Genomic DNA, 50,906 nt, shown 5'->3' with positions numbered 1-50,906 from the left:
CAATACCATTGAATATTTTGTGCATGTGCGTATGTCTACAGTATGAGGGGCTTTCAAGAGGTGTGTGTGTGTCATTGGCATGGTGCAGCCAAAGGGATCCACAGCAGTGCATTTGAGGGGGGTCATGCCTATGTTCCCTCAGTTTAGAATGAGGGTTGGTGTTGGTGTTAGTTTAGGGAACATAGGCTCCCATTTCTCTATCCATCAATGAGTCAGTAAATAAGCAATAATCAATCTAGATGCCCATGCTCTATTTATTTAATGGAAATGCTGCTATGCGGTACTCACTTAAAAAGACAACATTATGGCATGCTACTGCTGCATTGTGTTAACATTCTCAGCTCCATACAGCAGTACTGACTCCACTGTGAGGGTCCATGTATCAGCCCCATATAGCAGTACTGACTCCACTGTGAGGGTCCATATCTCAACCCCATACAGCAGTACTGACTCCACTGTGAGGGTCCACTGTTTACAGTGTACAGTATTTTTACAGTGTACAGTAACAATGACTGTTGTCTGACAAACTGTTTGACAAACGCCTATGGAACGTCTCTGTGGATTGGACTCAACAGTCAGTGGAGTAATGGAAACCCATTCAGATATTTAAACTGGGGGCCGGGTGAGTAAAGCACAATACTACTGTATACTGTATGTCATGACACAATGTTGTTAGAACGCAACTCAAAACAGGAACTTGACTCTAAAAACACATAACTACAAATCTCAAGACTCAACAGTTTCACCAGACACTCATACATGCTAAAAGTGTGGACTAATAAGATACAACCTGAAACATACAAACAATGGCATGCCTGTGTGTGTGTGTGTGTGTGTGTGTGTGTGTGTGTGTGTCCAAAAGGCCACTCGTGATCAGTGCAACCCTAAATGCTGTGAAAGCGTGGGAGGGCAGCCTCTGTGATAAGAAAGTCGGTTACATATGTCGCAAAGGAAACTCCATCCAGTCTGCCCCTGGTAAACACCTTCACTATAGTCTCTCTTCTGTTGTAGGATTCATTCACAATTAACTTCAGTCAACATTTGTCCATCATTGTAAATATAGACTTAAACATACCTTTGGCTGGCCTAGGATCAGATCCTATTCTTTCTATTCTTACCCTTAACCACATTAAGGTCTTTTTGCCAAATCTTTCCAAATGTTTCAAAAATTGCCAAAATATACAATTGCTACACTCTCAGAGTTAAAATGGACTTTGTAAGAGTCCCATATGTGTCACCATATTGCAGGACCTGCTGACAGGTAGGACTACATTAAGTAGTACTATTTAAAAGATGAGAGGATAAATATGAACAAACTCAGAGCATTGCTCACTCACTCACTCACTCACTCACTCACTCACTCACTCACTCACACACACACCTCCGCCCCTCCTGGCCAGTAGCCACTCCCATTAGCAGCCATCAGGCACCTTTTTACGGGACACATATTCAGTCTCTGCTCTCTCTTGCTTCTCTCACTGTCCCTCACTACAAGCCCTCAGCGACAGCCAGCTGCCAGGAGTGTCAGGGAGTTCAGAAAATGTGGTCCAGGAGTGATGCTTTATCATTGCTCCTTTACCTTGGTCTTCCTTGGTATCTCGGGGCCGTAGACTTCCCAGACGTCCAGCCTCGGCTCTTGCTAGGCGATGCCGGTGTGTCCAGTCTGTCCACCACCGAGCGGACAGCGAGAGGAGGTCCACCCACTGCCATTGAGAGTAAGTCCTCATCACTGATTGGACCCTAACCAGTGGTGGAACAAGTACTTGTAAAACATTTGTCTGCAATGTAGAAATACTCTGTAGAAATACTCTGTTACAAGTAAAAGACCAGAATTCAAAATGTTGTAAAAATGTAAAAGTATTGGCATCAAAATGTACTTACAGTACCAAAAGTAAAAGTAGTCATTATGCGAAATGTCCCATTTCAAGTTTTAAAATGTATAAAAATATTTTGAAAATCTACAAGCTCACAATGCATCGCCACGCATTGTTGTAGATCGGCTATTTTCAAATGGCTGAAATGTATATACAGTAGGGCTGAAGTGGTTAATGTATGTATTATACATAATAATCAAAATCTGCAAAGTAACTAGTAACTTAAGTTTTCCAATGATTGTAGTGGAGTAAAAGTAAAATATTTGCCTCTGAGATGTAGTGGAGTAGAAGTAAAAGTATTGGAAATACTCAAGTAAAGTACAAATACCTCAAAACTGTACTTAAGTACGGTACTTGAGTACATTTACTTGGTTACTTTACACCATTGACCCTAACCAGCAAGCAGCACAAAGTCATCAGCTATGATCAAAGCTGGATGACATCTATTTTCCCTTGTGTTCCCTGTGTGGTTTCCCTTTGCTTGATTTATTTCTCCCTCATACAAACTCACATTCTTAATATTTCTCTGTCTTTCTGTGCCCCCCCCCCCCCCCCCCCCCCAGAGTATGGCTACAGTACTGCTGCAGCTCTGATTGTCACGGTTGGTTCAATGCTGGGCATCTTCCTGACCTTCTTCAAGAAGTGTCAGGAAACGTACACCCTCGTCCTTCAGCTGTTTGTCGGGGTCGCAGTTGGAACCCTCTCAGGAGATGCCCTGCTACATCTCATACCACAGGTATGCTCATATAAGAACAGGTGCTATGGGTGAAAAGGCACCCATGATGAGCAAAAGGAAGGTGGCACTGACCATGGTGTGTCATGAACTATTCAAATCAAACGATGAGATCACACACGAATAGCCATATGATGCAGACTACATTTACAGTGTTTTAACTACTGAGATCTTCTTTAGGGTTTACTGAAGATGATGAGTGTGTAAATATGAATATATTTCTCTCTGTGTATGTACATTAACAGTAGAGATGGGATTAATGGCTCTTTTAAGGGAGCCGGATCTTGGGGTTCCTGTCAAAATCAACACTGAAATAAACCCTTCTTGATTTTTGATTCCATTGCAGATCCTTGGCCTCCATGATGACCACCATGATCACCGTCACGACAGTGAGGACGTTAAAAAGGACAAGGAGTATCTATGGAAGATCTTGGTCGCCATCGCTGGAATCTTTGGATTCTTCCTCCTTCAAAGATTCTTCTCCTTAGTGTTTCCATCTAACGGCCATGTAAGATAAAGCTTTTTTTCCCTAAATCTTATTTGCTCAAGCCTTTATCAGTTTGTAAGCATAAAAATCAACACTGCATTGTAGAAATACTCTGTTACAAGTAAAAGTCCGGAATTCAAAATTTACTTGAGTATAAGTACAAAAGTATTGGTATCAAAATGTACTTAAAGTACCAAAAGTGAAAGTACTAAAATGTTTGAAAATAGCATATCTACAAGCTCACAACGTGTTGTGAGCTTGTAGATCGGCTATTTTCAAATAACCTAGGTATAAAACAGGGCTAAAGTGGTTAATGTATGTTTTATAATATAGTCATTTATACCTGCAAAGTAACTAGTACTGAACATTGGAAATATTCAAGTAAAGTACAAATACCTCAAAAGTACAGTGCTTGAGTAAATGTTCTTAGTTACTTTACACCACTGCTGCGCATACAGTATCTGCAGCCAGCTTCCTTGAGAGGCCCTGGCTGAACCTCTGAGCCAGGTGACCTGGTGTGACTGTAGTCTGACAAACTTCTTTCTCTGCTAAAGGCCCATTCCCACAACCTTCCCTTGGAGATCACCGGCAACGGCCAGGGTCAGAGAGGCACGTCCCTCTCCACCATGGAGCTGGTGAGTCTGCTCAACCAACTTCACCACCAACTCTTACAGTTAGTAGTATGACCCACGGCTTTTCAAAGTGTGGGCCACCAGCAATCAAGGAGCCATAGCCAAAGGGTTTACCTCGATTAAAATCAATATTTTATATACTTATATTTATTTATCTGATGTGACACGTTGTGAGCTTGTCAGTGGGCTATTTTTGCTATTTTCCATTTTCTTTAAAAGCCATTTAGCAAAAAGTGGTGCAGCCAGAGGCTATGGCTATTTGTGGGTCCTTAGTGAGTGAGGTAATGTTGCGTTAGCCATTGTCACAGCGTGTGGTGTAGCCAATGGTGGTTCAGCCGGGTATGAAAGGCATAATGCGCATGCTCAGAGTGCATTAGCAGACAGAGCGTGCACGTAGGCACGTGATGACGTCGGAACACTAACATGGCGTTGCATAATTATGTTCAATACTCAACACCCCCACTCAAAGACATGTTCACATCACACATCACTCTCCAAACAAATAATCTTGACATTTCTCAAACTTAGCCTTTGTCAGTGGCTTGGTTAGGACATCAGCAACCATCTCTGTCGTAGGGCAGTATTCTATTGCTATCTTACCCTCTGCTTGTGCAGAGCTAATGGTATTGAATGTCTACTCTACAAGCTTGCTTCTTTGTCTGCAAACTGGGTCTTTGGATAGAGTGATAGCTCCCTGGTTGTCCTCATATATCTTAACTGGTGTATGCTGGCTACCTCTATCCATTTCTTTTAATTGTTGTTCAAGGTATATGCTCTCTTGTGTGGTAGCTGCCAGTGCTCAGCCTCACAAGTAGATAGAGCTACTCTGGGCTGCGTCTTACTTCTCCAGATTTTTGGTACACCATAAGCAACCCTGTAGAAATAATCTACATCCTAATTTTCTTCCTCAGATTTAGCTTTGCAACGATTTAAATATCCTGGAGCTTTCCTTTCTCTACTGGGGTTGTGGTGGAAATCTGAATGGGGACTCAGTCAAATAAGATAATAAGGCAAAGACGACAGTTCACAGTTCAGAGGAATGAGTGATTATATTTTGATATCAAAGGGAGTTCAGGACTTGCAATTCAGCAGCACAGAATCGCATGGAAACAACCTCAGTCTCACACTGATTTGTAACAGTTTGTATCCACCAAATACCCACAGGCGTCCCTCAGCATCAAAAGGCCTTTTGTCCCACATAGGATTGAAACACTTAGCTCCTCCCCCTTCCTGCCCCCCCCCCCCCCAACACAGACAGGTTCATTTACTTATCAACAAGCATGATGACAAAAGAATGTAAATGCCTTCAAGGTGCCAGCCTGTCTGATAAGGCAGGGTGGGGTCACACAACACATGAGACCCACAGGAAACATAAAAAAGCTATACAATTAATTCTACATTAGTTCATTTAAAATGTTTACTTTGTAAATATGTTTGACAGGGTAGCGCTGTCCTCCCGACCCCTGTGATTATTTTCTGTGTTAGTATCTCTTGTCTCAGTAGACTGACTAGCCTCAATTTGGATAGCAGTATCACTGTGATACTGTACACTCACATTAGGCTGTCTTTGACTCCATAACTGTCATCATGACCCATGTCAAGATCTGTTTGGCTGCTCTTTGTAATAAACTTGACTAATCTGTGTTTCATGACCCTCCTTGTCTCAGGGTAATAGAACAAACATGCAGGGCTGTATTTATGAAGTCATTTGAAATGAACAGTATGAGACCCCCCCCCCCACACACACACACACACACACACACATCCTCTCCTCTCCTCTCCTCTCCTCTCCTCTCCTCTCCTCTCCTCATTGTAGTCATCCGGACGGCAGTATCAATATAGCCATCATTACATTGCATCAACTTGATGCATATTTTCTGAAGTCAAGTTGCTATTTTGCCGTTAATAAAGCGAACAAGGACCATATCACAGCCACTCAAGGGGTGGCTGTTATAAAACATCTAAAATGATTTTTCTTTTTCTGTGACCAGCAGGGAACAGCGCAGGACTTGGGGTGTGGTGAAGAACCAGCTACCGAGGGCCCTACACATCAAAGTAAGGAAAACTCACACACACACACACACACACACACACACACACACACACACACACACACACACACACACACACACACACACACACACACACACACACACACACACACACACACACACACACACACACACACACACTGCAATTGTCATGGTCCAAGGATGAGCTCTCTTTTGTGTTCCCAGGGCAAGGGGTTCCCCGGCTGGCCGTGATGATAATCGTGGGAGACTGCCTTCATAACTTTGTTGACGGCCTGGTCATGGCGGCAGCCTTCTCTGTGTCGGCCGAGACTGGCCTGGCAGCGACTGTGGCCATCCTCTTCCATGAAATCCCGCATGAGATCGGTGAGAGTTGGTACAGAGAGAGAGAGAGAGAGAGAGAGAGAGAGGCATACATACATATACTGATATATTATTGATTTCAGCTGTTTTGCAAACATGACCCGTTTTTACCCGTATTTAAGTTCATAAAGTTAACTTAAGTATAACTAAATGCATTTGAAATTAAATTAAAACATTTTCTTTTCAGGATTTTTATTCAAAAATAGCAAAAAAAATATTCAGGATTCCAATTCCTAAATAGCAAAAATAGCCGATCTACAAGCTCAACGCGTTTTCAGCTTGTAGATCGACTGTTTTTGCTACTTTTGTTTGACACACTAGAATGATAAACTACAAAAAAAAGTTAAAATACAGAGATAAGAGGTTTCTGCCCGACAGCAACGATATGCAATGTGGCCCCCTGGAGTGAGTGTAATATAGTGGCCCTCTCCATCATCAAAGTTGCATCACCCCTGCTTTGGGGTTTTCAATTTGGGGTTTCTTGACACAAAAAAGTTTGAGAACTAATGGTCTATACCTTCACTTGACTTCCCAGGGGACTTTGCGGTGTTGCTCAGCTTAGGGGTCCCTGTGAGGAGCGCTGTGCTGTGGAACTTATTCGGCGCTGTGTTCTCCTTCCTGGGTCTGTACATCGGGTTGCTTGTCTCCACCGAGACACACGTCCTGCAGTGGATCTCCAGCCTTACTGCAGGGATCTTCCTCTACTTGGCTCTGGTAGAAATGGTAAGCAAATGGAAAGTAACTACGTACATTTACTCAAGTTCTTTACTTAAAGCTGCACTATGTAACTTTCCTCTTCTACCCCGGATTTGAACCTGGTTTCCTGCGTAAGGGCTGACATTTTTACCATTGAGCTAATAGAGCCTGCCTGCTTGCTCAGGGGATAAATTTAATCTTGACCATCTGGTCAAAATTCGTGTCTAGGTGAGACATGACCTTTGACACGATCTAAATGTCTCAATAGAAGAGCAGGGAGACAAAATACAACCACCCCAATTATATAACTTGTAACAGAGTATTTTAAAATGGGGTTATTGCTACCCTGCTACCTTAAATCTGAGTACTTGGTCCACCACTGATGGTATTGACAGAAAAAACGAAAAACTAAACCGAAAACATCAACAATGGTAATTGTTTGACTCATGAACTTGATGACATGTTTGTAACATTTGACTACCTGTTTCCTTCCTCTCTCTTTGCCAATAGCTTCCAGAGATGAGTCATGTGAAGACCAACAGACCATGGCTCATGTTTCTCGTCCAGATCCTGGGTTTACTCATGGGCTTGGCCTGTCTCTTTCTGCTCGCACTGTTTGAACTTTAAATGTTCTAAACCAGTGGGCCTGACCCCCACAGGGGTCCCCACATGATTTTGGGGGGGTCCCCAGAGGATTTTCTTAATGTGCAACATTGTTTTCTCACTCAACAGTAAACAAACCAACATACAGTATATAGGGTATCTGCACATTTCTAAAGTGAAAATTTAAGGACTTTTAAGACCTTTTAAATGAATTTTTCATTGCGTCAAAAGTAATCAACAAACTATACTATGAAAAAATTCAAACATTGTCTAAATTGTCAAATAATACCTAAGAAAGAGGCAAACATTGTGAAAAAAGCTGATTTACAGTATAGCTTGTAGATCAGCTACTGTATGTGGAACCGAGCTAAACTAAATATAATGCCTCAATTTTGGGGGGGGCGGTCGTGGCCTGAAAAGGTTGAGAACCAATGTTCTAAATAGTCACACATGCACCCGCACCCCCACACGCACACGCGTCGCACACACAGTGTGTACACACAAATAAGTGTATAACTTTTTCAAGTTGTTGATTATTATCTCAAGCACTGCACAATTTCTCATTCATGGACGTGTCTTCAACCACTATTTTGACCAGTCAAATTGGTCAGAGAGTGAGAGGAACAGTAGCAGCAAGGAAGTACTTTATGTTAGCTGTATGAATGTGCTTTTTTATGACGGGTTATGACAGCGGCAAAGCGTCATGAGGGCCACTGGGGCCATGGCCCGGACAGTAAAGACCCGGCTTGCCCTGTCTAGCTGCTCAAACTGCAGGGCAAGATTCGACAGAAAAAATAATTCTGCTCCGACAACAATAGATACATTTTGAATTCCGGACTTTTAATTGTAACAGAGTATTTCTACATTGCAGTATTGATACTTTTACTTAAGTAAAACATTTAAGTAAGTTTTCCACCACTGAAGGATGGTAGAGTGTGTTGTTAATGTTGCTTTATGGTCGTAATTACTTTTAAAAAATCGTGCGGGGGGGGGGGGGGGGTGCACGGGGTCCAATGACTCTGATTAGTGCAGGGCTGAGCATGTATGAATATTTGATTCAGAGTTTGTACAATAATAATTTGTAAATACCAATAAATTATTTTGTGAAATAAACTGCTTTTTTAAAATCTTGTTTTATTTGATGGCCTTGTGTCACACAGACTTTGTTATTGATTGTAGTTTCTAGGTCTTGTATTTCTATGTATTTTGTTCCCTGGTCTAGTATTCTACTATTCTTGGTTAATGTTTCTGTTTGCCCCAGCTGTATCTGATTTGTATTCACTCCTCATGTGTATATCAGTCTTGTTCCCCAGACAGTCCTCGTTGAGTCATTGTATCCTGTCACATGTTTTAGTTGTTTCCCTTTTGAAGAATCTTGACATTTCTTTGACAATTTCTTAATACTTAATAATGAATACACAAATTTCTTTCTTTCTTTCTTAAGGGGCCTTATGAGTATGTGTACTTTACCTTTGAACAAATAATAATGATTAACTTGACTTTCACTCCATTACATTTCAAAGACAAATATTGTGCTTTTGACTCCACTACATTTATAGGAATTACGAATTCCACTTAAGCCCTATTTCAAATAATATTTGAAATAGTAGATCTAATATAGTGAAAATAGCTTATCTACAAGCTCACAACATGTCACATTTAGACGTGCTGTGAGCTTGTAAATAAGAAAATAGCAGATCTACAAGCATCGGTATTGATTGACGTGTATATACTTCTTTGGTTAAATATTGATTTAAAAACAAAATCCACAGACAAACTTAAACTACTACTCCATGAATTTAAACTTTTTCTTATTTTTTGTGTGTTTTTGGTCTCCCCTACCTCTCTGCTATCCCCAAAAATACCCCAGTTTGAACACTCAGGCTTTCACAGCAAATCTGAGGTTTTCTGTAAATTGGTCTCAAAACAGGCCAAACTGATTTGCACCCTGACGTGACGTCACGTCAGGGTACAATACCTCCCGTTTTTCAGTTCCAACCCTACCAACCCTTTACTTTTTCCACACAGAACCAGGAGATAACATGCATACAAACTGGCTCAATAGTATGGAAGTCCATAGGTCAAAAAATTAAAAAATAAATACCACAATGAAATAAATAATAAACACAATGATATAAATACAAAATACAATTAAATAAATAAAAAATACAATTAAATAAATAAATGTATTTATTTATTGTGATTTTTTTTTATATCATTGGGTTCTCTTTTATTTCTTTGTGGTTCTTATTTATTTCATTGTGACTTTTAATGTCAACCTATATATATTACATGATGCCACTTTTAGCTATTTAATCAAGTCCATAGGTCCGAAAATTAAAAAATAAATATCGCAATGAAATGAATAAAATCCACAATGAAATAAATAAAAAACACAATGATATATCCAGAGTTTCTGGGAAGCATTCCTCTCATGTCGATGGAATTGAGGTCTTGAATGGTTGCCAGGGTGCTGATTTCAGACTCGTTGAGGCTGTTGAGTGTAGCATGGATTCCGAAATGGAGCTTATCTTCCATGGAGTAATGTTTATATTTCCTCTTGGCTTTCTCTATATAGGCAGTAGCCTTGGTGATGTCTACCCGCTGTTTGCAGAGTAAACCCAACTCAAACAGAGTAAAGGGAACCAGGTAATGATCATACATGATTCGATGCTCACTGGACAGTACTTGTGTGAAACACAGCTCGGCCTGCGGGAGTCTGTCCAGGTGTTTGAGACAAAGACCTTTCAACATCTGGACCAAACAACTGTCATCCGCATGGAACTCTGATGGGTTGGGGTCACTGCGCAGCATTTCCTCCGCTTTCTCTACAGTGGTGAGGAGAGCTTTGGTACAATCTGCTCTCTTCCCAGTTATGTTGAAACCATTCCACATATACATCATCTCCAGTACAGGTATGACAAGTCTAACAGGGTTGGTTGCGTTGTATCTTATAGATTTCCTGATGGCAAACTTCTCTGCAGATATAGACTTGCCTACCACACACTGTTTCAATCCCTCTACCTGCCTGAACAGCTCCACTAGGTTCTCTCCAGTTTCCACTACTTCATCTTCTGACATCATACTGAGAATCGCTGCTTTCTGGTACACAAATAAAAGCTTGGACAAGTTGCTCTCCTTACACAGAAGGTCGGCATACGGGTAGGCCTGAACCCAATTCTGCTGGTAGGAATGACACCACATCAACTCCCAGTAACACAGATGATGGATCTGTCTCAACTGCTGTTGGGAACCAATACAATCCTCATACCCGGATAAGGCCTTCTCAAAGTTTCCTTTGAGTGTTGCGATGCGAGGCGAGTAGAAGATGCAAGTGGATGTTGGGGTATTTCTGTTGCCACGGCTCCAGTAAAGCTTCAGCTTCCACTAGATCTTCTCCTGTTCCCAGCATCAAGTTGGTATATGTGTGATAAGAGAGCAGTGTCAGAGTGCACATTACCGATGGCAGAGTGCATCTAGATGCTACCTCTTTTAGCTGACACAGACCATAGTCCCATACTCTGCATAGTCCCTTTTTTTTTGTAGTTGTGCACCTCATGGGTAACCTAGTAATTATCATAAATAAAGGCTCCAGTCCTTCCTTCTTCCTGCAACAGCCGGCATGTTGCTGCATGGCATCATGTTATGCACTTTACTCTGTGAGCCACCCCACCCACCTCTTTTTTGTTTTGTTTTAATCAGCCATGTTGGCTAGCTGTTTTATATTTTTTCTCATGTATTGAATGTAACAATTATTTTTGTATTTTTTCTTTATTAGGTTGACCCCAATCTGGGAACCCAAAGCCAAATGAGAATGAAAAACAGCGGCCTCTGCTGTTTGTGCTATCTCATGTTGGCTCTGGGACAATGAAAGCGCAGCACACATGCGCAAAGGAAACCGGGGTTTTAGTCTGCCTTCACGCTGCACTTCCGGGTGGTGCGACTATGTTTTCATTCCCACTAACAATATTTCTACACGGAACACTAACACCACTTCTGCCAGAGAACATGGATCGTTTTGGTTATACGCCCACTTGTTTCTATGATGAAAGAGCAAGTTAAAATGTAAATATCTTTCCGTGGTTTTGTCTGCTCCGCGGACGCTATTGTTAAATTAGTTTCGGCTTGTTTCGAGTAGGGAAGGATCAGCAGACACGTAAATCCCGCCCACTACATTTGATTGGGTAAAGCGCGGCCTGCTTCCTGATCTGAAGGCACGCCCACGCCCACACAGTGCGCACACGTTTTGACGAACCTTCACAACAGATTTTAACGCAGAGCAGAATCTGTTCTTGAGAGATTAGGTTGACCCTAGTCTGGGAGGCATTGCGTCGGAGCTTGGACAGCAGGGGCGCGGCCACTGCGTTGTGATTCAAATCAACAGCCAATGAAGAAAAGGGGGCGGGATCCACATGCACTGGGTGTTGCATCTAAATAGGATCGACGGGAAGCAATTTCCCCTTGAGAAATTGCGGCCGCCATTGTTGTGTACTGCTGTTTGCCTCTTGTCGGACTTTTTAGACGAGTTGCACAGCTCTCAGACCGGTAAGAGGCGTGTCCGTTCAGATTCTGAGCGTAAGTTACATCCCGCCCACAAATACCAGGGCTCTGGCCCAGAAGTTCCTCGCCGAGTTGGCGGAAACTTCTGGGAACTCAGATTAGGTTGACCCTGACATCTTTCCCAGGCCCCCTTGTCATGTTGGATGTGACCAGTAGAGAACGTATTATGTTCCCTGCTGGTCAGGGGGAATGCCTTCCTTGTCTTGGATTTAGGTCTTGACATTATAAATTGTTATCACTTGGCTCAACCTTCAGTCTTGACGAAGACCTGCATTCCTACATGAATGAACAATTACAACAATTGACACAGACGCAGAGCTCATCTCCTTCTGTGATGTTGTAGTAAGACAGGGTGCGTCCATCTTCCAGTTTCTTGTTAGCAAAGGTTAGCTTCTGCTTGGCACAACGAATGCCTGTCTTTGCTTGGATTTTGGCCTTGACAGTCTCAATGGTATCACTTGGCTCAACCTCCAGGGCAATGGTCTTGTCTTTGTTCCTCGCAAAGATCTGCATGTTTTCACAATTTGAGTTGCTACTGTGAACTGCTGTAATTAAGGAGCTCAATATTTTCCCACTGAAGCCTATCCTCGCATATGATTTTGTCAAGAGAAACCACTCTGCGAACTGAAATGAATGTTTGAAAGCTCTCTCTTTTATTGGCATATTTTGTTAGCAGTGACGTCACAGTTCTGACCTCACATATGTGTAGGCTATATATGGAGATGAAATCTTGATGTGCAAGCCGTGCATGCATCCGTGAACTTTCAAGAACCGCTCAAACGATCAACTTCAAACTCGGCCTGCGTATCGCCGAGGACCCCAGGGAACGCCCTGCCTGGTGTGAAAACGGTTGGATTGGTGGTTGTCCTGAACCGCCAATACAACCGATATGCCCATATATGGGCTAATTGGCAAGACTGATAGCATACAGACACAGTCTGCTTGAATAATTTTGTTTTAGATTCTTTGCTCTGGCTCCTCATCTGAAAAGAGAGTCGGTGGCCAAATTAAATAGATCTGCCACAATACTAGATGATACGACTGGCAGATAGGCTGCACCAGAATGCAGTCTTTAAAGATCCAGTGGTTAAAAAAGAAATACTGGGGGATCCTTTTATGCCTGAATGCCTGATATGCCCATAAATGGGCATATGGAGATGATGATTCAAATGGTATATAAAAACAAAGTGTTTTTTTTTGGTAAGAAGTTAAAACTTTATACTCCGATAGTAATTGTCACTAGAGTGTTCGTTCCGTAACAGGGGTCTCCCCATCTCTCAAGCTCTTATATATATTTTCAGGTGGGTTGCCAATTTCATCCAATCAAGAGTACCCAATTATCAGCTTTAATTACTTATATTGAGTCATACTTAATATTTCGCCCAACGTATGTGCAGTGTTTGGGTTATGTGCTGTGCACAGACAGTGTAGCAGGGATGAAAAGTGACTTTGTACTTGGTACCTGCAACAGTTCCAACACACACACACACACACACACACATGCTCGCACGCGTGTGCGTCCCGTCGCCGCGGCGCAGACCCACAGAGAACACACACGCGCACGCATGCGTTTTTGGGAGGATTTTGTTACTTTTTTCCGCTTTTTGGTTATTTAATTCTCTAGATTATCTCTTCTCATTATTCCTCCTGCATGGTTACAGTACATAATAGTGGCTGTCGGGGCTGAAACCTCTTAACTTTTTGTGTTTTTTTGTGAATTAACATATTCACTGCCAGGGACTATTTAATACTGGGAGGTAGCTTCTGCCAGCATTTTTAAGCATTCTGACAAATTTTTCAAGAACCACATAATATTTATCTCCAGTATGATCGATTTCCTGATGGTTGCTAATCACAGAGGAAATCACTGTTGAATCACCAGTCCTCTTATTGAAAATAGCATGTTTTGCCCAAAATACATAGTAAAAAAAAAAGTACACAGGAAGAACCGGCACATAAAAATTATCCAGAGTTTCTGGGAAGCATTCCTCTCATGTCGATGGAATTGAGTTCTTGAATGGTTGCCAGGGTGCTGATTTCAGACTCGTTGAGGCTGTTGAGTGTAGCATGGATTCCGAAATGGAGCTTATCTTCCATGGAGTAATGTTTATATATCCTCTTGGCTTTCTCTATATAGGCAGTAGGCTTGGTGATGTCTACCCGCTGTTTGCAGAGTAAACCCAACTCAAACAGAGTAAAGGGAACCAGGTAAGGATCATACCTGATTCGATGCTCACTGGACAGTACTTGTGTGAAACACAGCTCGGCCTGCGGGAGTCTGTCCAGGTGTTTGAGACAAAGACCTTTCAACATCTGGACCAAACAACTGTCATCCGCATGGAACTCTGATGGGTTGGGGTCACTGCGCAGCATTTCCTCCGCTTTCTCTACAGTGGTGAGGAGAGCTTTGGTACAATCTGCTCTCTTCCCAGTTATGTTGAAACCATTCCACAATACATCATCTCCAGTGCAGGTATGACAAGTCTAACAGGGTTGGTTGCGTTGTATCTTCTAGATTTCCTGATGGCAAACTTCTCTGCAGATATAGACTTGCCTACCACACACTGTTTCAATCCCTCTACCTGCCTGAACAGCTCCACTAGGTTCTCTCCAGTTTCCACTACTTCATCTTCTGACATCATACTGAGAATCGCTGCTTTCTGGTACACAAATAAAAGCTTGGACAAGTTGCTCTCCTTACACAGAAGGTCGGCATACGGGTAGGCCTGAACCCAATTCTGCTGGTAGGAATGACACCACATCAACTCCCAGTAACACAGATGATGGATCTGTCTCAACTGCTGTTGGGAACCAATACAATCCTCATACCCGGATAAGGCCTTCTCAAAGTTTCCTTTGAGTGTTGCGATGCGAGGCGAGTAGAAGATGCAAGTGGATGTTGGGGTATTTCTGTTGCCACGGCTCCAGTAAAGCTTCAGCTTCCACTAGATCTTCTCCTGTTCCCAGCATCAAGTTGGTATATGTGTGATAAGAGAGCAGTGTCAGAGTGCACATTACCGATGGCAGAGTGCATCTAGATGCTACCTCTTTTAGCTGACACAGACCATAGTCCCATACTCTGCATAGTCCCTTTTTTTTTGTAGTTGTGCACCTCATGGGTAACCTAGTAATTATCATAAATAAAGGCTCCAGTCCTTCCTTCTTCCTGCAACAGCCGGCATGTTGCTGCATGGCATCATGTTATGCACTTTACTCTGTGAGCCACCCCACCCACCTCTTTTTTGTTTTGTTTTAATCAGCCATGTTGGCTAGCTGTTTTATATTTTTTCTCATGTATTGAATGTAACAATTATTTTTGTATTTTTTCTTTATTAGGTTGACCCCAATCTGGGAACCCAAAGCCAAATGAGAATGAAAAACAGCGGCCTCTGCTGTTTGTGCTATCTCATGTTGGCTCTGGGACAATGAAAGCGCAGCACACATGCGCAAAGGAAACCGGGGTTTTAGTCTGCCTTCACGCTGCACTTCCGGGTGGTGCGACTATGTTTTCATTCCCACTAACAATATTTCTACACGGAACACTAACACCACTTCTGCCAGAGAACATGGATCGTTTTGGTTATACGCCCACTTGTTTCTATGATGAAAGAGCAAGTTAAAATGTAAATATCTTTCCGTGGTTTTGTCTGCTCCGCGGACGCTATTGTTAAATTAGTTTCGGCTTGTTTCGAGTAGGGAAGGATCAGCGGACACGTAAATCCCGCCCACTACATTTGATTGGGTAAAGCGCGGCCTGCTTCCTGATCTGAAGGCACGCCCACGCCCACACAGTGCGCACACGTTTTGACGAACCTTCACAACAGATTTTAACGCAGAGCAGAATCTGTTCTTGAGAGATTAGGTTGACCCTAGTCTGGGAGGCATTGCGTCGGAGCTTGGACAGCAGGGGCGCGGCCACTGCGTTGTGATTCAAATCAACAGCCAATGAAGAAAAGGGGGCGGGATCCACATGCACTGGGTGTTGCATCTAAATAGGATCGACGGGAAGCAATTTCCCCTTGAGAAATTGCGGCCGCCATTGTTGTGTACTGCTGTTTGCCTCTTGTCGGACTTTTTAGACGAGTTGCACAGCTCTCAGACCGGTAAGAGGCGTGTCCGTTCAGATTCTGAGCGTAAGTTACATCCCGCCCACAAATACCAGGGCTCTGGCCCAGAAGTTCCTCGCCGAGTTGGCGGAAACTTCTGGGAACTCAGATTAGGTTGACCCTGACATCTTTCCCAGGCCCCCTTGTCATGTTGGATGTGACCAGTAGAGAACGTATTATGTTCCCTGCTGGTCAGGGGGAATGCCTTCCTTGTCTTGGATTTAGGTCTTGACATTATAAATTGTTATCACTTGGCTCAACCTTCAGTCTTGACGAAGACCTGCATTCCTACATGAATGAACAATTACAACAATTGACACAGACGCAGAGCTCATCTCCTTCTGTGATGTTGTAGTAAGACAGGGTGCGTCCATCTTCCAGTTTCTTGTTAGCAAAGGTTAGCTTCTGCTTGGCACAACGAATGCCTGTCTTTGCTTGGATTTTGGCCTTGACAGTCTCAATGGTATCACTTGGCTCAACCTCCAGGGCAATGGTCTTGTCTTTGTTCCTCGCAAAGATCTGCATGTTTTCACAATTTGAGTTGCTACTGTGAACTGCTGTAATTAAGGAGCTCAATATTTTCCCACTGAAGCCTATCCTCGCATATGATTTTGTCAAGAGAAACCACTCTGCGAACTGAAATGAATGTTTGAAAGCTCTCTCTTTTATTGGCATATTTTGTTAGCAGTGACGTCACAGTTCTGACCTCACATATGTGTAGGCTATATATGGAGATGAAATCTTGATGTGCAAGCCGTGCATGCATCCGTGAACTTTCAAGAACCGCTCAAACGATCAACTTCAAACTCGGCCTGCGTATCGCCGAGGACCCCAGGGAACGCCCTGCCTGGTGTGAAAACGGTTGGATTGGTGGTTGTCCTGAACCGCCAATACAACCGATATGCCCATATATGGGCTAATTGGCAAGACTGATAGCATACAGACACAGTCTGCTTGAATAATTTTGTTTTAGATTCTTTGCTCTGGCTCCTCATCTGAAAAGAGAGTCGGTGGCCAAATTAAATAGATCTGCCACAATACTAGATGATACGACTGGCAGATAGGCTGCACCAGAATGCAGTCTTTAAAGATCCAGTGGTTAAAAAAAAAATACTGGGGGATCCTTTTATGCCTGAATGCCTGATATGCCCATAAATGGGCATATGGAGATGATGATTCAAATGGTATATAAAAACAAAGTGTTTTTTTTTGGTAAGAAGTTAAAACTTTATACTCCGATAGTAATTGTCACTAGAGTGTTCGTTCCGTAACAGGGGTCTCCCCATCTCTCAAGCTCTTATATATATTTTCAGGTGGGTTGCCAATTTCATCCAATCAAGAGTACCCAATTATCAGCTTTAATTACTTATATTGAGTCATACTTAATATTTCGCCCAACGTATGTGCAGTGTTTGGGTTATGTGCTGTGCACAGACAGTGTAGCAGGGATGAAAAGTGACTTTGTACTTGGTACCTGCAACAGTTCCAACACACACACACACACACACACACACATGCTCGCACGCGTGTGCGTCCCGTCGCCGCGGCGCAGACCCACAGAGAACACACACGCGCACGCATGCGTTTTTGGGAGGATTTTGTTACTTTTTTCCGCTTTTTGGTTATTTAATTCTCTAGATTATCTCTTCTCATTATTCCTCCTGCATGGTTACAGTACATAATAGTGGCTGTCGGGGCTGAAACCTCTTAACTTTTTGTGTTTTTTTGTGAATTAACATATTCACTGCCAGGGACTATTTAATACTGGGAGGTAGCTTCTGCCAGCATTTTTAAGCATTCTGACAAATTTTTCAAGAACCACATAATATTTATCTCCAGTATGATCGATTTCCTGATGGTTGCTAATCACAGAGGAAATCACTGTTGAATCACCAGTCCTCTTATTGAAAATAGCATGTTTTGCCCAAAATACATAGTAAAAAAAAAAGTACACAGGAAGAACCGGCACATAAAAATTATCCAGAGTTTCTGGGAAGCATTCCTCTCATGTCGATGGAATTGAGTTCTTGAATGGTTGCCATGGTGCTGATTTCAGACTCGTTGAGGCTGTTGAGTGTAGCATGGATTCCGAAATGGAGCTTATCTTCCATGGAGTAATGTTTATATATCCTCTTGGCTTTCTCTATATAGGCAGTAGGCTTGGTGATGTCTACCCGCTGTTTGCAGAGTAAACCCAACTCAAACAGAGTAAAGGGAACCAGGTAAGGATCATACCTGATTCGATGCTCACTGGACAGTACTTGTGTGAAACACAGCTCGGCCTGCGGGAGTCTGTCCAGGTGTTTGAGACAAAGACCTTTCAACATCTGGACCAAACAACTGTCATCCGCATGGAACTCTGATGGGTTGGGGTCACTGCGCAGCATTTCCTCCGCTTTCTCTACAGTGGTGAGGAGAGCTTTGGTACAATCTGCTCTCTTCCCAGTTATATTGAAACCATTCCACAATACATCATCTCCAGTGCAGGTATGACAAGTCTAACAGGGTTGGTTGCGTTGTATCTTCTAGATTTCCTGATGGCAAACTTCTCTGCAGATATAGACTTGCCTACCACACACTGTTTCAATCCCTCTACCTGCCTGAACAGCTCCACTAGGTTCTCTCCAGTTTCCACTACTTCATCTTCTGACATCATACTGAGAATCGCTGCTTTCTGGTACACAAATAAAAGCTTGGACAAGTTGCTCTCCTTACACAGAAGGTCGGCATACGGGTAGGCCTGAACCCAATTCTGCTGGTAGGAATGACACCACATCAACTCCCAGTAACACAGATGATGGATCTGTCTCAACTGCTGTTGGGAACCAATACACTCCTCATACCCGGATAAGGCCTTCTCAAAGTTTCCTTTGAGTGTTGCGATGCGAGGCGAGTAGAAGATGCAAGTGGATGTTGGGGTATTTCTGTTGCCACGGCTCCAGTAAAGCTTCAGCTTCCACTAGATCTTCTCCTGTTCCCAGCATCAAGTTGGTATATGTGTGATAAGAGAGCAGTGTCAGAGTGCACATTACCGATGGCAGAGTGCATCTAGATGCTACCTCTTTTAGCTGACACAGACCATAGTCCCATACTCTGCATAGTCCCTTTTTTTTTGTAGTTGTGCACCTCATGGGTAACCTAGTAATTATCATAAATAAAGGCTCCAGTCCTTCCTTCTTCCTGCAACAGCCGGCATGTTGCTGCATGGCATCATGTTATGCACTTTACTCTGTGAGCCACCCCACCCACCTCTTTTTTGTTTTGTTTTAATCAGCCATGTTGGCTAGCTGTTTTATATTTTTTCTCATGTATTGAATGTAACAATTATTTTTGTATTTTTTCTTTATTAGGTTGACCCCAATCTGGGAACCCAAAGCCAAATGAGAATGAAAAACAGCGGCCTCTGCTGTTTGTGCTATCTCATGTTGGCTCTGGGACAATGAAAGCGCAGCACACATGCGCAAAGGAAACCGGGGTTTTAGTCTGCCTTCACGCTGCACTTCCGGGTGGTGCGACTATGTTTTCATTCCCACTAACAATATTTCTACACGGAACACTAACACCACTTCTGCCAGAGAACATGGATCGTTTTGGTTATACGCCCACTTGTTTCTATGATGAAAGAGCAAGTTAAAATGTAAATATCTTTCCGTGGTTTTGTCTGCTCCGCGGACGCTATTGTTAAATTAGTTTCGGCTTGTTTCGAGTAGGGAAGGATCAGCGGACACGTAAATCCCGCCCACTACATTTGATTGGGTAAAGCGCGGCCTGCTTCCTGATCTGAAGGCACGCCCACGCCCACACAGTGCGCACACGTTTTGACGAACCTTCACAACAGATTTTAACGCAGAGCAGAATCTGTTCTTGAGAGATTAGGTTGACCCTAGTCTGGGAGGCATTGCGTCGGAGCTTGGACAGCAGGGGCGCGGCCACTGCGTTGTGATTCAAATCAACAGCCAATGAAGAAAAGGGGGCGGGATCCACATGCACTGGGTGTTGCATCTAAATAGGATCGACGGGAAGCAATTTCCCCTTGAGAAATTGCGGCCGCCATTGTTGTGTACTGCTGTTTGCCTCTTGTCGGACTTTTTAGACGAGTTGCACAGCTCTCAGACCGGTAAGAGGCGTGTCCGTTCAGATTCTGAGCGTAAGTTACATCCCGCCCACAAATACCAGGGCTCTGGCCCAGAAGTTCCTCGCCGAGTTGGCGGAAACTTCTGGGAACTCAGATTAGGTTGACCCTGACATCTTTCCCAGGCCCCCTTGTCATGTTGGATGTGACCAGTAGAGAACGTATTATGTTCCCTGCTGGTCAGGGGGAATGCCTTCCTTGTCTTGGATTTAGGTCTTGACATTATAAATTGTTATCACTTGGCTCAACCTTCAGTCTTGACGAAGACCTGCATTCCTACATGAATGAACAATTACAACAATTGACACAGACGCAGAGCTCATCTCCTTCTGTGATGTTGTAGTAAGACAGGGTGCGTCCATCTTCCAGTTTCTTGTTAGCAAAGGTTAGCTTCTGCTTGGCACAACGAATGCCTGTCTTTGCTTGGATTTTGGCCTTGACAGTCTCAATGGTATCACTTGGCTCAACCTCCAGGGCAATGGTCTTGTCTTTGTTCCTCGCAAAGATCTGCATGTTTTCACAATTTGAGTTGCTACTGTGAACTGCTGTAATTAAGGAGCTCAATATTTTCCCACTGAAGCCTATCCTCGCATATGATTTTGTCAAGAGAAACCACTCTGCGAACTGAAATGAATGTTTGAAAGCTCTCTCTTTTATTGGCATATTTTGTTAGCAGTGACGTCACAGTTCTGACCTCACATATGTGTAGGCTATATATGGAGATGAAATCTTGATGTGCAAGCCGTGCATGCATCCGTGAACTTTCAAGAACCGCTCAAACGATCAACTTCAAACTCGGCCTGCGTATCGCCGAGGACCCCAGGGAACGCCCTGCCTGGTGTGAAAACGGTTGGATTGGTGGTTGTCCTGAACCGCCAATACAACCGATATGCCCATATATGGGCTAATTGGCAAGACTGATAGCATACAGACACAGTCTGCTTGAATAATTTTGTTTTAGATTCTTTGCTCTGGCTCCTCATCTGAAAAGAGAGTCGGTGGCCAAATTAAATAGATCTGCCACAATACTAGATGATACGACTGGCAGATAGGCTGCACCAGAATGCAGTCTTTAAAGATCCAGTGGTTAAAAAAAAAATACTGGGGGATCCTTTTATGCCTGAATGCCTGATATGCCCATAAATGGGCATATGGAGATGATGATTCAAATGGTATATAAAAACAAAGTGTTTTTTTTTGGTAAGAAGTTAAAACTTTATACTCCGATAGTAATTGTCACTAGAGTGTTCGTTCCGTAACAGGGGTCTCCCCATCTCTCAAGCTCTTATATATATTTTCAGGTGGGTTGCCAATTTCATCCAATCAAGAGTACCCAATTATCAGCTTTAATTACTTATATTGAGTCATACTTAATATTTCGCCCAACGTATGTGCAGTGTTTGGGTTATGTGCTGTGCACAGACAGTGTAGCAGGGATGAAAAGTGACTTTGTACTTGGTACCTGCAACAGTTCCAACACACACACACACACACACACACACATGCTCGCACGCGTGTGCGTCCCGTCGCCGCGGCGCAGACCCACAGAGAACACACACGCGCACGCATGCGTTTTTGGGAGGATTTTGTTACTTTTTTCCGCTTTTTGGTTATTTAATTCTCTAGATTATCTCTTCTCATTATTCCTCCTGCATGGTTACAGTACATAATAGTGGCTGTCGGGGCTGAAACCTCTTAACCTTTTGTGTTTTTTTGTGAATTAACATATTCACTGCCAGGGACTATTTAATACTGGGAGGTAGCTTCTGCCAGCATTTTTAAGCATTCTGACAAATTTTTCAAGAACCACATAATATTTATCTCCAGTATGATCGATTTCCTGATGGTTGCTAATCACAGAGGAAATCACTGTTGAATCACCAGTCCTCTTATTGAAAATAGCATGTTTTGCCCAAAATACATAGTAAAAAAAAAAGTACACAGGAAGAACCGGCACATAAAAATTATCCAGAGTTTCTGGGAAGCATTCCTCTCATGTCGATGGAATTGAGTTCTTGAATGGTTGCCAGGGTGCTGATTTCAGACTCGTTGAGGCTGTTGAGTGTAGCATGGATTCCGAAATGGAGCTTATCTTCCATGGAGTAATGTTTATATATCCTCTTGGCTTTCTCTATATAGGCAGTAGGCTTGGTGATGTCTACCCGCTGTTTGCAGAGTAAACCCAACTCAGTAAAGGGAACCAGGTAAGGATCATACCTGATTCGATGCTCACTGGACAGTACTTGTGTGAAACACAGCTCGGCCTGCGGGAGTCTGTCCAGGTGTTTGAGACAAAGACCTTTCAACATCTGGACCAAACAACTGTCATCCGCATGGAACTCTGATGGGTTGGGGTCACTGCGCAGCATTTCCTCCGCTTTCTCTACAGTGGTGAGGAGAGCTTTGGTACAATCTGCTCTCTTCCCAGTTATGTTGAAACCATTCCACAATACATCATCTCCAGTGCAGGTATGACAAGTCTAACAGGGTTGGTTGCGTTGTATCTTCTAGATTTCCTGATGGCAAACTTCTCTGCAGATATAGACTTGCCTACCACACACTGTTTCAATCCCTCTACCTGCCTGAACAGCTCCACTAGGTTCTCTCCAGTTTCCACTACTTCATCTTCTGACATCATACTGAGAATCGCTGCTTTCTGGTACACAAATAAAAGCTTGGACAAGTTGCTCTCCTTACACAGAAGGTCGGCATACGGGTAGGCCTGAACCCAATTCTGCTGGTAGGAATGACACCACATCAACTCCCAGTAACACAGATGATGGATCTGTCTCAACTGCTGTTGGGAACCAATACACTCCTCATACCCGGATAAGGCCTTCTCAAAGTTTCCTTTGAGTGTTGCGATGCGAGGCGAGTAGAAGATGCAAGTGGATGTTGGGGTATTTCTGTTGCCACGGCTCCAGTAAAGCTTCAGCTTCCACTAGATCTTCTCCTGTTCCCAGCATCAAGTTGGTATATGTGTGATAAGAGAGCAGTGTCAGAGTGCACATTACCGATGGCAGAGTGCATCTAGATGCTACCTCTTTTAGCTGACACAGACCATAGTCCCATACTCTGCATAGTCCCTTTTTTTTTGTAGTTGTGCACCTCATGGGTAACCTAGTAATTATCATAAATAAAGGCTCCAGTCCTTCCTTCTTCCTGCAACAGCCGGCATGTTGCTGCATGGCATCATGTTATGCACTTTACTCTGTGAGCCACCCCACCCACCTCTTTTTTGTTTTGTTTTAATCAGCCATGTTGGCTAGCTGTTTTATATTTTTTCTCATGTATTGAATGTAACAATTATTTTTGTATTTTTTCTTTATTAGGTTGACCCCAATCTGGGAACCCAAAGCCAAATGAGAATGAAAAACAGCGGCCTCTGCTGTTTGTGCTATCTCATGTTGGCTCTGGGACAATGAAAGCGCAGCACACATGCGCAAAGGAAACCGGGGTTTTAGTCTGCCTTCACGCTGCACTTCCGGGTGGTGCGACTATGTTTTCATTCCCACTAACAATATTTCTACACGGAACACTAACACCACTTCTGCCAGAGAACATGGATCGTTTTGGTTATACGCCCACTTGTTTCTATGATGAAAGAGCAAGTTAAAATGTAAATATCTTTCCGTGGTTTTGTCTGCTCCGCGGACGCTATTGTTAAATTAGTTTCGGCTTGTTTCGAGTAGGGAAGGATCAGCGGACACGTAAATCCCGCCCACTACATTTGATTGGGTAAAGCGCGGCCTGCTTCCTGATCTGAAGGCACGCCCACGCCCACACAGTGCGCACACGTTTTGACGAACCTTCACAACAGATTTTAACGCAGAGCAGAATCTGTTCTTGAGAGATTAGGTTGACCCTAGTCTGGGAGGCATTGCGTCGGAGCTTGGACAGCAGGGGCGCGGCCACTGCGTTGTGATTCAAATCAACAGCCAATGAAGAAAAGGGGGCGGGATCCACATGCACTGGGTGTTGCATCTAAATAGGATCGACGGGAAGCAATTTCCCCTTGAGAAATTGCGGCCGCCATTGTTGTGTACTGCTGTTTGCCTCTTGTCGGACTTTTTAGACGAGTTGCACAGCTCTCAGACCGGTAAGAGGCGTGTCCGTTCAGATTCTGAGCGTAAGTTACATCCCGCCCACAAATACCAGGGCTCTGGCCCAGAAGTTCCTCGCCGAGTTGGCGGAAACTTCTGGGAACTCAGATTAGGTTGACCCTGACATCTTTCCCAGGCCCCCTTGTCATGTTGGATGTGACCAGTAGAGAACGTATTATGTTCCCTGCTGGTCAGGGGGAATGCCTTCCTTGTCTTGGATTTAGGTCTTGACATTATAAATTGTTATCACTTGGCTCAACCTTCAGTCTTGACGAAGACCTGCATTCCTACATGAATGAACAATTACAACAATTGACACAGACGCAGAGCTCATCTCCTTCTGTGATGTTGTAGTAAGACAGGGTGCGTCCATCTTCCAGTTTCTTGTTAGCAAAGGTTAGCTTCTGCTTGGCACAACGAATGCCTGTCTTTGCTTGGATTTTGGCCTTGACAGTCTCAATGGTATCACTTGGCTCAACCTCCAGGGCAATGGTCTTGTCTTTGTTCCTCGCAAAGATCTGCATGTTTTCACAATTTGAGTTGCTACTGTGAACTGCTGTAATTAAGGAGCTCAATATTTTCCCACTGAAGCCTATCCTCGCATATGATTTTGTCAAGAGAAACCACTCTGCGAACTGAAATGAATGTTTGAAAGCTCTCTCTTTTATTGGCATATTTTGTTAGCAGTGACGTCACAGTTCTGACCTCACATATGTGTAGGCTATATATGGAGATGAAATCTTGATGTGCAAGCCGTGCATGCATCCGTGAACTTTCAAGAACCGCTCAAACGATCAACTTCAAACTCGGCCTGCGTATCGCCGAGGACCCCAGGGAACGCCCTGCCTGGTGTGAAAACGGTTGGATTGGTGGTTGTCCTGAACCGCCAATACAACCGATATGCCCATATATGGGCTAATTGGCAAGACTGATAGCATACAGACACAGTCTGCTTGAATAATTTTGTTTTAGATTCTTTGCTCTGGCTCCTCATCTGAAAAGAGAGTCGGTGGCCAAATTAAATAGATCTGCCACAATACTAGATGATACGACTGGCAGATAGGCTGCACCAGAATGCAGTCTTTAAAGATCCAGTGGTTAAAAAAAAAAATACTGGGGGATCCTTTTATGCCTGAATGCCTGATATGCCCATAAATGGGCATATGGAGATGATGATTCAAATGGTATATAAAAACAAAGTGTTTTTTTTTGGTAAGAAGTTAAAACTTTATACTCCGATAGTAATTGTCACTAGAGTGTTCGTTCCGTAACAGGGGTCTCCCCATCTCTCAAGCTCTTATATATATTTTCAGGTGGGTTGCCAATTTCATCCAATCAAGAGTACCCAATTATCAGCTTTAATTACTTATATTGAGTCATACTTAATATTTCGCCCAACGTATGTGCAGTGTTTGGGTTATGTGCTGTGCACAGACAGTGTAGCAGGGATGAAAAGTGACTTTGTACTTGGTACCTGCAACAGTTCCAACACACACACACACACACACACACACACATGCTCGCACGCGTGTGCGTCCCGTCGCCGCGGCGCAGACCCACAGAGAACACACACGCGCACGCATGCGTTTTTGGGAGGATTTTGTTACTTTTTTCCGCTTTTTGGTTATTTAATTCTCTAGATTATCTCTTCTCATTATTCCTCCTGCATGGTTACAGTACATAATAGTGGCTGTCGGGGCTGAAACCTCTTAACTTTTTGTGTTTTTTTGTGAATTAACATATTCACTGCCAGGGACTATTTAATACTGGGAGGTAGCTTCTGCCAGCATTTTTAAGCATTCTGACAAATTTTTCAAGAACCACATAATATTTATCTCCAGTATGATCGATTTCCTGATGGTTGCTAATCACAGAGGAAATCACTGTTGAATCACCAGTCCTCTTATTGAAAATAGCATGTTTTGCCCAAAATACATAGTAAAAAAAAAAGTACACAGGAAGAACCGGCACATAAAAATTATCCAGAGTTTCTGGGAAGCATTCCTCTCATGTCGATGGAATTGAGTTCTTGAATGGTTGCCAGGGTGCTGATTTCAGACTCGTTGAGGCTGTTGAGTGTAGCATGGATTCCGAAATGGAGCTTATCTTCCATGGAGTAATGTTTATATATCCTCTTGGCTTTCTCTATATAGGCAGTAGGCTTGGTGATGTCTACCCGCTGTTTGCAGAGTAAACCCAACTCAAACAGAGTAAAGGGAACCAGGTAAGGATCATACCTGATTCGATGCTCACTGGACAGTACTTGTGTGAAACACAGCTCGGCCTGCGGGATACTGTCCAGGTGTTTGAGACAAAGACCTTTCAACATCTGGACCAAACAACTGTCATCCGCATGGAACTCTGATGGGTTGGGGTCACTGCGCAGCATTTCCTCCGCTTTCTCTACAGTGGTGAGGAGAGCTTTGGTACAATCTGCTCTCTTCCCAGTTATGTTGAAACCATTCCACAATACATCATCTCCAGTGCAGGTATGACAAGTCTAACAGGGTTGGTTGCGTTGTATCTTCTAGATTTCCTGATGGCAAACTTCTCTGCAGATATAGACTTGCCTACCACACACTGTTTCAATCCCTCTACCTGCCTGAACAGCTCCACTAGGTTCTCTCCAGTTTCCACTACTTCATCTTCTGACATCATACTGAGAATCGCTGCTTTCTGGTACACAAATAAAAGCTTGGACAAGTTGCTCTCCTTACACAGAAGGTCGGCATACGGGTAGGCCTGAACCCAATTCTGCTGGTAGGAATGACACCACATCAACTCCCAGTAACACAGATGATGGATCTGTCTCAACTGCTGTTGGGAACCAATACACTCCTCATACCCGGATAAGGCCTTCTCAAAGTTTCCTTTGAGTGTTGCGATGCGAGGCGAGTAGAAGATGCAAGTGGATGTTGGGGTATTTCTGTTGCCACGGCTCCAGTAAAGCTTCAGCTTCCACTAGATCTTCTCCTGTTCCCAGCATCAAGTTGGTATATGTGTGATAAGAGAGCAGTGTCAGAGTGCACATTACCGATGGCAGAGTGCATCTAGATGCTACCTCTTTTAGCTGACACAGACCATAGTCCCATACTCTGCATAGTCCCTTTTTTTTTGTAGTTGTGCACCTCATGGGTAACCTAGTAATTATCATAAATAAAGGCTCCAGTCCTTCCTTCTTCCTGCAACAGCCGGCATGTTGCTGCATGGCATCATGTTATGCACTTTACTCTGTGAGCCACCCCACCCACCTCTTTTTTGTTTTGTTTTAATCAGCCATGTTGGCTAGCTGTTTTATATTTTTTCTCATGTATTGAATGTAACAATTATTTTTGTATTTTTTCTTTATTAGGTTGACCCCAATCTGGGAACCCAAAGCCAAATGAGAATGAAAAACAGCGGCCTCTGCTGTTTGTGCTATCTCATGTTGGCTCTGGGACAATGAAAGCGCAGCACACATGCGCAAAGGAAACCGGGGTTTTAGTCTGCCTTCACGCTGCACTTCCGGGTGGTGCGACTATGTTTTCATTCCCACTAACAATATTTCTACACGGAACACTAACACCACTTCTGCCAGAGAACATGGATCGTTTTGGTTATACGCCCACTTGTTTCTATGATGAAAGAGCAAGTTAAAATGTAAATATCTTTCCGTGGTTTTGTCTGCTCCGCGGACGCTATTGTTAAATTAGTTTGGGCTTGTTTCGAGTAGGGAAGGATCAGCGGACACGTAAATCCCGCCCACTACATTTGATTGGGTAAAGCGCGGCCTGCTTCCTGATCTGAAGGCACGCCCACGCCCACACAGTGCGCACACGTTTTGACGAACCTTCACAACAGATTTTAACGCAGAGCAGAATCTGTTCTTGAGAGATTAGGTTGACCCTAGTCTGGGAGGCATTGCGTCGGAGCTTGGACAGCAGGGGCGCGGCCACTGCGTTGTGATTCAAATCAACAGCCAATGAAGAAAAGGGGGCGGGATCCACATGCACTGGGTGTTGCATCTAAATAGGATCGACGGGAAGCAATTTCCCCTTGAGAAATTGCGGCCGCCATTGTTGTGTACTGCTGTTTGCCTCTTGTCGGACTTTTTAGACGAGTTGCACAGCTCTCAGACCGGTAAGAGGCGTGTCCGTTCAGATTCTGAGCGTAAGTTACATCCCGCCCACAAATACCAGGGCTCTGGCCCAGAAGTTCCTCGCCGAGTTGGCGGAAACTTCTGGGAACTCAGATTAGGTTGACCCTGACATCTTTCCCAGGCCCCCTTGTCATGTTGGATGTGACCAGTAGAGAACGTATTATGTTCCCTGCTGGTCAGGGGGAATGCCTTCCTTGTCTTGGATTTAGGTCTTGACATTATAAATTGTTATCACTTGGCTCAACCTTCAGTCTTGACGAAGACCTGCATTCCTACATGAATGAACAATTACAACAATTGACACAGACGCAGAGCTCATCTCCTTCTGTGATGTTGTAGTAAGACAGGGTGCGTCCATCTTCCAGTTTCTTGTTAGCAAAGGTTAGCTTCTGCTTGGCACAACGAATGCCTGTCTTTGCTTGGATTTTGGCCTTGACAGTCTCAATGGTATCACTTGGCTCAACCTCCAGGGCAATGGTCTTGTCTTTGTTCCTCGCAAAGATCTGCATGTTTTCACAATTTGAGTTGCTACTGTGAACTGCTGTAATTAAGGAGCTCAATATTTTCCCACTGAAGCCTATCCTCGCATATGATTTTGTCAAGAGAAACCACTCTGCGAACTGAAATGAATGTTTGAAAGCTCTCTCTTTTATTGGCATATTTTGTTAGCAGTGACGTCACAGTTCTGACCTCACATATGTGTAGGCTATATATGGAGATGAAATCTTGATGTGCAAGCCGTGCATGCATCCGTGAACTTTCAAGAACCGCTCAAACGATCAACTTCAAACTCGGCCTGCGTATCGCCGAGGACCCCAGGGAACGCCCTGCCTGGTGTGAAAACGGTTGGATTGGTGGTTGTCCTGAACCGCCAATACAACCGATATGCCCATATATGGGCTAATTGGCAAGACTGATAGCATACAGACACAGTCTGCTTGAATAATTTTGTTTTAGATTCTTTGCTCTGGCTCCTCATCTGAAAAGAGAGTCGGTGGCCAAATTAAATAGATCTGCCACAATACTAGATGATACGACTGGCAGATAGGCTGCACCAGAATGCAGTCTTTAAAGATCCAGTGGTTAAAAAAAAAATACTGGGGGATCCTTTTATGCCTGAATGCCTGATATGCCCATAAATGGGCATATGGAGATGATGATTCAAATGGTATATAAAAACAAAGTGTTTTTTTTTGGTAAGAAGTTAAAACTTTATACTCCGATAGTAATTGTCACTAGAGTGTTCGTTCCGTAACAGGGGTCTCCCCATCTCTCAAGCTCTTATATATATTTTCAGGTGGGTTGCCAATTTCATCCAATCAAGAGTACCCAATTATCAGCTTTAATTACTTATATTGAGTCATACTTAATATTTCGCCCAACGTATGTGCAGTGTTTGGGTTATGTGCTGTGCACAGACAGTGTAGCAGGGATGAAAAGTGACTTTGTACTTGGTACCTGCAACAGTTCCAACACACACACACACACACACACACATGCTCGCACGCGTGTGCGTCCCGTCGCCGCGGCGCAGACCCACAGAGAACACACACGCGCACGCATGCGTTTTTGGGAGGATTTTGTTACTTTTTTCCGCTTTTTGGTTATTTAATTCTCTAGATTATCTCTTCTCATTATTCCTCCTGCATGGTTACAGTACATAATAGTGGCTGTCGGGGCTGAAACCTCTTAACTTTTTGTGTTTTTTGTGAATTAACATATTCACTGCCAGGGACTATTTAATACTGGGAGGTAGCTTCTGCCAGCATTTTTAAGCATTCTGACAAATTTTTCAAGAACCACATAATATTTATCTCCAGTATGATCGATTTCCTGATGGTTGCTAATCACAGAGGAAATCACTGTTGAATCACCAGTCCTCTTATTGAAAATAGCATGTTTTGCCCAAAATACATAGTAAAAAAAAAAGTACACAGGAAGAACCGGCACATAAAAATTATCCAGAGTTTCTGGGAAGCATTCCTCTCATGTCGATGGAATTGAGTTCTTGAATGGTTGCCAGGGTGCTGATTTCAGACTCGTTGAGGCTGTTGAGTGTAGCATGGATTCCGAAATGGAGCTTATCTTCCATGGAGTAATGTTTATATATCCTCTTGGCTTTCTCTATATAGGCAGTAGGCTTGGTGATGTCTACCCGCTGTTTGCAGAGTAAACCCAACTCAAACAGAGTAAAGGGAACCAGGTAAGGATCATACCTGATTCGATGCTCACTGGACAGTACTTGTGTGAAACACAGCTCGGCCTGCGGGAGTCTGTCCAGGTGTTTGAGACAAAGACCTTTCAACATCTGGACCAAACAACTGTCATCCGCATGGAACTCTGATGGGTTGGGGTCACTGCGCAGCATTTCCTCCGCTTTCTCTACAGTGGTGAGGAGAGCTTTGGTACAATCTGCTCTCTTCCCAGTTATGTTGAAACCATTCCACAATACATCATCTCCAGTGCAGGTATGACAAGTCTAACAGGGTTGGTTGCGTTGTATCTTCTAGATTTCCTGATGGCAAACTTCTCTGCAGATATAGACTTGCCTACCACACACTGTTTCAATCCCTCTACCTGCCTGAACAGCTCCACTAGGTTCTCTCCAGTTTCCACTACTTCATCTTCTGACATCATACTGAGAATCGCTGCTTTCTGGTACACAAATAAAAGCTTGGACAAGTTGCTCTCCTTACACAGAAGGTCGGCATACGGGTAGGCCTGAACCCAATTCTGCTGGTAGGAATGACACCACATCAACTCCCAGTAACACAGATGATGGATCTGTCTCAACTGCTGTTGGGAACCAATACACTCCTCATACCCGGATAAGGCCTTCTCAAAGTTTCCTTTGAGTGTTGCGATGCGAGGCGAGTAGAAGATGCAAGTGGATGTTGGGGTATTTCTGTTGCCACGGCTCCAGTAAAGCTTCAGCTTCCACTAGATCTTCTCCTGTTCCCAGCATCAAGTTGGTATATGTGTGATAAGAGAGCAGTGTCAGAGTGCACATTACCGATGGCAGAGTGCATCTAGATGCTACCTCTTTTAGCTGACACAGACCATAGTCCCATACTCTGCATAGTCCCTTTTTTTTTGTAGTTGTGCACCTCATGGGTAACCTAGTAATTATCATAAATAAAGGCTCCAGTCCTTCCTTCTTCCTGCAACAGCCGGCATGTTGCTGCATGGCATCATGTTATGCACTTTACTCTGTGAGCCACCCCACCCACCTCTTTTTTGTTTTGTTTTAATCAGCCATGTTGGCTAGCTGTTTTATATTTTTTCTCATGTATTGAATGTAACAATTATTTTTGTATTTTTTCTTTATTAGGTTGACCCCAATCTGGGAACCCAAAGCCAAATGAGAATGAAAAACAGCGGCCTCTGCTGTTTGTGCTATCTCATGTTGGCTCTGGGACAATGAAAGCGCAGCACACATGCGCAAAGGAAACCGGGGTTTTAGTCTGCCTTCACGCTGCACTTCCGGGTGGTGCGACTATGTTTTCATTCCCACTAACAATATTTCTACACGGAACACTAACACCACTTCTGCCAGAGAACATGGATCGTTTTGGTTATACGCCCACTTGTTTCTATGATGAAAGAGCAAGTTAAAATGTAAATATCTTTCCGTGGTTTTGTCTGCTCCGCGGACGCTATTGTTAAATTAGTTTCGGCTTGTTTCGAGTAGGGAAGGATCAGCGGACACGTAAATCCCGCCCACTACATTTGATTGGGTAAAGCGCGGCCTGCTTCCTGATCTGAAGGCACGCCCACGCCCACACAGTGCGCACACGTTTTGACGAACCTTCACAACAGATTTTAACGCAGAGCAGAATCTGTTCTTGAGAGATTAGGTTGACCCTAGTCTGGGAGGCATTGCGTCGGAGCTTGGACAGCAGGGGCGCGGCCACTGCGTTGTGATTCAAATCAACAGCCAATGAAGAAAAGGGGGCGGGATCCACATGCACTGGGTGTTGCATCTAAATAGGATCGACGGGAAGCAATTTCCCCTTGAGAAATTGCGGCCGCCATTGTTGTGTACTGCTGTTTGCCTCTTGTCGGACTTTTTAGACGAGTTGCACAGCTCTCAGACCGGTAAGAGGCGTGTCCGTTCAGATTCTGAGCGTAAGTTACATCCCGCCCACAAATACCAGGGCTCTGGCCCAGAAGTTCCTCGCCGAGTTGGCGGAAACTTCTGGGAACTCAGATTAGGTTGACCCTGACATCTTTCCCAGGCCCCCTTGTCATGTTGGATGTGACCAGTAGAGAACGTATTATGTTCCCTGCTGGTCAGGGGGAATGCCTTCCTTGTCTTGGATTTAGGTCTTGACATTATAAATTGTTATCACTTGGCTCAACCTTCAGTCTTGACGAAGACCTGCATTCCTACATGAATGAACAATTACAACAATTGACACAGACGCAGAGCTCATCTCCTTCTGTGATGTTGTAGTAAGACAGGGTGCGTCCATCTTCCAGTTTCTTGTTAGCAAAGGTTAGCTTCTGCTTGGCACAACGAATGCCTGTCTTTGCTTGGATTTTGGCCTTGACAGTCTCAATGGTATCACTTGGCTCAACCTCCAGGGCAATGGTCTTGTCTTTGTTCCTCGCAAAGATCTGCATGTTTTCACAATTTGAGTTGCTACTGTGAACTGCTGTAATTAAGGAGCTCAATATTTTCCCACTGAAGCCTATCCTCGCATATGATTTTGTCAAGAGAAACCACTCTGCGAACTGAAATGAATGTTTGAAAGCTCTCTCTTTTATTGGCATATTTTGTTAGCAGTGACGTCACAGTTCTGACCTCACATATGTGTAGGCTATATATGGAGATGAAATCTTGATGTGCAAGCCGTGCATGCATCCGTGAACTTTCAAGAACCGCTCAAACGATCAACTTCAAACTCGGCCTGCGTATCGCCGAGGACCCCAGGGAACGCCCTGCCTGGTGTGAAAACGGTTGGATTGGTGGTTGTCCTGAACCGCCAATACAACCGATATGCCCATATATGGGCTAATTGGCAAGACTGATAGCATACAGACACAGTCTGCTTGAATAATTTTGTTTTAGATTCTTTGCTCTGGCTCCTCATCTGAAAAGAGAGTCGGTGGCCAAATTAAATAGATCTGCCACAATACTAGATGATACGACTGGCAGATAGGCTGCACCAGAATGCAGTCTTTAAAGATCCAGTGGTTAAAAAAAAAATACTGGGGGATCCTTTTATGCCTGAATGCCTGATATGCCCATAAATGGGCATATGGAGATGATGATTCAAATGGTATATAAAAACAAAGTGTTTTTTTTTGGTAAGAAGTTAAAACTTTATACTCCGATAGTAATTGTCACTAGAGTGTTCGTTCCGTAACAGGGGTCTCCCCATCTCTCAAGCTCTTATATATATTTTCAGGTGGGTTGCCAATTTCATCCAATCAAGAGTACCCAATTATCAGCTTTAATTACTTATATTGAGTCATACTTAATATTTCGCCCAACGTATGTGCAGTGTTTGGGTTATGTGCTGTGCACAGACAGTGTAGCAGGGATGAAAAGTGACTTTGTACTTGGTACCTGCAACAGTTCCAACACACACACACACACACACACACATGCTCGCACGCGTGTGCGTCCCGTCGCCGCGGCGCAGACCCACAGAGAACACACACGCGCACGCATGCGTTTTTGGGAGGATTTTGTTACTTTTTTCCGCTTTTTGGTTATTTAATTCTCTAGATTATCTCTTCTCATTATTCCTCCTGCATGGTTACAGTACATAATAGTGGCTGTCGGGGCTGAAACCTCTTAACTTTTTGTGTTTTTTTGTGAATTAACATATTCACTGCCAGGGACTATTTAATACTGGGAGGTAGCTTCTGCCAGCATTTTTAAGCATTCTGACAAATTTTTCAAGAACCACATAATATTTATCTCCAGTATGATCGATTTCCTGATGGTTGCTAATCACAGAGGAAATCACTGTTGAATCACCAGTCCTCTTATTGAAAATAGCATGTTTTGCCCAAAATACATAGTAAAAAAAAAAGTACACAGGAAGAACCGGCACATAAAAATTATCCAGAGTTTCTGGGAAGCATTCCTCTCATGTCGATGGAATTGAGTTCTTGAATGGTTGCCAGGGTGCTGATTTCAGACTCGTTGAGGCTGTTGAGTGTAGCATGGATTCCGAAATGGAGCTTATCTTCCATGGAGTAATGTTTATATATCCTCTTGGCTTTCTCTATATAGGCAGTAGGCTTGGTGATGTCTACCCGCTGTTTGCAGAGTAAACCCAACTCAAACAGAGTAAAGGGAACCAGGTAAGGATCATACCTGATTCGATGCTCACTGGACAGTACTTGTGTGAAACACAGCTCGGCCTGCGGGAGTCTGTCCAGGTGTTTGAGACAAAGACCTTTCAACATCTGGACCAAACAACTGTCATCCGCATGGAACTCTGATGGGTTGGGGTCACTGCGCAGCATTTCCTCCGCTTTCTCTACAGTGGTGAGGAGAGCTTTGGTACAATCTGCTCTCTTCCCAGTTATGTTGAAACCATTCCACAATACATCATCTCCAGTGCAGGTATGACAAGTCTAACAGGGTTGGTTGCGTTGTATCTTCTAGATTTCCTGATGGCAAACTTCTCTGCAGATATAGACTTGCCTACCACACACTGTTTCAATCCCTCTACCTGCCTGAACAGCTCCACTAGGTTCTCTCCAGTTTCCACTACTTCAACTTCTGACATCATACTGAGAATCGCTGCTTTCTGGTACACAAATAAAAGCTTGGACAAGTTGCTCTCCTTACACAGAAGGTCGGCATACGGGTAGGCCTGAACCCAATTCTGCTGGTAGGAATGACACCACATCAACTCCCAGTAACACAGATGATGGATCTGTCTCAACTGCTGTTGGGAACCAATACACTCCTCATACCCGGATAAGGCCTTCTCAAAGTTTCCTTTGAGTGTTGCGATGCGAGGCGAGTAGAAGATGCAAGTGGATGTTGGGGTATTTCTGTTGCCACGGCTCCAGTAAAGCTTCAGCTTCCACTAGATCTTCTCCTGTTCCCAGCATCAAGTTGGTATATGTGTGATAAGAGAGCAGTGTCAGAGTGCACATTACCGATGGCAGAGTGCATCTAGATGCTACCTCTTTTAGCTGACACAGACCATAGTCCCATACTCTGCATAGTCCCTTTTTTTTTGTAGTTGTGCACCTCATGGGTAACCTAGTAATTATCATAAATAAAGGCTCCAGTCCTTCCTTCTTCCTGCAACAGCCGGCATGTTGCTGCATGGCATCATGTTATGCACTTTACTCTGTGAGCCACCCCACCCACCTCTTTTTTGTTTTGTTTTAATCAGCCATGTTGGCTAGCTGTTTTATATTTTTTCTCATGTATTGAATGTAACAATTATTTTTGTATTTTTTCTTTATTAGGTTGACCCCAATCTGGGAACCCAAAGCCAAATGAGAATGAAAAACAGCGGCCTCTGCTGTTTGTGCTATCTCATGTTGGCTCTGGGACAATGAAAGCGCAGCACACATGCGCAAAGGAAACCGGGGTTTTAGTCTGCCTTCACGCTGCACTTCCGGGTGGTGCGACTATGTTTTCATTCCCACTAACAATATTTCTACACGGAACACTAACACCACTTCTGCCAGAGAACATGGATCGTTTTGGTTATACGCCCACTTGTTTCTATGATGAAAGAGCAAGTTAAAATGTAAATATCTTTCCGTGGTTTTGTCTGCTCCGCGGACGCTATTGTTAAATTAGTTTCGGCTTGTTTCGAGTAGGGAAGGATCAGCGGACACGTAAATCCCGCCCACTACATTTGATTGGGTAAAGCGCGGCCTGCTTCCTGATCTGAAGGCACGCCCACGCCCACACAGTGCGCACACGTTTTGACGAACCTTCACAACAGATTTTAACGCAGAGCAGAATCTGTTCTTGAGAGATTAGGTTGACCCTAGTCTGGGAGGCATTGCGTCGGAGCTTGGACAGCAGGGGCGCGGCCACTGCGTTGTGATTCAAATCAACAGCCAATGAAGAAAAGGGGGCGGGATCCACATGCACTGGGTGTTGCATCTAAATAGGATCGACGGGAAGCAATTTCCCCTTGAGAAATTGCGGCCGCCATTGTTGTGTACTGCTGTTTGCCTCTTGTCGGACTTTTTAGACGAGTTGCACAGCTCTCAGACCGGTAAGAGGCGTGTCCGTTCAGATTCTGAGCGTAAGTTACATCCCGCCCACAAATACCAGGGCTCTGGCCCAGAAGTTCCTCGCCGAGTTGGCGGAAACTTCTGGGAACTCAGATTAGGTTGACCCTGACATCTTTCCCAGGCCCCCTTGTCATGTTGGATGTGACCAGTAGAGAACGTATTATGTTCCCTGCTGGTCAGGGGGAATGCCTTCCTTGTCTTGGATTTAGGTCTTGACATTATAAATTGTTATCACTTGGCTCAACCTTCAGTCTTGACGAAGACCTGCATTCCTACATGAATGAACAATTACAACAATTGACACAGACGCAGAGCTCATCTCCTTCTGTGATGTTGTAGTAAGACAGGGTGCGTCCATCTTCCAGTTTCTTGTTAGCAAAGGTTAGCTTCTGCTTGGCACAACGAATGCCTGTCTTTGCTTGGATTTTGGCCTTGACAGTCTCAATGGTATCACTTGGCTCAACCTCCAGGGCAATGGTCTTGTCTTTGTTCCTCGCAAAGATCTGCATGTTTTCACAATTTGAGTTGCTACTGTGAACTGCTGTAATTAAGGAGCTCAATATTTTCCCACTGAAGCCTATCCTCGCATATGATTTTGTCAAGAGAAACCACTCTGCGAACTGAAATGAATGTTTGAAAGCTCTCTCTTTTATTGGCATATTTTGTTAGCAGTGACGTCACAGTTCTGACCTCACATATGTGTAGGCTATATATGGAGATGAAATCTTGATGTGCAAGCCGTGCATGCATCCGTGAACTTTCAAGAACCGCTCAAACGATCAACTTCAAACTCGGCCTGCGTATCGCCGAGGACCCCAGGGAACGCCCTGCCTGGTGTGAAAACGGTTGGATTGGTGGTTGTCCTGAACCGCCAATACAACCGATATGCCCATATATGGGCTAATTGGCAAGACTGATAGCATACAGACACAGTCTGCTTGAATAATTTTGTTTTAGATTCTTTGCTCTGGCTCCTCATCTGAAAAGAGAGTCGGTGGCCAAATTAAATAGATCTGCCACAATACTAGATGATACGACTGGCAGATAGGCTGCACCAGAATGCAGTCTTTAAAGATCCAGTGGTTAAAAAAAAAATACTGGGGGATCCTTTTATGCCTGATATGCCCATAAATGGGCATATGGAGATGATGATTCAAATGGTATATAAAAACAAAGTGTTTTTTTTTGGTAAGAAGTTAAAACTTTATACTCCGATAGTAATTGTCACTAGAGTGTTCGTTCCGTAACAGGGGTCTCCCCATCTCTCAAGCTCTTATATATATTTTCAGGTGGGTTGCCAATTTCATCCAATCAAGAGTACCCAATTATCAGCTTTAATTACTTATATTGAGTCATACTTAATATTTCGCCCAACGTATGTGCAGTGTTTGGGTTATGTGCTGTGCACAGACAGTGTAGCAGGGATGAAAAGTGACTTTGTACTTGGTACCTGCAACAGTTCCAACACACACACACACACACACACACATGCTCGCACGCGTGTGCGTCCCGTCGCCGCGGCGCAGACCCACAGAGAACACACACGCGCACGCATGCGTTTTTGGGAGGATTTTGTTACTTTTTTCCGCTTTTTGGTTATTTAATTCTCTAGATTATCTCTTCTCATTATTCCTCCTGCATGGTTACAGTACATAATAGTGGCTGTCGGGGCTGAAACCTCTTAACTTTTTGTGTTTTTTTGTGAATTAACATATTCACTGCCAGGGACTATTTAATACTGGGAGGTAGCTTCTGCCAGCATTTTTAAGCATTCTGACAAATTTTTCAAGAACCACATAATATTTATCTCCAGTATGATCGATTTCCTGATGGTTGCTAATCACAGAGGAAATCACTGTTGAATCACCAGTCCTCTTATTGAAAATAGCATGTTTTGCCCAAAATACATAGTAAAAAAAAAAGTACACAGGAAGAACCGGCACATAAAAATTATCCAGAGTTTCTGGGAAGCATTCCTCTCATGTCGATGGAATTGAGTTCTTGAATGGTTGCCAGGGTGCTGATTTCAGACTCGTTGAGGCTGTTGAGTGTAGCATGGATTCCGAAATGGAGCTTATCTTCCATGGAGTAATGTTTATATATCCTCTTGGCTTTCTCTATATAGGCAGTAGGCTTGGTGATGTCTACCCGCTGTTTGCAGAGTAAACCCAACTCAAACAGAGTAAAGGGAACCAGGTAAGGATCATACCTGATTCGATGCTCACTGGACAGTACTTGTGTGAAACACAGCTCGGCCTGCGGGAGTCTGTCCAGGTGTTTGAGACAAAGACCTTTCAACATCTGGACCAAACAACTGTCATCCGCATGGAACTCTGATGGGTTGGGGTCACTGCGCAGCATTTCCTCCGCTTTCTCTACAGTGGTGAGGAGAGCTTTGGTACAATCTGCTCTCTTCCCAGTTATGTTGAAACCATTCCACAATACATCATCTCCAGTGCAGGTATGACAAGTCTAACAGGGTTGGTTGCGTTGTATCTTCTAGATTTCCTGATGGCAAACTTCTCTGCAGATATAGACTTGCCTACCACACACTGTTTCAATCCCTCTACCTGCCTGAACAGCTCCACTAGGTTCTCTCCAGTTTCCACTACTTCATCTTCTGACATCATACTGAGAATCGCTGCTTTCTGGTACACAAATAAAAGCTTGGACAAGTTGCTCTCCTTACACAGAAGGTCAGCATACGGGTAGGCCTGAACCCAATTCTGCTGGTAGGAATGATTTGGCTCAACTAAGGGAATGAACTCGTTCTCATGCTATTCATCAAAAATGTGGAATGCCCTACCAAAAGGAGTAAAGGAGTGTAAAACCCTACTCACTTTCAAAACTGCCCTAAAGATACACCTTCAGGAGGCTGCAATTCGAAAGGGAATGAAAAATCAAACAGATCCGTCGTGATCTCTTGACTATAGAGATCATGTGTAAGGATTTATGTTAAATTTGGATAAAATCTGAAGGAGTAATATCCAAAAATGTGTTTTACATAAGTCGGCCTCCTGGTGGCGCTATAAAAGGCAGATGTAAAAAATGCAGGGCAAAGGTTTTTCCTTGGCCTCTAGGGAGTGCACATACAAAGTTTTGAACAGATCGTTGCAGTTACGGGTAAATACACAGATCTTTGCAGTTACGGGTAAATACACAAATCAGCCTGTTATAGTGCCACCATGAGGCTGATTTGAAAAATTTGAAGTGGCATTTCTTCCTCGGCCTAGTGGGAATGTATGTGCAAGATTTCACGGAAATTGCATGCTGTGTTCATGATTTGAGGCATTTTGTTAAAAACAGAGCACTCAAACTTTGGAAGCCATTCTTAGCCAATCAGGATGGAATATGAAAAATTTGAAAACCCCGTTTTGTTTAATGACTATAGAGATACTGTGTACAGATTTGCATGACATTTGGACAAAATCTGTACAGTCAAAACTTGTGTTTTGCAAAAACACTGGTGGCGCTACAACAGGTCCATGTGAAAAATTTGGGGCAGAGGTTCTGAATTGGGAGATTAGCTGGTCACGGACGGACGGACACACACACACACACACACACACACGGACGGACAGGGTGCAAAACATACTCTCTCGCCATGCCTTTCGGCCTGGCGGAGACAATAAATACATTTCTGGGAGATGATAGTGTGCTGCGCAAAAGGCTTAATTCTAATGTTGAACGTGAATGCCTTTTATAAAAGTAAAATTATAAAATGTTATAAACAAAATGCTTTGAACTTGGTACAACTTAATACATGTTTGTTTTTAAGATAAACAAATTATAATTATGTAGCCTACTGTACTGTAAGTACAAGTGTCCTATAAGGTAAATAAACAATGCGATTGTTTGAGATTTGTTTGCCCTGACTTCCTGTCAGCGAACTTCACCCTGTGTTATTCTTGGTTCTCTCGGGACTGTTGAGGCTTGATTTTCCTATAGACATATGTTGACTTAATAGGTAACGTATCAAACTAAGCCAAACTGTCCCAGATAACAAGTAACGGAATAAAAGGCACAAATGGTTTTACGGGGGCGGGGAGCCAGGTGCGTGCCGTCCTTTCAGTATCACCTCATCATGTGATCAATACAGTGTTTCTGAACCGAACTGCCCTTAGACTTTAACGGTTACAGATAGAATGGTAAAATAATGTTAATAGTAATTAAATGTTTTCCTTTATACCCTCCTGCCCTCCTCTGTGCAGTGTTTGTTGGAACTGGGTAAAGTTGAGGAACACTTGCTCCAGCGAGATTTGGCTCACACAGTAGTGTCCAACACCGTACTTCTCTTTGGCCGCCTCCATTGTCCCAAACACCTGTGCCCAGGTGACGGTCTTGTCAGTCAGGTGGTAGTGCACCATGCCCTGGTGCTCATCCTTCAGTACACTACCCGGGAAGATGCTTTCAATGAAACGTTGGAAGCGCTGCAGGTTGCTCTCGTCCTCTTCCAGGTCCACCTCCTCTACGTCGTGCACCACCTTTGCCAGCAGGGTGTAGCCGCTGCCAAACCTGCTCTTGAGATGCTGGGGACTGCCCAGACACTTCAACTGACCTTTGACCATAACAGCCAGCCTGGTGCACAGGGCTTCACACTCCTCCATACTGTGTGTTGTGATGACGACGGCCTTGCCGGACTGTCGTGTGCGCGTGACGGCATCCCACAGCCATCTTCTAGCCACAGGGTCCATGCCGGTGGACGGCTCGTCCAGGAAGATGACCGGAGGTCCACCAATCAAAGCAATGCCTACGCTCAGTTTCCTCTGGTTGCCACCGCTGTAAGTGCTGACCAGTTTGTCTGCATGGGGCTCCAGCAGCAGTGACCTGAGGACCTTCTCCGCACACCCAGACAAATATTTATCTGGGATTCCCCGGAGCCTGGCGTACATACGCAAAGTCTCTCTTCCCGTCATGTGGTCCAAAAGAGCATTAAACTGGGGACAGTAGCCGATGCGTCGCTGCACTTTTTTAATATCACTCAGGATGCTGTATCCATCGATGTAGGCGTTCCCAGATGTGACGCTCTCGTCCCCGGTAAGCATCTTAAAGGTGGTGGTCTTCCCTGCACCGTTGAAGCCCAGCAGACCAAAACACTCTCCTTTGCCCACAGCTAGAGATAACCGGTTCACAGCCAGCAGAGTCCCAACGCTGCCATACACCTTGCTGAGTTCCCGCAGTATGAGGGGGCTACCGGCCGCGGATTCCACCGCAGGCTGGCACTCTAGAACCCTCCTCCTCTCCTCAGCCACATCACTGTCCTCTGGAAGCAGCGCTGCATCGGCTGTCACCGGTCGCTGTGTGAGCCTTCTGGCCAGGAAGCGAAGAAGGGAGCCAAGGAAACATTGGAGTGTCCAGACCATTTGCAGTTCGATGACAAAGAGCAATGTGATGAAGACTATGCCCTGCACCGAGAAAGACACCAGGAAACGGCCGACCCCAGGCTCGGACATTGAAAAGTAGTTCTCCTGGTATGTGAGTCGGTAAGTCTCGCACATTCTCTGGTCCACAAGGTTGGAGGTACAAAAGGAGGTTAACTGGTAATTCTGGTAGAACTGACTGAAGGACATGCCCAAGCAGTAGTTAGGGAAGATCATAAACATCTTGTCCAGTAGATCAGCCACCTCAGGGGTGATCTCCTTTAAGATCGAAACAGTCACAGTGGTGACATTGCCCGATATGATGTTGAAGATGGTGAGGCGTACGTACGCAGTGCCCGCCGTGTTGAACAGGAAGCTGAGCAGGTACATGAGAGGTATGACGGCCCAGCCGTACAGCAGCAGCATCAGTAACACGTCCGCCAGGCGGTTGTCCTCCACGAAGGCCTTGACTGCAAACGCCCGGAACACCCCCAGCAGGAGGACGCAGGGCAGCAGGAAGTTCACAAGATCCCACAGTAGGGCGGAGAACCAGAAGTTAGAGAGATGGAGCCCGCTGACCTGCTGGACATGTCTGGACTTGATGGAGCGCTCTGTGACCAGCAGCAGGGCGAATGTGCTGGACAGGGACGCCATGCCGTACATCATGTTGATGGCGATCTGGAAGCCGGTCTGTCCGTCCTCAGAGAGCTGGCTCTGGGCGATCTTGGAGTGTGTGAGTGGCATGGGGTGATTCCCCGTCTGGATAGAAGCATCAGGCCCTGCCAGAAATTTGAACAGTGCGTTGTCCACCATCATGAGGGCTGTAGCCGGTGTGTGGTAGCCCTCGTTGTTGAAGTATGCTATCGCCGAGGCCTCTGCAAAGCCACCACTGCCGCTGTTGCCATGGAAGGCAGCGCCAACCACATACTGCTGGTCGAACGCCCTGCCCTCCTTCTTCGCCTGGGCCAGGATGTAATCATTGAAGTTGTTAGTGATGTTGATGATCTGTGCCTGTGATGCTTTGACGTGGTAGGCGTATTCCGTTGCCAGGATAGCTGCCAGGGAACCATCTCTGGGTCCCAGGACCACCGGGACTCTGGTGGGGCCGTAGTGCCTGAGATCCAGCCAGTGTGAAGCACTCCGCTGGCTGCTGGGGGAGGTGCGGATAACAATGGCGGCTATCATTAAGACAAGGGGTACCAGGAACTGGGCCACCATCACCTTCCAGTTCCTCAAGCTGTACAGTGCTCTTTTCAGGAACATGGCGTAGAACTGCTGCATGTATAATCTGAGCCCTGTGTTGAGCTTCATGTTGGAGAGGTCCTCTGAGATGAGCATCTGGCTGTCAGTGAAGTCGCTGTGGTCCGCCATTCCACCGTTGCTGCCGGCGTCATCTGTGATCTGCTGGTGAGAGCGCTTCTCGTGTTGCAGCTGAATGGCCTGGATGTCCAAACTGGAATCCACCAGTTTCCCCACTCTGAGGAAGACTTCCTCCATGGTGGTTACAGAAGCTCCATAGCTGGCGATGCCCAACTTCTCCTTGTTCACCTCAAGCTCAGAGAACAGCAACTCAAACCTGTCTGCACTCTCCTTAGGCAATATGTAGGAAAGTTCTGCACCCACGTTGCTCTCCAGCGTGGCGTTGGGAACATACTTGTGGACCAGACGGGTGATCTCGGACACATTACAAAGAGCATCCTTCACAATGACCATGTGGTAACCAGCACCATATTTGTTCTTGAGGAAGAGGGGCGAGCCGCAGCACTGCAGCTGTCCTTCGGTCATGATGGCAATGCGGTCGCCCAGATGGTCTGCCTCGTCCATGAAGTGCGTGGTGAGCAAGATGGTTCGCCCGCGCTTCTCCCCCTGCAGCAGGTCCCAGGTGGCACGGCGCGCCGAAGGGTCCATGCCCGACGTGGGCTCGTCCAGCATCACCACTTTGGAGTTACCGGTTAGGGAAATACCAATCGACAGCTTTCTCTTCATGCCACCAGAGAGGGTCTTGGAGAGAACATGACGTTTGTCCTCCAGGTTTAGGATACAAATGGTGTGGTCCACTTCAGCAAAGATCTGGTCTCTGGGGAAGCCTTTCAGCTGTGCGTAGAAGAGCAGGTGCTCCCTGACCGTCAGGTTATCAAACAAGATATCATGTTGAGGACAGAGACCCAGGCTGCTGCGGATCAGAGCCATATCGTTACAGATGTCATAACCGTTGATGTAAGCCCGTCCGCTGGTAGGTGGGAACAAACCAGTCAGCATGGACAGCGTGGTTGTCTTTCCAGCCCCGTTGTGACCCAGCAATACTGTGATCTGTCCCTCAAACATATTAACCGTGAGGTCCCGTACAGCCTGCTGTGTCTTGTTGCCCACTTTGAATTCCTTGGTTAGATGTTTGATCTTGACCCCGGAAACCAGTCCTGTCGGTTCTTCCTCCATGAACTTGCCGTTCACAGCGTTCCCGGCATCCTCCTCTTCCCTGTTCCCATTGACCGAAGCCATGAAGGGACTGCTGCGCCAGTAGGAGGGCAGGATGAAGAAGTAGTATGGTAGCGGTACTCCGTACTCACCAGGGAAAACGGCCTCCATGTACCACGCCACCAGGCCGTATAGCAAGGCGTCCAGCAGCAGCAGCCCGAGGACCTGGGCCAGGGACAAGTCATCATCCACCGTCACCGAGTCAAACAGGTTGGACCACTGCATCCCTGTGCCTTTGCCTTCAAACATTCCTAAGAGCTGGGCTCCCATAGCCATGGCCACGTTGGAAATAAGGCAGGCAGATGTCTTCTGGGCATGGCTGAGTAGCTCATAGCGTGGCCTCAGGAACGTGTAAGGCAGGTAGCTCAGGAAGTAGATGAAGCCGCCTGCAGCTGCTGCCACATCAGCTCGAGAAAAGAAAGTACTGATCATGAAGCTGAAGTTGATGGTAGCTACAGCAAAGACCAGCAGGAAGACAAATACCAGTGTGGGGTCACTGTAGCTCAGCACAGCTCCTTCAGGGCTCACAGGAATGCACAAGAGCAGAGTGACGAAGAAGACGGAGATGGAGAGCAAGAGGAAGAAGGTGAGGAACCAGGCGCTCCAGTGGAGCCAGTTGTTGAGACCCATCATCTGCATGTACTCCTTGAGCTTCTTCTCCTTTTCCTGCACCATGGCCCGCAAGATGTCGAGCAAGGTGTAGGTGAAGCTGAGCATCAGCAGCAGTGGCAGCATGGCCTGAATGATCTTGATGAAATGGTCTTCCCTGTACGCCGGGTCCGGGAAGCGGGACAGGAGCACCCTGGTCTGGTTCAGCAGGGAGTCTGCCAATGTTCTGTTGTAGGACCGCATGATGGCCCGGTCCACGGCATGTTGTACCGTTAGAAAGCCCTCGTCATAATAACCAGGAATACCCCCCACATTTCTTGAGTCCCGGGGTCCCGGCTCCTGGAAGTGGGTGAACAGGCCATGGGTGTGCCAATTCAAATCATCTGGGACTGGGAAAATGGCGCTCGGGGGCCGCCACCTCCTGAATGGGGAACGAGGGGTGTAGGGGAAACGCAGGCGGTAGCTCACCTGCCGGGGTAGCGGTTCATCGTCGTGGCTGAAGGGATGTTCAAATACCACCACGGCGAGAACCTTCCCTGACTGAGGATCGTCCCTCGCGTAGTCCTCAAACTGCTGCTCCGTGTCAAATCCACGCACCGAGGTGATGTGTGGCCTTCCTGTGCCATTCGTGATATCGACAAGCAGGCTCTGCTGCACATCCTCTGCTACCTGCTGCACCGCTCTGGAGCTGCCCGGCACATAGGCCAGCTGGAAGGATTCGGTGAGCGCAGCGTCCTGCGTCCGGAGCAGCAAGGGAGGCAGAGCGTCGACGGAGAAGTTCTCATAGACCTTGTGTTCCTTGTTCTCCCCTGGGGGTACGTTGTGACGTACATAAATGAGGACGCATGAGAACAGCAGAGGCAGGGTTATTTCCACCAAGGTTACCAGAATACGACGTTTCTGTCGCAGATAGTTCTTCCACAGCAGTAATCCAAACTGTCGCGTGAGACTCATGGTCTGCCGCCCTTACTGGAATTACTGTAGCATTAGACTCATGGTCCGCGTCCTTACTGGAATTGCTGTTCTCTTTTAAAGGCGGTACGATCAAAATATGTTGGCTCTTAATCATAGCCGACTGACATCACAGACCACGTCAGTATTGTGACATCAGTCTATATTTGGGCTGACACACCCACAACTTCAATGTTGTAGAATAGAAGCAATGTTAAAGCTATACCACAGTGGTTGGTATGTGGTATAGCCTTAACATTGCTTCTATTCTACAACATATTGAAGTTGTGGTTGTGGGTGTGTCATTACAATGTTTGTCGATAGGGAAGGAATGGCGAAAAATAAAATGCTTAGTGCCCATATACTTTGTAATAGAACAACACGTTGTCTCAGAAACAGTCAATACATAAATAAATACATTTCTGGTATATTTCTGGTGCCTTTGTGTGCCACTCTTGTATGATGAAATAGGGCATTCATTTATGGGTAAAAAAATGAAAAAAAAGAAATACATAAGAAACACATAAAACGTTGAAATATAGAGATACAAGGTTTATGCCATAAATGACTGCCCTATGAAAGCACTAGTGTCATGCATTATCTCCATATAGGGAGTTCCGGGAGGGGTTCTCTGATGTCAGAGCTAGGTATGCCAGGTACAGTATCTCCATGTATAGCCGTCTAGGAGATTCTATGATGTCAGATTTGGGGAGGTTGATTGTCTCCATCTATGGGGATCTCCATATATGGGAAAGTATGGGATCGACTGGGTCACTAAAGGTCGGGACTGACGACTGGGTCTCTGGGTCATTCATCCCTTTATATAGGTGCCATCCATCTATGGCTAATACTGGCAAATATGCCCTGAATGTTCTTTACAATTTGAAAACATTTCCCTAACAATGCCATGCCCAAAATAGGGAGGCCTAGGTGTGTGTGTGTGTGTGTGTGTGTGTGTGTGTGTGTGTGTGTGTGTGTGTGTGTGTGTGTGTGTGTGTGTGTGTGTGTGTGTGTGTGTGTGTGTGTGTGTGTGTGCGTGCGTGCGTGCGTGCGTGCGTGTTTTATGAATATTGAACCAATGAAAAGTATTAAGAGCTTATGACCAAATAATGATATTGGATCCAACAGAGGTTCCTCGATATATTTCCTGAAAAGTAACAGTTTTGGAAATAAAAGGTTTCCATCCGACAGCGAAGATTTGTGATGGGATTTTTATTTACATTTTTTGCAAATCATCTCCCTGTTTGCTTCACCACCAATGTATGTGTATTTGTAAATCAAAAGTCTCTAAAAGGCCAATCTTAATTCCTTCCTGTGAATGCAAACATACTGCGTGATGACATAGATAGACTCTTATGAATATATATTAATCTTGATTTCATTTACCTGTTTCCCATAGTTCACGTTCCTCCTACACACCTGATTTTAGTTACAGAACTACTCTGTTTTGAATCTCAATCAAGATGACGTCCAGACGGTGTATTGTTCATTAATTTTAAACTACTACTCCGTTTTGAATCTCATTCAAGATGACGTCCAGACGGTGTATTGTTCATTTTAAACTTAATCAGCGCACTAAAATATGTATCTGAAAACATTATAGGTTAGAAATAAGCAATCCCAGCCAACATGTCCACGTGGGCCCCATATGGGGCACATGTGGGCTACATGGGTACCAAGTGGGCATGGGCTTGAACTGGGCAATTGTAGTGGGTTCCATGTAGGTTCTATATGGGCTAAGTGGGCGTGGGCTTCAACTGGGCAAGTTTGGTGGGGTCTATATGGGTTATATAAGGGCTAAGTGGGCATGGGTTAGAACTGGCCACCCATGGCTGGGTCCCATAAGGGTTATGTGTGGGCTAAGTGGGCATGGGTTAGAACTGGTCACCCATGTCTGGGTCCCATATGGGCTATATGTGGGCATGGGTTAGAACTGGTCACCCATGTCTGGGTCCCATATGGGCTTTACGTGGGCTAAGTGGGCATGGGTTAGAACTGGTCACCCATATCTGGGTCCCATAAGGGCTAATATTGGCTAAGTGGGCATGGGTTAGAACTGGTCACCCTTGTCTGGGTGTCATATGGGCTATGTACGGGCTAAGTGGGCATGGGTTAGAACTGGTATCACATGGGTTCCATATGGGCTATATATGGGCTAAGTGGGCATGGGTTAGAACTGGTCACCCTTGTCTGGGTGTCATATGGGCTATGTACGGGCTAAGTGGGCATGGGTTAGAACTGGTATCACATGGGTTCCATATGGGCTATATATGGGCTAAGTGGGCATGGGTTAGAACTGGTCACCCATGTCTGGATCCCATATGGGCTATATGTGGGCTAAGTGGGTATGGGTTAGAACTGGTCACCCATGTCTGGGTCCCATAAGGGCAAATATGGGATAAGTGGGCATGGGTTAGAACTGGTCACCCATGTCTGGGTGTCATATGGGCTATATGTGGGCAACATGGGCATGGGTTAGAACTGGTCACCAATATCTGGGTGTCATATGGGCGATGCATACATAAGTGGGCATGGGTTAGAACTGGTATCACATGGGTTCCATATGGGCTATATATGGGCTAAGTGGGCATGGGTTAGAACTGGTCACCCATGTCTGGGTTCCATATGGGCTATGTATGGGCTAAATGGGCATGGGTTAGGACTGGTATGAGTTGCATAACATTTAGTTTGACTCAGTTCCATAGATAAATATGGTGAAACTAGCAGATCTGCAAGCTCACAACGCCTGTTGTGAGCTTGTAGAATGTAGATTTGAATATACATACAGCAGTCAAGTACTCAAATATTCCAACCCCTAAACCTGACAATTATATACCCTGGCTATAACCATCTTTTTCTAACACACACGCACACACACACACACACACACACACGCACACACACACACACACACACACACACACACACACACACACACACACACACACACACACACACACACACACACACACACACACACACACACACACACACACACACACACACACAGAGTGGTCCTAAGCCCCAAACGTGAAGGAGGGTGGCCCGTAACTTGGGTGAGCTCTTCGACGCTGGCCTCGCTTTTATTCCCCAAGTAACACAAACGATTCAAACATGCTACTTCCAGCTAAGGAATATAGCTAGAGTCAAACGTTTCCTGTCACCTGCAGATCTAGAAAAGGTAATTCACGCTTTTATTTCCTCTCGTTTAGATTATTGTAAGTCCATCTATTATGGCCTCTGCAAAAAAGCAATATCCTGTCTTCAATTAGTACCAGTGTTGGGCAAGTTACTTTTAAAAAGTAACTAGTTATAGTTATTAGTTACTGCTCCGAAAACGTAACTAGTTACTTTACTAGTTACTAAAAAAGTAACTAGTAACTAGTTACTTTACTTTACTTTAAAAAAAAAAGAAGAAAAAATGTATAAAATAAATATATATATATTATTTCCAAATGATTTTGATAGGCTATACATAAAAACGTGTATTTGTTTCTTCTTCTTTAGAAATATTTTCTTTCACATCACACACACACACACACACACACACACACACACACACACACACACACACACACACACACACACACACACACACTCTGCTATTTTGCTGACTAGTTCTCTGAAGGCAACAAACTCAACCGTTGCAATGGGAAGCATGTATGAGGGGCCGTTTAGGCCAAAAATAATGAAACACTTTCACACACACTAACGAGACAGTCTTATACTTACTACTGAAATGCTTTTACATTTAATTTTGAAACACTTTCACACGCGCTGATGAGACACTCTTACATATCCTACTGAAATGCTATACGTTCAATATTGAAACACTTGCACACTCACTACTGAAACACTCTCACATACATACATACTTTGTAAATCTATGCACGTTCATATATGAAACTTTATACATACTCATCTGAATACTTACGCATACATATAAGAAACACATACACATACATATATACTTCTGTGTCATATACACATGCATACGAAATGCTTTTAATACATTAGTTAAACTTTTATACATTTATATCTGAAACACTCACACATGCACATGTGAAAAGGCTGCATGTATATTGCTGAACACTTTACAACTGAATTTCTTGAATATTATTACAAACTAAAATGAAAACTTTAGATGCATGTGCAGGCCTTTCACATGTATTCATACGAGTAATTTCAGTAGTATGTATAAATAAATTCAATAATAAATATACACATAATGTCAGTGTTATGTATAAGTGAGTTCAGTATAATGTATAAAAGAGTTTCACATGTATTCATACAAGTGATCTAAGTAGTATGTATAAATTATTTCAATAGTGTATATATACACAATTTTAAAAGCATGTACAGATCATTTCACATGTATTCATACAAGTAATATCAGTGATGTATATACGTAATTTTGATAGTATATGTAAATCATTACAATAGTATGGATCATTTAACTATTATGTATACAATAATTTCACATGTATGCATACAAGAAATCTCAGTAGCATATGGAAGTGGTTTCAGTTACACCGGAAGGCACAGGCAGGTAAAGACCTGTGCGCGCACACCAGGAAGAAACTTGCGTCCTTGGAAGTTCAAACTTGCAAGTTCGCCTCGGGAGTATAAACTTGCGAGGACGTGAGGACGGGAGTACGGTAGTTGGAACGCACCGTTCTCGGTGACGTCACCATCTCAGCTCGTCCACAGTGTGGATATGCTCAGAGCAGATCTACAAGCTAGCAACGCGTCCCTGAGCGACGCGGTGTTAGCTTGTAGATCTGTTTTTTTGTAGGCTACAACAGAGCATAACGTACAT

General features: G+C 44.5%; 1 protein-coding gene and 7 pseudogenes across 8 annotated transcripts; all 8 read right to left on the bottom strand.

The window, feature by feature from the left end:
* Positions 1–8,090: 8,090 nt before the first annotated feature.
* On the bottom strand, positions 8,091–10,875 carry LOC308074786 (tetratricopeptide repeat protein 39B-like; annotated as a pseudogene). The gene is made up of 2 exons: positions 9,816–10,875; positions 8,091–8,186 (listed from the first exon to the last, which is right to left on the bottom strand). The product of its transcript is annotated as a tetratricopeptide repeat protein 39B-like (transcript).
* A 3,065-nt stretch (positions 10,876–13,940) lies between these two features.
* On the bottom strand, positions 13,941–14,993 carry LOC308074785 (tetratricopeptide repeat protein 39B-like; annotated as a pseudogene). Its single transcript has one exon. The product of its transcript is annotated as a tetratricopeptide repeat protein 39B-like (transcript).
* Positions 14,994–18,060: 3,067 nt separating this feature from the next.
* On the bottom strand, positions 18,061–19,113 carry LOC308074784 (tetratricopeptide repeat protein 39B-like; annotated as a pseudogene). The gene has a single exon. The product of its transcript is annotated as a tetratricopeptide repeat protein 39B-like (transcript).
* A 3,067-nt stretch (positions 19,114–22,180) lies between these two features.
* LOC308074783 (tetratricopeptide repeat protein 39B-like) lies at positions 22,181–23,227 on the bottom strand (annotated as a pseudogene). The gene has a single exon. The product of its transcript is annotated as a tetratricopeptide repeat protein 39B-like (transcript).
* A 3,070-nt stretch (positions 23,228–26,297) lies between these two features.
* On the bottom strand, positions 26,298–27,350 carry LOC308074782 (tetratricopeptide repeat protein 39B-like; annotated as a pseudogene). The gene has a single exon. The product of its transcript is annotated as a tetratricopeptide repeat protein 39B-like (transcript).
* A 3,064-nt stretch (positions 27,351–30,414) lies between these two features.
* On the bottom strand, positions 30,415–31,467 carry LOC308074781 (tetratricopeptide repeat protein 39B-like; annotated as a pseudogene). Its single transcript has one exon. The product of its transcript is annotated as a tetratricopeptide repeat protein 39B-like (transcript).
* A 3,065-nt stretch (positions 31,468–34,532) lies between these two features.
* LOC308074780 (tetratricopeptide repeat protein 39B-like) lies at positions 34,533–35,585 on the bottom strand (annotated as a pseudogene). Its single transcript has one exon. The product of its transcript is annotated as a tetratricopeptide repeat protein 39B-like (transcript).
* Positions 35,586–38,642: 3,057 nt separating this feature from the next.
* On the bottom strand, positions 38,643–46,090 carry LOC308074779 (phospholipid-transporting ATPase ABCA3-like; the record flags this gene model as incomplete). The annotated part of the gene is given in 4 exon segments (XM_080414287.1): positions 38,643–39,164; positions 39,263–39,340; positions 40,882–40,908; positions 40,910–46,090. Coding segments are annotated over 4 exon segments (5,808 nt in total).
* Between the last annotated feature and the right edge of the window lie 4,816 nt (positions 46,091–50,906).

This window comes from Gymnoscopelus braueri (assembly GCF_963280865.1).
Source record: "Gymnoscopelus braueri genome assembly, chromosome: 19".
In the NCBI taxonomy this organism is placed as follows: domain Eukaryota; kingdom Metazoa; phylum Chordata; class Actinopteri; order Myctophiformes; family Myctophidae; genus Gymnoscopelus; species Gymnoscopelus braueri.
This window is presented reverse-complemented; position numbering and strand designations above follow the sequence as displayed.